The sequence below is a fragment of the Peromyscus maniculatus genome, chromosome 4, assembly GCF_049852395.1.
Source record: "Peromyscus maniculatus bairdii isolate BWxNUB_F1_BW_parent chromosome 4, HU_Pman_BW_mat_3.1, whole genome shotgun sequence".
NCBI lineage: Eukaryota > Metazoa > Chordata > Mammalia > Rodentia > Cricetidae > Peromyscus > Peromyscus maniculatus.
Genome location: NC_134855.1, coordinates 151,212,584 through 151,284,672, shown reverse-complemented (window position 1 = coordinate 151,284,672; position 72,089 = coordinate 151,212,584). Strand labels below are relative to the sequence as shown.

General features: G+C 40.4%; 1 long non-coding RNA gene across 2 annotated transcripts; it reads left to right on the top strand.

The window, feature by feature from the left end:
* Nucleotides 1–19,412: 19,412 nt before the first annotated feature.
* On the top strand, nucleotides 19,413–53,947 carry LOC121829174 (uncharacterized). Of its 2 annotated transcripts, XR_006071967.2 has the most exons (5): nucleotides 19,413–19,474; nucleotides 24,861–24,986; nucleotides 43,350–43,501; nucleotides 44,365–44,539; nucleotides 53,821–53,947. It is a non-coding gene; the product is annotated as an uncharacterized LOC121829174 (long non-coding RNA). The 2 variants fall into 2 exon arrangements; XR_006071968.2 differs by lacking the exon at nucleotides 24,861–24,986 and having other exon boundaries at nucleotides 19,441–19,474.
* The last annotated feature ends 18,142 nt before the right edge of the window (nucleotides 53,948–72,089 follow it).

Here is a 72,089-nt window from a genome sequence, read left to right as displayed (position 1 = left end):
CACAGAGAACTCAAAGAACAGGAAACAACATATGTTGTAATTTGTGTTGATACATGGGTGGCACATACACTTTAAGAACAACATCTAAAATGTAAGTGATTTGAAATTGTAAAATCTAAACAACTAGTCTCTCTATGAGCCAAACACTGAGTATATGGTCACTGATGTCTGTCATAGAGTGACGTTTCCCTGAGCAGCATGAAATCATCAACAACAACAAACAAACAAAAACTCATCATCCCTTTTCTTGGCTTTCACTAAACTTGGTAGTTACCGGCAACTGATTGGGATGTATAGCTTGTATTTGTTTGCTTCTCTGTTGCTGTGATAAAATATTGAACAAAAACATCTTAGGAGAAGAAAGGCTTATTTTTTTATTACAGCTTACAGTCGATCATGAAGGGAAGCTAGGGCAGGAACTCAAGGTAGGAACCTGGAGGCAGGAACTGAAGCAGAGGCCGTGGAGGATGCTGTTTACTGACTTGTTCCTCATGGCTTGATCAGTCTGCTTTCTTATAGAACCCAGGTCCACCTGCCCAAGAGTAGTTACACCTGCAGTCAGCTGGGCCCTCCCACAGCAATCATCAACCAAATAAATACCTCATAGGCTTTCCTACAGGCCAGTCTGATGGCAGCATCTTCTTACCAACAAAGCTTTGGGTGAAGCTGTCAGATAGACTCCTAATTTGTCACCCCATCTAGATCCTGTTTTTCTGTTGGATTCTGACCCATGACTCTCAGGCAGACTGGCTGACTTTGGCTTCTTATAGCAGGATATCTGATGGATATTTCCAAGGGCAATTACTTTAGGAATAAATATTGGATCTTAGGGAAATACACATCCCTCACCAATATCATGCTTGTTTCTTTAGTTCCAACGTGAACTGGAGACCAGTAGCAGTAGTTTTCCAGGAATCTTCACAGTCTTTAGTATCAGATTAGGCCCTTTGAAAAACCCAGCTGTAGGAACTGGGTTGCTACCAGATTCTCAGCCTCTCTAGAGTACACACAGCCATTGTTGGGCTACCCAATCCCTATGACAGTAAGCCATTCTTTAAGTGCCCTTTCATTTTATATATATATTCAGCACAACCACATGAAAAGGGGGGGCACAGGAGCAGAGTACCCTCTGTCTAATTTATTCCTGTACCTGTTAATTCACAGAAGCCCACACAGAGGAGAATGCACTGGCCACAGAGGTCCAAGAAATCATCACAGGTGACTCTAAAGGTGCATTAAAATTGCACAACAATTCTGGGTATTTAAGGAGCAACATGCTTCTGTAAAATTTGTATGGATGACTAATCAGAAAATGGATTTTGAAAATGGCTGCATTACAAACTATTCATCTGTAATGCCCTTGGTGCCCTTTCAATTGTGTGTCCTGGCATCAGTGTCTCATCTACCTCCCTTGTTGTACCTACCTTCTGTGTACTATCCAAGCCTCCGAATTTCCTTCCATTCCAGAGGGTCTCCAGCAGCAACTGAAAAATTTAATGTATTGTACCTTGTTCTGACCTAAAACACATCCTGTCTGAACTATGTTCCCATATCTGGTATTCCATCTATGAATATTGAAATCTGAGTCCAGGGCTAAAGTCACCTTTATTGTCAGTAAATCAGGCTAAATTTTCAAAGGGCATATCAAAGCATATGATTGGATAGATATAAAATTCAAACAATTAAATTCAATTAAAGTGGCATTTATAGAATGTCACTTATGCATAGGACATGGAATGATGTATTTGAGGGAGAAAAGGAGCATGCAAGGTTATATTGGTTCATAACACGCATTGCCATGGGCCCATTCAACACATTTAGTGTAGTGAGGGAAATGCCTAGTAAAAACACTGTATTTTTATAGTCAGTTACTCTGTGACTTTCTTCAAGCCTGGTACCTGTGTGAAAATCTATTTACTTAAAAGATCATACACAACTTGCTTGAATTAAAAATAAAGCTAAGCAAAACAAAAAAGAGTTATACAGTAAATATTTGTGGATCACCCAATACTTTCTTTCTCAGAGTATTCTTCAATGTTTGAAGCAATGCAGATGAAGACCATGCAGCTACCATTCAAATGAAGGGTGCTGGTAAAGCTCAATAAGATACACACAGGAGCTGAGCAGTGCTTTGCTAAGAGAGGAGCTGGGTACCAATTCACTATCTAGGTTGGTGTCTCATCCAGACCTGTGTGAGGTGTCAAGAGAAGCTTCCCAGAAGCTGTTTAGAAAGATCTGGAACAGCAGGGGGAACCACTGGCATCATTGGGGTGCCTATTGTTCAAGTCTGGTTCTGTAGAGGGAGAGGTTCTGTGTGAAAAACTCCAATAAAGTGATCACATGTATCCTCTCTATTATCAAGAGCATTGAGTCCAGAACGTGGAGATAAATCAGACAGAGTTATAAACTACACCCCAGTTGTGACACATTGTGCTTTGTCGATGGACTCCACCCTGATGAATCAAGAGAGCACTGGAGAACTGTTGGGCAAGGCAGAGGGGATACTGAGGAGATCTTAGACCTGCTTCTTACAAAAATTACTGTCTCCGCCTTTATTGGTGGCTAAGTTTTCTGAGACCAAAGTGAAAGCAAAGATTGCTAGCTGCTGTCAGTCTCCTCACAGGACTGTGAGGTCTGTGACTAGAAGGTGGGGGTGAGATCGAATGCATAATACACCTCCATCAGGATCAGAGGACAAAACCGATGTTCTAAGTAAAGGTCACATTTGACTTCAGGGTGACGATAAGAGTGGGTTGGAAGGAGGGCAGGATGATTGTTGTACAAGCCTGAAGACTTGAGTTTGATCCCTGGAACCTACTGACTTCTGGAACTTGTCCTCTAACCACCATGTGTATGTCATGATATATACACATGTATAACACACACACACACACACACACACACACACACACTGGCAAAAACATACAGAATTTTTTAAAAAAAGATTTCTGGTGCAAATGGCATTCACATTCGCTGACTGACTTTTTGAATGAGAATCTTCCCTATAGGCTCTAGCATTTGAATACTAGCACTATTTGGGAGGCTTGGGAGGTGTGGCTTTGTAGGAGGAAATATGTCACCGGAAGTAGGCTTTGTGAGCCTAAAGACTAGCACCATCCCCAGTTTCCTGCTGGCAGTTCAAGGTGTCAGTTCTCAGCTGCCAATGACTTCCACCTGTTGCCTCTGCTCCACCATGGACTATTAGTCTTACATAACAGTAAGCCCAAATAAATCCTGCCTTCTGTAAGCTGCCTTGGTTATGGTGTTTTAGCCCATCAATAAAATAGTACCCAAGACATTGACATAATGGGCAGAAAATATGAATGATGAGTTTCATTCAGAACACATTGGTTTTTAGGTATTTAAGAAAGTGAGAATTGACATGTGGATCCATACATTCATGAGCAGTTGATACATAAGAGTTTAGAAATGTAAGTGAGTTAGGAGCTAGCAGCATAGAGATGACACTTAGACAAAAGGAAGGGATTTATCAAGGATGTTATAGTAATGTTCAGAAATGCTAAAGGAAATCCAAGAACATGAGGTATCCCCACAGCTAAACAGAGATGGTGTTACCAACAAGAAAGTGGTGCCTGGACTGTGAGCAGTTAACTCACCAAGAACAGATTCTTTAACTGTGCACATTCAAAGATGGACTGATCTTGATAAATCACATAGTTCATGTCAATGGTGTGCTGTATGAGGAATGTCTAATCTATGTGTCAGAGCCTTTGGACCATCCTTTTTTTTGCCAGTTTGACTTATGTTGGAGGTGGGGAGTGACTGGAGGCTATATTTGTACAGCCAGTCCCTTGGGTACTCCATGCCTTAATGTCTGACCCTCAAAAAATAAAACAAAACATGGTTACCCCAAAACTCTCTGGCTGGCAACACCCCATAAATACTATCATACATCATTATAAAGCACACTAAGGGCTAGTGTGTGCTTCCCCTGGGAGATTAAAGTCTGGAAGTTTCCATTTTCTCCTTGACATGAGCCAACATACCATTTTCCTTTGAAGATTTTAATCTATATCTTTTGCAATAACCAAACATACCCACAAGGATGACAGCATTTCTGGGTTGTCCAATGCCTTTTAGCAAATTACCGAACTTGACAATGTTTTTGGGGGAACTATCGCATCAATATATGACTAAAGATATCACAGAAAAAGAAATCTACAGATTAATAACAGTTAAAGATACAGATGCAAAAATATTCAACAAAATACCAGGAAACTGAATTCAGTAAGAGATCAAAATAGATTACATACAGTGAGTAGGATTTTTATCTAGAATGCAAGGTAGGTTTAACAGCTGAATACTAATTCTTATAATACATGATATCTTTAAAAGAATGAATGTTACATGAATCTTTCCTTGAATGCCAAAAAGCATCTGGTAAAATCCAACACCTTGCATTTTAAGTGTTCATCATGCAATAAACAAAACCCACTCTGTTAAAACAGAGAGGCTCAAAGTTGAGGAAGTGAATAGAAGAGTTATAGATGTTTCTTTGAGTGTGTTACAGGTTTATGTTAGAAAGAAGAGGAGAGTTGGTCTAAGGGAAGGTAGGGAGGAAGTGGTTTGGAATCGTCCCTCTTTCATTTTCTCATTTTAAATTGTATTTTATTTATTTGTTTGCCTGTGTGTGTGTGTGTGTGTGTGTGTGTGTGTGTGTGTGTGTGTGTGTGTGTGTGTGTGCAGGCCACAGCTTGTGTGTGAAAGTCAGAGACCAATTCATGGGACTTGGTTCTCTCTTTCAGCCATGTAGACCAAGGGTCAAACCCGGGTCTTCAGCCTTGATGGCAGGCACTTTTATATTCTGAGCCATCTCGACAGCCCCAATTCTTCCCGATTTCTTTTATGAGAGACTTGACTGTGTTTTTAAACCAAAGGCAAAGAACCAATGAAAACTGAGAAGACCTGGTGTACTGCCAAGTGAAGATGGTAATACAGAAGGAAATTGTTTTTCACTTCTGAGCATAAGGCAAAGAAATTATTGGACTTCACCTCTGTAATCGCAGCAAGGCTAGGAGAGAAATACATCTCATATGGTTTCCCATTACATCTGATTTTTGTCTACATCACTTTTACTTCACCCAAATTGTTTTCCTTTCTTTATCTTTTCTTTGTTTCATATAATTAATGGGTCATATCTGACTTTTGTGAATTCTCACCTCCAGTGGAGACCTCTGGATTGACCGCTTTGCCCTCACTCTTAAGAACTATCTAGGCTACCATTCTTGCTGTTGGCATTTTAGAATGGTACCACATTTAAGGATTTGTATTAGTCTGTTTTGTAGAAAACAATCTCTGTTTAGTGAGCTATGGAGCCCTCAGTGCTGATGCTGTAGGCTGGGTATATTGAGGCTGTATTCAACTCTTCCCTCCATCTAAAAGCTCCTGGCTTCTAAAGGAAACTACAAGGTTATTCTCTCTTTTCCCGAATCTCTGGGCTAATTTAACAGTGCCTATCCCTCATGTCAGAATACTCCTTGCTCATTCCAAGTAGCCTCATCATTTTAACTGTGCTCACTGTTTTAGGTCAATTACATTAGTAAGGTTAATACATTCTCAGCAGGAAGTTCCATGTGGCCAATCTATGTTAACCATAACTCAAGAACACCGAAGCTCAGGAAAGAGGACACACTGCACATCAGCTCTCCTCCGTGCTGAGGGTCCCAGTGCAATGATTACAATTATGATGATGGCGGTACGAATCCCATAGATGGATGTTGTTCTTGGTAAATTTTCAAATGCATCCTCATTCATACCATGCTATCACTACCCCACAGTGGTGCCTCATTTTAGGAGAAGTAGAGTCACCAGACTGAACAAACCTATAATCTCTATCCCCAGGGACTGCTTCATTTCTAAAACCACCTTGGGTAGAGGATAGATTTTAGTCTATAGGAAAAAGATCAATTACCTATGACAAAGCAAACACTTAACAAGCCTTTTCACTGCACATGTGGCTTCCTAACACATGATGCTAACCAGGGTAGATGGTTACCCATCCAATGTTAACTGCTTGTTTTAACATTTGGATAATTCTATACTTGTTTGTGCTATGCACATTTCTTGTTCTTCCAAATACTAAGTGCCACACTCTAGCAGACGGTCAGATTTTAAATGACACTCTTTCTTTCAGTTCCAGGATTGAATCTGGGACCTTGACCATGCTAGATAAATCCTCTGTCACTGAGTGGCATCCTCAGTCCTTTGTTTCCCCCCTTTAATTTTTGAGCAAGATCTCATTAAGTTGCCCAGGTTGGCCATGAATTTAGAATCCTCTTGCCTCAGTTTCTCTCAAGCAGCAAGGATTACAGACCTCATGAGGAGGCAAGGGATGACAGCCAGGAACTTGATTTACAGCAGGATGGAATGATTCTGATTCAAATTCACCTGGCCCAGGCAGCCTCAGTCTTTTCCACCACCACCACCACCACCACCACCACCACCACCACCACCACCACCACCACCACCACCACCACCATCACCACCACCACCACCATCACTACCACCATCACCACCACCACCTCTCTCTGTCTGTCTCTGTCTCTGTCTCTGTCTCTGTCTCTGTCTCTGTCTCTCTCTCTCTCTCTCTCTCTCTCTCTCTCTCTCTCTCACACACACACACACACACACACACACACACACACACACATACACGGATAGGAAGAAGGAGAAAGATTTTCTACTTTACATCACCTTCTCTAATTGGTTTTTCCTGCTGTCTCCAGGAGTGCAGATATCCTTTTAGTTTATACCTTTCCTCCCTAGCAGCCATAGTTCTGGTCTGACTCTATCTCTGAGGGAAACAAGGTTAAGAGCTAGACAGTAGACCCCTTAGCTGCCGAGGTTACAGTGTCTCTTTAGGGAAGACTCAGCTCTTCCTGTAGCTTGTCAGCAGCCACTGAGAACCCTGTACCAGTGTGTGCCCATGTTTCAGCCAAACGTTATCCATCAAAAAATATAAACTGCATATAGTTTTCATCCATCAAAAAATTGTCCTTGTTTTTCCACAGCCCCATATGTTTGAAGTGTTCCCAGCTCTTCAAAAGTCAGAAGCAGGGGAACTTGATTTGTGGGCTGTATTTTTCCAGTCTCTCTTGGCACTACACAGCTAACTTGATTTTTTTTTTAACCTGCAAAAAAGCCAGTGAAATAGAAAACATACAGGGATTGGGATTTAAACTCAAAACTCCAGACATCTGCTGATATGACTTTTTCAGATAAAAGCTACAGTTGTATGATGATCATTCAATGGGATTTTTTTCTATTCACTTGGTGCTTTCAATAAGCAAACAATGACCACTCAGATTAATTGTCTTCCCTTATAATGCTGTAAAATATAAAGAAGAGAGGCTGGGTAGATGGCTCAGTGGGTAAAGTGTTTGCCATGTAAGCACGATGACACCCCCGGGGCCCATAATGAAAGGTGTAGCATGGAGCTGTACACCTATAACAGAGATAGGAGGATTCCTAGGGCTCGCTGGCGCAGCAGTCCCATTGAACTGCAGTTTCAGTGAGAGATATATCTCAAAAGAATAAGATGGATTAAGAAGACACTTGAGGCTGACCTCCAGCCTGTACATGAGCATACACATACACGCATGGACATGAACACATGAACTCATGCATACATACAAAAAAAAAAGAGATAGGAAATTTTCACTGCACCTCACGATCCCATGAAAAACTAAAGAGAATGTCTTACAATTTATCACAGTACAAATTAGTACATATAGTAGTCTTGTATCCTGGAAATAAGCTGGCAATTTTGGATTTTACCTACATATGATAAAACAATGAAGTAAATCAAGGTTAGCTATCTGAGAAAAAAAAACTGTATAGAACATCAGTGAGTGATAATTAATTCCACTGGTTGTGACTGAGCAGAGGGCTTAAAATAAACCCTCATCACCATCTCAGCTGAGATGATTGTACCTACCTAGAAATACATTCCTAATTACAGAAGGAGCCTCAGAAGGTAACACACAGTGTCTCCTCCACATGGAAGGGAATTGAAATTGCTCCAGATAATTGGCAAGGTTGTCTGTCTTCATTTGCAATCTGGTTTACCATAATGAGTTAATTTAGGAGACTCTGAAGCTCATAATTAGTATTTTTCATTATCATCAGAACAACCCTTACAGCATAATTGAATCTCACTGATCACTTGTACAGCTACTAACTAGCCTTCACTATACTGATAGAGGTTACCATACTGAGCTAAGTGGGGCCCATATACTATGGAACTGCTTAGGTCAGCTGGTTAGAACACATAGTCTATGTTTAGTTTCATTCTTCTTCTGTTTTGTTTATCAGGACATAGATGATTTGAAGGGGACCCATGGATGGATGCAGAGTTCTCAGATATGCCTTTGTAACTTTCTTTCCAAGTGGTGTGTGTGTGTGTGTGTGTGTGTGTGTGTGTGTGTGTGTGTGTGTGTGTGTGTGCCTGCGCATGCATGCATGTGAGCGCATGCATTTTCTTGCTCCAGGACCCCCATTGGACAGCAAATGAAGTAAGGTGGATTGCTCACATTGCTTGAGGGATCTGGTATAGATCATCAGTCCCCTTGAAGTTTCTTTTTAAATTCTACTTCTTTTTTACTTTGTTTTCTGTTGCTATAAAACACTGCCCAGAAACAATTTAAGGGAAGGAAGTGTTTGTTTTATTTTATACTCTCTAATAACAGTTCATCAGTCGCTGAGGGAAGTCCAGGCAGGAACTCAGAGACAGGAACTCAGAAACAGAAACTGAGACAGAGACCACAGAGGAATGTCACCTATTGGCTTGCACTCTATGGCTTACTCATCTATATTTCTTATACAGCCCAGGACCATATACCCATGGTGAAAAATGCCCATAGTGGGGTGGACTTGGCCCTTCTACATTAGTCATTAATCAAGAACATGCTCCTGCAGGTGACCCACAGGCCAATGCAATGGAGGCAAATCCCCAGATGAAGTTTTCTCTTCCCAGGTGACTTGGTTTGTGTCAAGTTGATAAAAAGTCACCAACGGATCTTATTTCACACACTCCTCCTCACTCATGCTCACCAGTCACTTTTTGTGTCTGATGTCTTTCTCAATCTTTAGTTGTGTGCACTTTTGCCAAGTGATGGTTATCAAGTAAAAATGTTTCTGCTTTTTATCAAGAGACGTTGAAGCAATTTATTTATTTAATATTTTTTCATTTATTTTACGTACTGACTAGTTTCTCCTCCCTCCTTTCCCCTTGCCCCGTCAGCCTCCCATCTACCCCCATCTCTATCTCCATTAAGAAAGGGGCAGGTCTCCCATGGGATCGAACAAAGCATGGCACATGTAGTTGAGGCAGGGCTGAGCTCCTCCCCTTATATCAAGGCTGGACTAGGTAATCCATCTTGGAGAACAGGTTCCTAAAAACCAGCTAAGCACCAGGGACAGGTCCTGATCTCACTGCTAGGTATCTTACAAACAGACCAAGGTACACAACTGTCACACACATGTAGAGGGCCCAGGTCAGTCCCATGCAGGCTCTCTAACTGTTGGTCCAGAGTCCATGAGCTCCCATAAGCTCAGGTCAGCTGTCTCTGTGGGTTCCCCCATTGTGGCATTGACCCCCCTGGCTTGTACAATCCCTCCTCTCTTTCTTCAGCAGGACTCCTGGATCTCAGCCCAGTACTTGGCTGTGGATCTCTGCATCTGGAAAGAATATTTAAAACTAGAGAACACAGGTTTTTTTTTTGTTTGTTTGTTTTTTGTTTTTTTGTTTTTTTGTTTTTTTGAGACAGGATTTCTCTGTGTAGCTTTGTGCCTTTCCTGGAACTCACTTGGTAGCCCAGGCTGGCCTCGAACTCACAGAGATCTGCCTGGCTCTGCCTCCCGAGTGCTGGGATTAAAGGCATGCACCCACCACCGCCCGGCTGAGAACACAGTTTAATGTGTTCCCATAAGCACAGTACTAGCCAGCAGCCATGATCAAACTAGGAGAATTCGGGTATTCTCACTTCCACTGAACTCCTCCCACCCCTGTCTATTTTGAAAGCAAATTCTAAACATCACATAGTATTACCCATAAGTACTTCAACATGTATCTCTGCAAGAGAAGGAGCCTTGTCCATAATGCCCAAAGACTAATATTAGTTGATTGATCTCCTAAAATGCCCACTTAGTACTTACTGTCAGTCAGAACATCAGCAGATATCTGATAAAATCTCCACCTTCAGTGTTTTGCTGTTTGTTTTTCTATTTTGTCTTTGAGTATCTCTTTCCATTCAAAGATATTGTCTGTAGAAGAAATTTAAATTTTTGTGCATGACATTGTGTATCGCTATCAGAAGGCTCTTAATAGTGAGATCTTTCTCATGTGTATTTTTGATCACTGGTAACCATTACCTATATGTGCTTTCTTCTGGATCTTTAACATACTGTCATACTTCCACAGCTTATTCTCCTAGTCTTAGCTGGATGTAATTTCAGGGAGAAATTTTCATTTTATTAGTAGCTTCTTCTGATGCTCCATAAATAGGAAAGGGAAGTTTTAAATGCTTGGTAGTTTCCACTCTATCTACTTTGTAATAATCAATTGACATCCTAAGACTCTCTCTAAAGCGAAACAATGGGAGTCTAAATTATTATGATAGATTTATAGATTTAACATATTTAATTTTATTCATTGGCAATATTGACACTCATTATCCCTCTAAATATATCAACTAATTAGTTTTTTCTTTACTTTCATGTAGTTTTTGATTCTTTTAAATTTTGTCAAAGCAGCTTTAATGGAATCTAACTTATGTACCCAGCACTTTACTCATGCATGTGAAGAATGTAATTCAATTGGCTCTATTCTTTCAATAGAATTTTGTGTCTTATAGACTAGAGAGATGTCTTAGTGGTCAAGAACTGGTTGCTCTTCCAGAGGACCCAGGTTCAATTCCCAGCACCCATGTGGTGATTCATGACTGTCTGTAACTGCAGCTCCAAGAGTTCTGACACCTTCACACAGACACACATGCAGGCAAAACACCAATTAATATAAATAAATAATAAATAAATAAATAAATAAATAAATAAATAAATAAATAAATACATACATACATACATACATACATACATACATACATACATACACACATACAAAGAATTTTGTATTACCATCACCATCTACCTTCACAAGTATGGCTGCTACCTCCCAAAGGGACTCTGAGAGTTATCAGTCCCTCTCTACTATGTCTCCTCTCATCACCTCAGTCAACTATTAACCTACTTTCTGACTATAAGAGATTGTTTAGTCTAGAAATCCCATATAAAGTGCATATTTATTCAATCTATAACCCTTTGCAACTGGGTTCATTCACTTAGCATAATGTTTTCAAAGTCCATCTGTGGTTGGTTATTATTAGCATTTCATGGCTTGCTACAGTCAAAAGATACTCCATTATACAGACATAACATGTTTTAAAGATCTGATCATCAACTAATGAGGACTTTTGTATAATTCACCATTTTCTGATGTGCATAATTTTATTATTGACATTTAGGAACATGCTTTATTTCTGTTGAATATAAACCTAGGAATGGAATAACTACACACAGCTAGAACTGTTATCAAGGTTAGTGTATCACTTTATATTCCTTCTAGCTATGGATGAGGCTTCCAATTTCTCAGCATCCTCAGCAAACACCTGTTACTGTTTTCTTGTCTATTGTCTGTCCCAGTCATTTTGAACTATAAACTTGACACAGCCTAGAGTCCTGTGAGGAGGGACTCTCCTTTGAAGAATTGCCTCCATCAGATTGGCCTGTGGGTATGTCTGTTAGGATTGTCTTTTTATTGTGACCGATGTAGAAGGGCCCAGCTCACTGAGGGCAGTGTCATCCTGGCCAGGTGCCCTGTGCTCTATAAGAAAGCTAGCTGAGCACAAGCCTGTAAAATACAGGTAATAGCATTCCCCTGTAGTTTCTGCTTCCTGCTCTAACTACCCTTATGATGGACTGTGACTTATACATTGAAATAAACCCTGTCAGCCTCTAAGTTGCTTTTGGTTAGAGTGTTTTATCACAGCAACAGCAATGAGACTGGAACATGGCCATTCTATAGAGCATGCAGTGGTATGTTTTCATGGTTTTGCAGACTGGCCACGACTTCTTTGTTGTAATATCTTGGCTAATGGTATTTACTAATAAGCCTTCAGATACCTAATCCTGCCCTAAGGTCTCATATTCTTTGTAAGCTAGAATTATACCTTGTCAACCTTTTATTTGTAGTGAAGGAGACCTAGAATTATCCATAGTTTAACCTCAGTTTTTATTACTTTGCAATCTTGGAAATTTTTCAGAGATGTGTCTGTATGAGTGTGTGTGTGTGTGTGTGTGTGTGTGTGTGTGTGTGTGTGTGTGTGTGGTTATTTAACAAGGCACTAACTTAAGAAATTCTTGTAATTTAAAAGACACTTATATCAGGTAGTAAAGACACAGCATTAAAAAGTTCAATTAGGTCTGAGGTTTTATAGACCATGAATTAATGGCATCAGGGGCCCCACAAAGCTAATTAATTTGCTTAAGATAGTTAAACAAGAATATGGCCAAGTCAGGATTACCTTTTAAATGATTAAAGATGTCTATATCACAAGGAAGTATCACTACATACCCGAAGTGACCAGAATGCAATTGTGTGATGCGATCACGCCAGCTGGAGTGGTTTAATCCATGACTGAGCTTGCAGCATGGCTTGTTCACACCTTGTTGGGTGAGGAAGAAAGTGAGAATGAGGCCAGATTCAGGACTGGGGTGTAGAACAGAAGTAACACTGGGTTACAGAACTCCAAGCCCTGCTTTTACTTCCCTAGTCAAGCCCCACACCGCTCCCCAACAGCACTATCATCTGGGATATAGTACTCAAACACAAGCGCCCGAATAGGGAAGGTTATTTCAGTTCAAGCCATAACTGCATCCTTCCCTCAGCATGGACCAATATTAATAACTCGTCCATATCCAAAACCACACCTCATATCCCCACCTTCCACAAAGCACAGGTTTATGGGACGCCTTGTTATGTTGTGAGGGCCACATGTTCACATACTAGGGGTAATGCCAAATGACTAGAGCCTCCTTGCAATTTGTCTTTTCAATCTTGTTCTGATTTAGAGGTTTAATTCCCAACCCTGTCATCATCTACTTTATAAAGCTTCATGCTTAAACTGGCATGAAGTCAAGAAATGCTTCTAAAAAATGAATAGGTACCACAGATAATAAAGTTAGACATCAGTGCATTAAACCTTTTTCTCCCCATGGCCAGCCATCACAGAATGACATAACATCTGTCATAATAAAGGGCAATGCCTTATAGATGAGCTGATGAGGCATAAAAGGATGAAGGTGATTCACAGCTGACATCCAATGAGATAGGCAAGTTCTTTTTTTAAGGATGCTCAAATGATGTTTATGGAAAGTATCAGGTGCCATGTGGAAGAAAAAAACAAACAAAAGAACAGTAACTATATAAAGTTTCTCCAGTTGTCCTGTGACTTGGAAAGCATCCATGCTTTATCTGTTGGGCCTTAATAACCACCAGTTTATATGTTTGTTAAAAATCTATAAGCTTAAGAAGTTCCTCAAAAATCAAAATATTAAGCACATTCACGGACTTGGAGAAGAGTATGGCAGGTATTACACAAACATGTGGACCTGCATTCAAGATCTTCAGAACCCATGTGAATAAAAAGCTGGGTACAGTCATATATACTGATAATCTCAGCACTGGAGAGGTAGAGGCAGATGGATCCCCAGTGCTCACCAGCCAACCAATGTGGATGAATTAATGAGTTCTAGGCCAATGAGAGAACATATCTCAAACAAGGTATAATGTGTGTGAGTGAGTGTGTGTGTGTGTGTGTGTGTGTGTGTGTGTGTGTTTGTATATGTGTGTGTGTTTCAAACAATGGTAGACAGAACCCAAGAAATGGCAATCAAGGTTGATTTCTAGCCTCCTGCCCCTGACTCTCTCTCTCTCTCTCTCTCTCTCTCTCTCTCTCTCTCTCTCTCTCTCTCTCTCTCTCTCTTCTCTCTCTCTCTCTCTCTCTCTCTCTCTCTCTCTCTCTCTCTCTCTCACACACACACACACACACACACACACACACTATCAAATACTTCAAACTCTATTTTCTGTCTTTCAGTGTTTAGGAATATATGACAGCTTGGTTATAGTGCTAATACCAATTATACCCAGGCTGAGAGTGGATATTGTAACTATTTATTGTGTAGTCCCCACATAATAGTAGGCTTATGAAAGACCTTCATATCTTTGGCAGAAATTACTCTGATCACTAGACATTTTAACCTTGAATTATCCATCTCAACCACATCTAGGCAAAGTCATATGATCATCATGACCTCTGAGTTGGGTATGAGTCACATTCAGATTAGTAATGTAACTATGAGACTCTACTATTGTCTGTTCCAGTAAGAGCAGGTGCCTTCCTGCTCTCAGCCTGGTCCCATGAGTTACTCTGTGGAGATGAAGCCCTGTGAAATAGACTGAGCATTCTGCATAGCAACCAAGTCCTTGCCATCTGCAGTTACCAGGGTTAGGAAACGAAGTTAGTAAGCAGTCATAATACAGATTGTCTTGTTTTGTGCAATAATACCATATAATAGATTTTTTTTTCAAGCTGTCTTAAGAAAACACTGAAATCCTTTCCTTTCCCAGAAGGGGGAACGGGGAACAACTAGTCAATTATCAAGCCTGAAATAGCTACGAAGTCTAGCTGCCCAGTACTAATAACTAATCTGAAACAAGGAAAACAAAGTGTCCAGTGAGGACCTGGGTTAGAATGAAGTCACTTGGGACTTCACAGTCTCCAGCTCGGATGTAAAAGTGATCATGTCTGCCTAGCCAGGTTCACTGTGGTGTTACAGGAATCCATCTGTGTTAAATGCTTGAAATTGCATTTGCCAAAGAGAGATCACCCATTGCTGATCCTTCTAAGTGTGACTATCATCAAAGAACTAGAAAGAAACCTATAAAAAGCCATCATGCACACTGGACCTCAAGCTTCTCTACAGGTATAAATCAAGCAACTGATGCCCAGAAGTTTGCTAATGTGTACAGGGTTAAAGACAATGACCCAGTCCTCCTTTCTTCACAGCACAGTGCGTTTTCCACTCCAACTCTGGCTATAATGAGGTCAACACAGGGGAAGAAGTCCAGGATAAAAACATTTTCACTCTTAATATGATCTGCATATTCTTGACTTTGTTCTTCTTCCAAAACCCATGGCGAGTGCTTTGCTCAACAATTAAATAATGTGGTTTCTATGAAATATAGCAGGTGAGTGGAAAGCCACATTCAGTGAAATAAAATATTCATGATTCTGTTGGCTTGGTGACAATGACATCCTTTATCTTCAAGGTGGTATTTCATACACTATGGTAGTTACATTGATTTTTATTAAGATGGTGATATGATGATGATTACTCGGAGTTATAAATAATGTGATTTGAGAGAGCAAGAGCCTCTGGTGGTGCATAGGTTTGGAGACTTTGGCCCCAGCTGAAGGTGCTATTGTGGAAAGGCTGTGGAACTAGGAGGTGGAGCCCTATGTAAAAAAAAGTGGATCACTAGGGCCAGACTTGAGGTTTGAGATAGCCTGGCCCTATGTCCTGCTCCCTGGCCAGTTCCTGTTGCCATGACCCCTCCAGCAGGATGTGCATAGCCTTAAACTGAAAACCCTAATAAACCACTACCCCCTTCACTATGTGCTGTTAGCAGTGGCAAAGTTAACACACTGAGTAAACAGTTGGCACTCTAAAGCAAAGAAAGAGAAGGAAAGAGTGAAAGAAAGAGGGAAAGAGGAAGTGAGAACCTAAAGAAAGAGTCTAAGGAGGCTACAGGCAGCAGAGGACAGGTGGAGAGTCTGTGGAGGGTCAGAGACTCTGGTCACAGAGGTCAAGGTCACAGAGCTATTGGCACATGATTTCACTATCACATTTTAGTATGGAACAGCCAGAGACCATTAGCAAGGCTTACTGACACTGGCTGCTACACATTCATGTGAGGCCATGCACTTAGGTTTGGAATTTGGGAGAACATATCAGAGATGTTGCAAATAAAATCAATTACATTTCCCTTTGAAAAATCTTACTTGTAATAAAAGAGAATGTATTAACATCATAACTCATAGGTTATTTTGCTCATTTCTTAAACCACCCTGTGATTATAATATATATATATATATATGCATATATAAACGTGTGTTTATATTTATATTGATATATGCATATATGAATATACATATAAGCATATATGTATGTGAATTTATATAAATATATATTAATTTATGTATGTGGAAACTGAATGCAGGTTTACTAACTGCTTCTGCAAGTGTTCTTGGTTGCAAACTATAGGATTTGCTCATGGCAGTTATCGGGGCCAAACATAATGCACAGTATTAGGTAACTTTACAGAATTGTTAAAAATGACTATGAAAAATAGGTTCAAATGTAAGAAAATCTTTTAACATCGCACAGCATAGCACACCACTGTGACTAGAAAGCTGTCTTTCTTACACCCAGCCCAGACCCCCATTGCCTCCACAGTCCTGCAGGGATACCAAGAGGACAGCTGTGTGCCCTGGCTCTTTCCTCACAGAATTAATGTTCCAAAATTGTTTCCTTAGGGTTGAATCTGCCTGTCAGAGCCTAAGTCACCTTAGCAACTGGCAAGTGTCTATTTCACATTGGAATGGCAAGGATCGCACAATGAGGGAGTCTTAACATGTAAAAGGTTTGAAAATAATGGGAAAACCGTAAGTGACAGATGCCACAATTCTAACTTACCTGCCATCGTAATGACCAGACCCAGGATTCTGGTCAAACGGAGGATGAGCTGAGCTCTCAAGGGTCTGATGCTGCTGGTTCTTGCAGGAGGCTATCAACTGGTCTTGCCCTGAATTGAGATGTTGGCTTCCCATGCTACATTGTTTCTTTCCCTCTTAATTTTTGTAATGCTAGGTGTACAACACCAGCTCCTCTCTCAGTCACCCTGGAAGCTTATGTTAAATTGTATGCATACTTTTATCACCTCTCTCCTGAAGTATGATCATCCTTTAAACTCATGTCCTCATGTAAAAGCTGTGTTTCTTTCTTTGTTTCTAAAATACTATCGTTTATTTGTCTCATCTCCTTTCTGGGTTATTTTCTGTTCTCACTCTTGCTCTCTTTCTGTAATGTAGACTGTGATGTTCAAGGACATGAGTATTTAAAATGATAATTCCCCAAAACAAACACAGTGTTTGGTGCACAATCTCCAATAAATAGTATTTAAGGATCTATGTAGGACTTCAATATTGCATCTAAATATGATTTCAAAATATCATGTGGTTCAATGTACTCATTCTGCGGATAAATAAAGTGGTGACAGAGGAGGCGCTTACCCAGGTCACACAAAGTCTAGAGATGAAACCGCAGAGGTCAGGAGGAAAGTCCACAGGGCCTACAGAGCTTGGAGCCCTTTGTTATTTCTCTGTATTTTACTGTGTTGTGGGGGGCTATTTTCAAGCAAGTATTATGGATGTGCTTTGAAGTCTGTGCCCCCACTGCTGCCCTCCTCTGTCTTCACCCTCCTCCCCTGTCTTGACTCCACCCCCCTTAGTCCCTACTGCTGTCACAGCCTCATTTCTGAATTCATCTCGTCTGTACACCAAGAGTGTATACATCTGTATGAAGTCTAAGAACCAGAAATGACTTAATTTGTTTAATGTGACAATCCCCAGTTACATTCATTTCCCTTCAAATAACAAAACTTTATTGTTGCACAAAACGTAAATGGTCTTTTAATAAAAACCTGGAGCCAGATATTGGAGTAAACGCTGAAGGGTCAGAGGAAACAAGCCACAGACACTTCTCACCTTGCCAGCTCCTCAGCTGAAAGGGGAAGGTCCTGTCTCTATGAATCCTCAGACTTTGGAGACCTCAGCCAAAAGGGCCTAATTTCTGTCTCCTCCCACCTTATATTCCTTTTTCTGGCTGGCCATATCACTTCTTGTCTCAACCTTCCTAGTGCTGGGATTAAAGGTGTGTGACTCCCAAGTACTGAGATTAAAGGTGTGTGATCCCAAGTGCTGAGATTAAAGGTGTGTGCCACCACTGACTGGTTGTTTCTCTTTTAATCTGGTTTAATCACATGTAGTCCAGGGTGGCTTTGAACTCACAGAGATTCAGACGGATCTCTGCCTCCCAAGTGTTAGGGTTAAAGGTGTGTGCCACCACTGCCTAACCTCTGTGACTAACTCTGTGACTGGCTCTGTCCTCTGATCTTCAGGCAAGTTTTATTAGAGTACAACAAAATGTCACCACACTTTATTCTTCTTTATGGCTGAAAAACCGCCACTATAGTATAAACCACATTTTGTTCACCTATTCCTCTGTTGGTGGATATAGAGTCAGGTTCTGAGGTTTAGCTATTGTGAAACATGTTGCAGAAAACACCGGTGTGCAAGAATTGCCCTGGTATGTCACTGTGAGTCTTCTGGGTAGATAGTTGGTGTATGTACTGACTCTGGTAGTGGCTAGACTAGCGTACATTCCCATCTCCTTGACAAAGATAGGATACTAAATGACACCTGTACAGGTATATGGACTCCAGCCCATGATAATTGCAAAGTAATATAGAAAAAATGATGGTGCCTTCCATTGCTCAGGGCTGAATTAGCTGTTCCAAAGAGGTAAGAAGGAGGCAAGCAAGTACTGTTATGTCCATGATGTTATTACTGATAGTAAACTTCTAGAAAATCTTCACTGCATTGGCTATATTCTGGAAATAAATTCCTCAAATACACACAACTGTACCAGGACATGGAGCTTAATATCATCACATATATTAACAATTAAAATTAATTTTAATGTAAGCCTATGAAGATATGTATTGGGACCGGGGAAATGGCTCACTGGATAAAGGCACTTGTTGAGTAATCATGAAGACCTTAGTTCATATCTAAGCACATCCCCCAAAAGAACCAGCTAGTCATGGGTACACATGGGCCTGTACCCCAATTGCAGTGGACATTAGAGACAAGAGGGTCTGGGATTTGCTGGCTACTAACCTAGCTAGATTCAGTGAGAGACCCTGTTTCAAGGGAATAAGAAAAAAGATGGTTGGGACTCCATGTACATACAGATATCCATATTGCCCACAGAGACAGTTACTGAAGTTTTTTCTCATGAACACTTAGAACAGAAAAACTAGTTGGTTGATTTGGTTTTTGGAAGGTTGGTTCATCATTCAGTGATTTGCTGTGGGATGGTATGTATGTCAAATCTGTTGCTCTGATTGGTCAATAAATAAAACACTGGTTGGCCAGTGGCTAGGCAGGAGGAAGTATAGGCGGGACAAGGAGGAGAAGAATACTGGGAAGTGGAAGGCTGAGTCAGAGAAACTGCCAGCTGCCACCATGACAAGACGCATGTGAAGACACCGGTAAGCCACAAGCCACGTGGCAAGGTATAGATTTATAGAAATGGGTTAATTTAAGCTATAAGAACAGTTAGCAAGAAGCCTGCCACAGCCATACAGTTTGTAAGTAATATAAGGCTCTGTGTTTACTTGGTTGGGTCTGAGCGGCTGTGGGACTGGCGGGTGACAAAGATTTGTCCTGACCGTGGGCAAGGCAGGAAAACTCTAGCTACAGTGATTCCAAAGCATCTCTTCTGGGTTACACTGTCATTACTATGACTGAGGTCAACCTATATTTCTTCTCTGTGTTGCTGTGTGTTTCAAGGGTGATGAGTATTAGAGGTTTGGCCTGGGTTTGTTGGCTCATCTGGGAGTTAAAAAACAGCTAATTTATATCCTGGTCAAGACCTTTAATAATAGTGAGGGGTAAGTATCTGAAAAAAGTAAAGAAAAATTATGCAAAGTATGAGTCCCAAATAAGGAGGATGGTCAATAAACCTTTTGTGTGGTCTGAATGTGTATCTCCCCCAACCCTGCATGTTGAAACCCAGTAATTGCCAATGCAGTAATTGACATTAGGTGATGAAACCTTGTCTGTTATTCTCTGAGAAGCCTCTACCCATGCTCTTGGATGTAACTTTATTATCTTCCTGAACACTGGTATCTCTTTTAATCCTCACTCTGAACATCTGTACTAAAATATCTCTGAATAATCTCCCTGGGAATGAATAGAGCCTTTGGGGTTTAGGTAAGTCATGGAGACTACATCCTCATGATGTATAGGATTGATACCCTAACAAAGGGTTTTGAAGGGTGTTTTTTTCTTCCTTTTACCATGTAAGGATGCAGTGAGAAGGTGACATCTTTGAAGAAGAAAGCATGCCCCTAGCAAACACTAAATCTATGTCTCAGTCTTAGATTCCCAATGTGATTACTGACTTCTGTTGTTTATAAGTTACCCATTTGCTGTCGGATGTCTTTCTGTATGCTGGGGGCTGAATGAGTGAGCCTTGAGGTGATGTCTCTCCTTGGCCTTTGGGGCACCTTTTCTGGTGCCCAATAGAATAGGAATGAGCTACACTCGAACAAGTTACAGAATCTCCATCAATAGGATGCCATTGCTTTAGTACATAGAAGGCTGAGGTATTGTTACTGGCTCATGGACTCTAGATGGCTATCAGGGGTGTTCTGTAACCTATGAAAACATGGACAGTATGAGCAGCGGAGAAACTGGAAATGCTAGGAACAAATCATTGGTAGACACTAGGCAATTCCCCAGTGAGCTTCCTGTGAGGGCTTAGGAGAAGGTGGAACATTAAAATGACAAAATGAAGAGAATGTTATTGGGAACTAGAGAAAAGGGGACCCTTGTTAGCAGTGTCTGAGGCTCAGCTCATCCATTTGTTAAAGGGGGACAGCAATGATACCCATCATTGATAAACTCATTTTGACAATATGAAGAGGCACTTAAAATATGTCTAAATAATTTGAGCCCTATCCTAATAAGAAAATGTTGTAACCAGTGTATCAGTATTCACAGGAAATCAATGGCTTGTGAGTTCTAAAGAACTGTGGAGTTTAATGACAGAACTATTGAGAAAATGAAATCACCCAATGTGTATAAACAGGCAGAGCATAATGCCTGATGCATAGTCAAGTTTTCATTAATGTTAATTACTGACATCACTGTGTTTTGTATGTGGCAAATACTGATATTTGCTCACCTGTCTCATCTATCTTCATTGTTTTCCCATTTCATAATAACAGAACCCCAATATTTGTATGTGCAGACAATGTGCCAGATAAAAAGAGCATTTGGCAGTCATACTTACTCTGTATGGCAATGATAGTCAATTCTCCCCAGTGCACACAACTCTGAGGATTTTGGGGAAAGTAAGATAATCTCCTATTTTGATTAAGAGGGCAATATATCCAGGCTACACAGCATGTCATCAGTCTCACTTGTAGCTGAGGGTAGGCAGGAAATACAGTTCTGCCAATTAGAACAAAACTTTTTTCTCCTGGGTATTTAAGAAAAAATTGGCTTCCCTGCTCTGGCACCCTTCTTCCTCATAATATTTAATTCAATTCTATTCACAATGTGTCAGAGTCTGGCTTAGTCTAACAGTGGGTGCTGGGGACGAAAACTGGCATGCAGTGAGATCATTTTGTGATCTCGTGTCAGCAAAGCTTACAGACTCAAGAGAAGGGAGCTAGACTGAAGGCTGAAGAAAGAGAAGTTGTTGAGCAACAACAGCAGAACTAGTAAAAGCTGCATGGAGGGCCACAGATAGCGTGGCCCTCCGCATGGCTGCACGTGGCATGGTCCTCAAATTGTCCATGTTTCATAAACATCAGCCAGTTATGGGGTGATGATCACTTCAGGAAACAGGTGTGACTTGGAGGTAAGGCCCTTCCTATGTCTTGTAGCCCTCCATTCCTAAAAGGAGAGGTAAGTTGACACTCACGACATCCGCAACAATTGAAATAGGAGACTGAGGACACAGTAGCCATCTTGAATGATGAGGCAAACAGAAAAGGGCAAAACTATTATTTTAAGTTGTGTGAGCAAATGAAAAAGACAAAAGGTACAAATGCTACCAAATCCTTTCACCAAACCAGGAATGTTTTTCTTGGTTTATTATTATGTCATACTCAGAGCTTACAATCTGATTTAACCACTGTGTATATAAAGCTGGCACTATCATGTTACTGGTATTTGCCAAGAAGATATGTGTGGTATCCATGTAAAATTATTAATCTATTTATAATCAATATAACTTAATATCTAAGATTAATCCTATGTCTTTTTGATTGAAGGCAACAATTGTTGGGTACATTGACGGTGTTTGTGATTGCTCAGTTCTACTCATGGAATACCGCATTTACCTCAAAGACAGTGTGCATTGCCCTCCGTACATATCTTCAGGCCTAGGTCTCCTGTTCCTTGATTGCTTCATGTGAACCAACAGACCTTTCTCTAGTCCTCCCATCAAATCATTTGAGAATAATTTGTAGAACACAGGTTACATTCATAGACCCCTCGTGTATACAGAGCAGTGTGAGGTATATGAATAGTGATTGATCAATACCTGTAGAAATGAATTAGAGCCCTGAAAATGATTTTAAATATATAGTAGGCCTCCAATAATATTATACACTAATATCTGATATTCTGTCACTAATAAAAACAGAATAAAGGGACATAAAATAAGATTGCTTCATCCCTTGCAGGGCAGCTTCATTTAATAAGGACAAGATGTCTTTGAGTACACCGTTCTCCCCTTTTGTGGTGCACAGCATTCAGCCTGAATATTGTTCTTGGTTTAATGCCCTTAGAGATCAAATAGGAATCAAAAGCAATGACCTGACGTGCTCTGTAAATGATAAACACAGTATTTGCCTTGGTATTGAATAATGAACAGCAACAAGGCGTGGTAGGAGAGCTCTCACCTCCTGCATATGTATGGAGGGCAGCTGCCCTGTGAGGGCCCAAGGACAAAGTGCCACAAAGACCTTCAGACAGTGTGAGGCCTAACTCTCTCACCTGATACTTTCAAAGAACATCTTAGAACTCACCAGATGATTCCAGGCACCAAAGTAAAGTAATGCTGGTAAGCATGGCACACCATGAGGGGAAAGGCACACGCCCCAGCACAGGAGGGACAGCCTGAGGCTGAGGAGCAGCTAACTTGAGATTATGGTAGTGTCTGCTGCTGCTGCTGCCACCGCACACTGCCGCCATACACTGCTGCTCTTCACCCAAGCTCAGCTGCCCATCTCACTTGCCAATTATTTTAGTCTGGCAACAGTCAAAATGCAGGACAAAGCAACACTAGGAGTTTGGTTTTATTCTTAAGAAAATGCAATCCATGAAAGAAGAAGAACAGGATAATAGCGAAAATGGAAAGTCAAATTGGCAAGTATGTTCTTTTTAAATTTTTTTATGACTTTTATTTTATGCATATGTATGTGTGTGCATAGATTATGGGTATGGTGGTCCATGGAGGCCAGAAGAAGACATTTATCCCTGAAACTACATGTGGTAGTGAGCCACTGCCAGTCAGTAGGTTCTGGAACCTCAACTCTAGTCCTCTTAAGCTGAGTCATCTCTCCAGCCTCAGGAGTGTTAGGAGTAAAAGATGTCCAATGTAGAAATGAAGCTGAATGGGTCAGATGCGGAAGTGAAGGTACACTGTAGATTGATTTTAGAATGTCTTCCCTTGGTTTTAAATCCTTTAGAGTCATAACTAGAATATTTAGTAAGTTGCTTAGGAAATATCTCTAAGGAATTTAAGTCCTGGAACCAAAGGAGCTAGTCAAGGATCCTGAAGAAAAGCAACAGTTCAGGAAGGTGTTGGTCTCCTGGGTTTGAACTCAGATAGTAGATTAAAAGAAAAGATCACACAAGCATCAGTAGCTAGTCAAAGCATTGTATAAAGACACCAGACTTGAGGAGGAATGCTGGATTGCTTCTGTCGATATAACCATAGTCAAAAGCATAACCCTAATTCACTTATTGACTCCAAAGTGATTAAGAACAACAGCTACCAGCTTAGGCCATCACAATAAAATATCCCTTCTGAATGCATGAATACATTCTTTGACCTCTACACAGTATGCATTTACTAATTCAAGCTAGCCCTCTTCAGAGAACTGAGAGAAAAGACCAAGAAAAATGAGTATAAAATCCTACTCACAAACAAGAAAATGATATAATTAGAAAATGGACATTAGATTGGAGCAGAGACAGATGACAAAACCAGTCAAGGCCAAGGCAGTACACAACGATGGTTCTCTGCAGCGCTACCTACTGAGCAGACAGAAACTCACAAGAGGATAGAGACTTCCTGGCACCCAGGAACACAGCTAATACTACAAAACGATAATACAACAGAGTCATAGTGTGGATATGCAAATTTTAAATTATTTCAGACTCGGTGTCTCCTTCCCTTTGCATTTTCTCATTTTAGATATTCTGTTTAAAAAAATGACAAGAACTTGGCAGATAGCATAATAGAGGTTATTACAGAAACCTACAACTGGTCAGATGCCCAGAATAACTGACCTTGACTTGAACAATCCCAACTGATATATCTATAAGGCTGCCTTCATTTTCACAGGACATCCTCCCCAGGTCTTCTCGAATCTTCTCTTTCTGTCCAAATATCCCTGTTTATAAAGAGTCTTAGTCTTTTGACTAAGGTTCATTCTGGTAACCTCCTGCAAAGTTTGTTACAACCCCCCCCCAACCCCACCCCTGCCCCGTCCCAATATCACATCCTCAAGTTCTTTGAAAGTTCAGACTTCAGTGTATCCGTTTGGAAGGATATCATTCATCCAACAACAAATGGAGAAAACCTGTGGACTAAGTTAGAATAGGTAGCCATTTTCTCTTTCTTTTCTCCAGAATGTCACACAGAGAAGCTATCACACTTGGTGACATTTTGTGTGGAGATGCAAACAAACATTACTCCCCTGACTCAAAGTGCCAGAATAGAGTAAGGACGCCACCCAAGTCCAAAGTGGTAAACCTGTGAGTATATTAGGGCTTCTTACAGGAGCATGGGTGACTCAAAGTGAGCTGTGACACCAAAACGCTCACCCCACGTTGGGTGACAGCTCAGAAAAGCTGCATCTCTTGAGTTTCCTGCGTGAATTGCAGGCTGCTCAGGTGGTGGGGTCCCTTCTCCCAGCCCCAGTCACTCCCTGTTGAATTGTGGGGAATGGCCTTGTAAAGCCTGTGCTTCTGCTGCCTGAGGCTTGTCTGCTTGGTTTACTCCCTGGGTCTTATGATCCTTTCTCTTCCTTCCAGGAGAGATGTCTCAATTCAGAGGAAATCACTACACATAAATGCTTACTGGGGAGTAAAGCAAGGGAGGAGGAGACTGCTTCCTCTACTCTTCTGGACACCTCTGGCTTTCCCTTTGGCCATGAACATGAACATGTTTTTTATAATGATTAAAAACATGAACATTTTCTGGTTGGTGTTTCTGTAGTAAAGACCTCAGTTTTGTACTAGAAAAACCACTTCTTTGATTATGAATCTGCTTTGACCATGAAGAATCTTCTTTATTAATGCAATAACTCATCTCAGCATTAATTTTAAATTTGATTTTGCACTTGGCTTGACATTAGCCTCATGTCTTTCAACAGTTACCCAAAAAGTATTCAGGACAATATTAATAGAATTTTTATTTCAACTAAGGAGCAGACCATTAACTTTTTAATAAAATTTCCCCTTGTTTTCAACTAAGTATGTGGTGGCAAAAGGTAATGTGACTTTTGGCAATGTAAACATAAGGCAAATTTACTTGTCTTGGATCCTGGCAAAGCTTTGGTTAGGATCAGTAGTGTGAGGGCACCTTACCCCCTGACTAATTTGGGCAATTTCCAGACTCCAATCAGGCAGGTCTGAAACCTGAGCTCGGGATCATCATCACACAGGAAGCACTGCAGGCCTCCAGAACAATTGATAACTAATGTCCATAATTAACTTTTCACAGGGAACTCCCTGCTCACAGCATAGTCACCCTGAGATTTACAAGACTCAGGGGTGAAAGGCTCTTTCAACAGAGGTTTCTTTCCCACTCTATAAACCGCAGTCAGAGACTCCCTTAGTCAACACAAATAAATAAGAGAAACTTGAGATAAATTCAGAACTGCAAATGAGCATCCTCAGACAATTGTGTCCTCAATTTCCCTGACTCTAGGAAATTTTGATCCTTGTTCTGTATAATGGATAGATTCAGCAGGAAGGGTTTAAATATACTTTCTTTTGGACAGTGTGCACAAAACCACAAACTAAGTCAGAAATGTTTGGTAGGAAATACACTTTACATAACAATATATACTAATGAGAAATTTTCCTCATGATAAACTCCAGGAGTAACTATTTTCACTCCTTGAATTTATGAAAGGGCTTCTATTGTTTGGGTGCTATATAATCAACATTATAGTTAGAACTTTTTCAAAGGGTCCAAACTGCAATGTAGGCCTCTCCTTCTCCACGGGTCTAAACAGAAAAGCAGATGTATTTTTGTACATGCCACATATGTAAATCAATACAACTTCTTGGAGAATAGAGTTGAAGATTCAATTTGAAATAGCACAAAGATATAAATTTTCTCTAGGAATAGCTGTAACCAGTAATTACCTGATTGCTCTGAAGAAATCATAAAACTTTACTGATGGACATAAAAGAAAACTTAAATAAATGAAGAAATATATCATCGCCCTGGATATGTTAGGGAAAATGAATATTCTTTCTAAATCAGTGTATGGTCTTATGTGATACAGTTAAAATGTAGTAAAATATTCTTATACCTTAGCAAAGTAATTTATGAATTTATCAGCACAAATGTGCTAGAGTAGTCAAGGAAAATTATACCGATATTGATACTACCATCAGAGAATTCTTTCATAATGACAAAACAAGAAAGGAGTAAGGTCAATAGTCTGGTGGAAGAAGCCATGGGCAGACAATTGAGCTGAAGCTGGAGTGGACACAGCATCTAAGAAATAACAAGTGTGGTATCGTTGATATAATAATAATAACAATAATAATAATAATAATAAATGCTTATTTCAGGCATTTCAAATAAGTTAAATTCATTTTGTAAGAAAGGTTCAAATAAGACTGGAGAAATGGTTCAGTAGTTAAGGGCTTGCTGCTCTTGCAGAGGACCTGAGTTCAGTTTCTGGCACCCACATCCACCATCTATGCCAGGGAGCTTACAACTGCCTGTAACGCCATTTAGAGGGCATCCAACATCCTCTCCGGCCTTCTCAGGCACTGTACTCATATGCTCAAGCACCTTCTCTCTATCTCTCTCTCTGTCTCTCTGTCTTTCCCTCTTTCCCTCCTTCCCTCCCTCCCTCTCCCCCTCTCTTTCACACACATATTCATCATTAAAAATAAAGTCTAAAAAAAAGAAAAGAGGTTCAAACAGTTTCATGCTAATTTCTATCCAAAAATGATAAAATAGATATGATTTAAATGGATACTGTAAACACCAAAATAAATGTAGCCAATATTTTAGAAGAAATAAAGATGCAATATTATGATTTTCATAAATGCAAAAATAATCCACTAGAGAAAGTCTATACAATTTCTTACATCCCAAATCTAATATTTTCTAATAAAAAAAAACACCATGTAAAATCTGGAGGCCACATGCAACGTTCTGGCTTCCGATGGTTGCTACCGTATGTCATCACTATTCCTCGAAATTCCTCCTTTGAAGACTTTAGAAGCCCAAGAAAACAGAATGCCCTAACCTGAGACTGACAGTGAATACATTACCAGAATTGTGAAGGGCTTTCTGCTGGTTTATTTAACTTACACAGCCACATGGGTGGCAGCTGACCACCCGAAACAAGCTTGTTCTTCACAAAAGAACAGACTTGGTAGCCTAAATGGAGGCAGGCTTCCGCTTGGCATCCATGTGTACCTGTCAACTACTCAGAAACCTTCAACTGACAACAAGCAGGACCCCAGGACCCCAGGCATCACTCTGCACTGGCTCTATCTGCCGTCACTGTCTCCTGTCTCTCAGAGAACTATGGGAGATTCAAGCTCCAGAGCAAAGCCGAGTGGGTGCTATTGTTTAATTGTAAGGAGGTCTCCACTAACCTATGGTAGTGACCATCACAAAGAAGCATCTTTTAAAATGTCTCTATATATCACAGAAACTGAACATTCATGATGTGCTACAGTAAACCAACTTGACAAAGGATTTTATCTTATGAGGTATGACAAAAATGTCCACAAATAATTATAATAGAAAAGTAGCATAGTGCAGTCTAGCATTTAATTTTGAGATAAAATTATGTACTGATTTTAGTTTTCATGTTATCCCTGGCATTTACAGCAAGAACTTCTCATGGGATCATCTTAAAATTGAATTTTAATATTTGAGGTAATTATCAATGTGCATGCACTGGGTGATACTGTAGACATTGTTTCAAGCCCTGACTCTGCTTTTGTTAAGAAATACATTGAAAGAGAGAGTTTGAACTAGGACACTTGCTAGATAAAAATCTGTTGATCTATTTAGACACCTTTGATCTGACTTGAATTCCTCTTAGCTAATTATGGGGCTCATTCTGTGAATCCTCACAAAAGGATAAGAGTTCAGCACCATGATGAAGACAGGCCATTCCCTTGACAGTGAGAAGTTTCGTGTTAAGCTCACACACACACACACACACACACACACACACACACACACACACACACACACACACACCTGCACCCCTCCTCACACTCAATTGCTGTGGCCTTGGCAGCCACTAATATCTTCTATTTCTGATTTTTCCTTTGTTTTTATTTTTGTGAGGATGTTAAGAAATGGGTTTTAATGTGATATTTCCATATATATGTATGTACATATATATAATTGTATGTCCGTGTTGCTCACTCCTTCACTGGCCTTCCCCAAATGCCCTCGCCTCCTTTTTCTGGTCCCCTTCCCCCCCACAAAGAGTTCCTGCATTTGCCTTCCTGACACACTGTTCCACCCCTCTCTCTCGTGTCCCTCCTCTTTCTTCAGAACACTTCCTTCCCCCTCATTGTCCCCTTTTTACTTACCCATCCATTACATAAATAAGTGTAAGCTCTGCACAGGAAAGCATGCCTTTTGCCTTTCTCTGCTTGCTTTATTTCATTTAACACCATGATTCATTGTCCTGCAAATGTTTCATTAGCATTCACAGCTGAATAAAATTCCATTGTGCATGTACTCACTCCATTTTCTTTATATTTTCATCTGTTGACAGACAGTTATCTGGTTCCATGTCTTGGTTAATGGAGATAGGGCAGTAGTAATTACAGATGTGCAGGTTTCTCTGTGGCGTGTTGACTCAAAGTCCTTAGGATGTATACCCAGGGGTATCACAAGGTGCGAGATCTAGTTCTTTGCTTGTTTGTTTGCTTATTGTTTTCATTTTTGTTTTTGAGGAACCTCCACACTAATGTCCATTGTGGCTTCACCAAATTACATTCCCACCAGCAGCATATAAGGGTTCCTCCTTCTACATCCCTACCAGAACTGGTGGTATTTGTGGTCTTCATGAAAGTCATTCTGACTATAGGGAGATAGGATCTCAAAGCCATTCATTAGCTTACTGATCAACTGGATGACATGAGGGTAGGGAGTTTAAGTTTTTAAATTCTTCACAGCGAGACTCTATTTTTTTTATCATTTCAAATAAGCAGAATCACACAGTTATGCAAAATAATTTCAAATAAGCAGAACTACAGTTATGCATGCGACTCACTTCTTTTACCACAGTCTTATTCTATGACACGGATTCCCTGTTCCCTGAAGAACTCTTGGGCTGGTTCTAGGTGCAGATGAACATGTTATCCCACTTTTCACACTGCATTTGGAGATAAATTTCTGTGGTGCAATTGATTCATATGGTGGCAGCATACCTGTTCCATGGGAAACTTTCGACAGATTGATAGCTGAGTTTTCCTGAATCGCCCTCTCCACCCTTCCATTTACGAATGCTTACATTTGCCTTTCTGTCATGCTAGTTAAAAGATGTGGTTTCCCTTTTTACGTCTACAGATCTAATGGATTGCAATTTCCCACAGTGCTCTCATTTTGTGTTTTTACTAATCCTTTGAAGATTTTCCCCTGATTTTTATTAATTTCAGGGGTGCTGCATGTAATTTTTCAAGTTAACTTTCCATACAGTTGGATAGAATACATAGACTCCATTTGGTGATTTTCCACAAAACAAGGAAGAGACAATAACAGACAACATGAGCCAACAGAGCAGAAGAATGGGGACACGGGACTGGTGTGCAGGAGAACAGGTCTGCCTTTTAAGAGTTAGACAATGAGCACATGCTGAATTTAATTACCAAACAAGCACATTGCATGTGCTATGCATGTGTGCTCAGGGCTTTTATAAAAATGATATATTCTATGTCTATTCTCCAGAATATTGTTAGTGTAAGCATCAATAGGCTCCATTTCTGGTCACCTTCCACTGTTAATTTCTCTGCCCATCTGTCATCTCCCCCTATATCAAGCTATCAGCTGCAAAAGATGCACACACACACACACACACACACACACACACACACACACACACACACACTATGTTTATCATCCTGGAGTCTATATTCACAGTTGTTGTATTCCTACTCACAAGACTGTTGTGTTTTAGTTTGAGGTTGTAAATAAAGTCATTGAGTTTGAGTTTGAGTTTGAGTTTTTTTTTTTCTTTTTTCAGTCCTTTGAGAAGAACTTTCTTTGTGTTCCAAGAATGCTTTAAGAATTCAATTAATTCTAAAACACAGTTTGGGGAGTATGGCTGGGTAATTAATAACAACATGTACACAGGCAAGCACTGGACTCTAATTGATTTATTCTGCAATGTGATTTGCAAATGTTAGCTGATCTTAATCCCATTAGGTGCACTTGGTGGTGAACTTCTTGTATTCACAACTTTAACCAGAAGACTTAGTCAGAAGGTGTTAAATGTCAATTAGTTCTAAAGTGAGAGCTTCTACCTGTCTCCCTACAAGCTGAACAAGTTGCTAAAACAAAAAGCCTGTTAACACATATTTTAAAAATCTAAAACAAAGAATTTGAGGTGAGCTGAAATGAGGACTTTTCAGGCTTGCCAATCCAGTGCCATATTAAAGCAAAGCCAAGGAGAGCCCCATGTCCTCAGATTCTGTGAACTAAAGTGACATATATTTTGCTATAGAAAGTACAAAATTTGTGCTTATTTTGTAAGCTTCTGTTGTTATTAACATTTTTGGGGAGGATGAGCTATCCTACATGTTTTATGATCAACATTCCTCCCCTGTTTCTAAATATTACATGACAGTGATATCTTTCCTTTATGTCAATCAAATTTTCATGGGTTGGCAGCTGTCCCAAGTAGGGTAAAGTCACCCCAGCTGAGGACCAGTGTGTGAGCTCTTCAATCTTCTTAAGAACTTATCATCTCATTTGTATCCCGCACTGTGCTGGGCACTGGGGATAGAATGGATGGCCATTTAAATACCAAGGAACTTGGCTTCTGTGGACATGGTCAGATAATCAAAGTCGGAGTGTGTGTAAGTGCACATGGTGTCTATCTCAGCTATGAGACGTGGTTTTCTAGGGAAAAATGCAAATGTTTGATGAGCACTGAAGCAGGAATAATAGTTAGCTGGTTAGGGACCTTTCGAGGTCATGTCAAGGACTATAACTGCCTGGTTTAATGAGAAAAGACTTCTAGTAATAAGAGAAAGGAGAACTGCTTGTGAAAACACAGCACGTCTGAAGTTGAGGCTAGGTGGTTCCGTTCATCTGGGCATGACACTGAAATCCATAGCAAATGAATAACAGAGTAAATGATGGAAGAAAAGCATCAAGCAACATTTAGCAGAAAGAACAACACCTTCCTGAAGTTTGAATCTCGTGATATGTCAGACTCATTACTATTTTAAGGAAATGCATGTGGCAAGCTGTGTTTACAAAGAAAAGATGTTTATGGGCTAGAGAGACGGCTCAGTGGTTAGGAACACTGGATGCTCATTCACATGGGTTCAATTCCTAGCAACCACATGGAAGCTAACAACCATCTGAAACTCAGATCTGGGGAGAGAATGCCCTCTTCTGGACTCTGTGGGCACCATACATGTACTTGGTTTACAAACATACATACAGGTAAAATACCCATGTACCTAAAATCAAAATAAGTAAATCTATATTTAAAAAAAAAGAAGAAGAGGAGGAGGAGGAGAGAAGTTTGCCTAACTTATGGCTCTGAAGGTTCACAGGCTGAGACTGGATAGATCACCCTCATTTGACCTCTGATAGATGCTCAATCGTGGGCTGAATGGGATCAAATCTTCCAGTAGGAGATGAGGAAGCAATGCGGCGCCTAGTCAGGTTCTAACGGTGACCGTTCTTTTAGGAACTCGGAGGATCTTTAATAACTGACTTCAATCACCCTAGAATTCTTCATCAACCATGAACTTTTCCTAAACCCATGCATGGAGACATCAGAGAAACGTCATGGAACTTACCCCATTGCTCAGGCTCTGAAATACCTATGCCTTGGGGTTTCTATTGCTGTGAGGAGACACCACAACCATGGCAATTCTTATAAAGGAAGACATTTAACTGGGGCTAGCTTACAGATTCAGAGGTTTAGTCCATTATTTTCATGGCAGATGGAATGGCAGCATGCAGTCAGACCTGGTGCTGGAGAAGAAGCTGAGAGTTCTACATCTTGATCTGCAGGAAGCAGAAGCAACTGTGTGCCACACTGAGTGTAGCTGGAGAATAGAAGACCTTAAAGCCCAACTCTACAGTGACACACTTTCTTCAAGGCTGCACGTACTCCAATAAAGCTACACCACCTATTAGTGCCACTCCTTTTTTTTTGGGGGGGGACTTTCTTTCAAACCTACCTCCATAAATACTGGATTCCTCCAGTATCCTTTAAGAACTGGAGAGTTGCTATGTGTGGACTATGTTTGTTTACTTGGTTTTGGCACTCCCGGGGGTGTTTAAAGTGAGGTAGGCACACAGGGCACCTCAGATTTTGCTCTCACATGTGGCTAAAGTCAGAGTTGTGTGAAGAGCTGTGAAGACCATCTTTTCCTAGCACCCCATCACCCGTAGGAATGAGACCACAGCTCCTTGGTCCCTCTAGATCCCATGTCACCACAACTGCATTGACTCCATGGTGCAGAAGGCTGGACATGCCTGGGCTGGGAACTCAGCCAGCTCCTGGCTGGCCTGGGTGTAAGAACCAAACTCCCTAGGTTTTTGGTTAGTGCACCTCTGAGATCAGCTGTGATTTTTCTGGGATTTACCAATTCTTGGCTTTGTCCTCTTCCATTTCCCTATTTAAACATGAAAAGGAAACGTCAACCTGGTCTATTCTAGAAAAGGATTTAGTCCCAGACAACAGCTGTTTGGTTCATTGTAGAGTTTGTCTGCTTTTTACAATTCAGGATGATTTCTTATATGATCATTAATAAATATTTACCCTTGTGTCAAAGCTTGTAAGTGTGTGCATTTTAATGTTTTGTGCATTTGTTTGTATGTTTTACACTGGGGATGGAACTCAAGGACTAGTTTGTTAAAAACAAAAACCAAAAAACTCTGCCTCTGAGCTTATAGTCCTCTGTTTTCTTTCTAAGTTTCCCAGGAAAACCTTGAACTTCAATCCCCCTGCATCAGCCTCCGCAGTCTCCCAGCAACTGGGATCACATGCCTGCAGCACCATTCCCAGCATGCACTTTTTTTCTTAGTTTTATTTTGCTGTTTGGGGTTTTCATTGTTGCTGCTGCAACAATGAAAAAAATCTCTATATTTTTGAGAGGATGTCCTTCTAAGTACACCAGACAGGTCTGGAGCTTGTAGCAATCCTCCTGCCTCTACTTTCTGAATTCTGGAATTACAGGCTGTGGACCTTGCTCGGTATAGGGTCTTTTTCACAAAGAGGTGCTAAAATTGTTTTAGAGTCAGGTGTTGTAGGCCAGGTCCTGTTTGTCAGGGCACGGATTTTGGATTAGGGTTTCCCCTATCCATGGCAGATGACCAGGTACCCGAATGGTGTCAGAGAAAGTCAGAAACATCAGTAGAGTTTGCTATGGACCCACAACTTTTCCTTGGCAACCATCAGGAAAATGCTCCTTGAAGGTATTCACCCAATTTTACTGAGTGCAACTGCTTAACATACTTTTTAAGACACTAAGTTATCTCAATGATTGTCTGGTCAATAATTAAACCAACCATGTTAGAGACAAAACCAAAGAATCATTGAGCTATGGAGTCGGATTCAGAAGTCAACAGTATTAACAGTGGGCAGACATTAGGGGAGAAGTAAGGGATTGGGTTCTCAATGGAAAGGTTCACACAATGTACCCTGACAGGTTTCCCAACATCCTTTCTTTTCAGTGACTTGACATGAATAATTCCCATGATGAGTATTTCCTCTTTTATCTATGATTCATAGAATTTTACCTGGATTACATGACATAGGAAGGATAGTTTTTAAATTTAACATAAAACTATGTGGCCCTGGGGGACAGTTGAAATGTGAGCATTTTAAAATCTTTCATTAAATATTTATATGATTTTCTATTATTTGAATCATTTTAATAATCTTGCATTGATATTTTTACCTTTCTCTACATAGTAATTTGAAGGTAGTCATAATTTAGTATGTACTGGATCATTGGATCACCTATTTAAAGACTATTTTGTAAAAAAAAAAAAAAAAAAAGGCATGCTGGCACGTATGTTTCATTACAGAACTTGGAAAGCAGAGTTGGAAATCAGGGATTCAAGGTTCCAAACAGAGACATAGTCAGACTGAAGCCACATTAGGTGACATTCTAAAATTCTGTCTCAGATAAAAATTTTTAAAAAATTGTATTACCCAACTTAGCATGCTCACTCATTTTTTGCATTTCATCACACATGAGCATCTTGTCATTTCTACCCCATCACTGTTTTTTAAACTTTAAATTATGCATTAAAGTTAAGATTTTAACTTTAAATGTGCTTTTTATGGTATCTTTATTATTTGCTTGTTCTTGTTTATTAATTGTTTCTTGGGAAGTGATGTAACTATTTAAGGCCTCATGCCTACAGTGTTAACTATATTTAGTATTTTAATACATATGATTCTCATTTCACAGTTGTTTATCATTATATTACTAATTTAGTCTTGAATCCAAAGATTTTTTTTTTGAGAATTGCTTTATGGTTAGATTTTTATTTTATTTGAGAACAGGATCTCATGTAGCTCAGGCTAGCCTAGAACTTGTTGTGTAGTCTAGGGTGGCCTCGAACTTCTGCCTCCATCTCCCAAATGCTGCAAACACAGGCTTATTCTAGAATACCCAGTTTATATGGTGCTGGGGTTCAGACTCAGGACCACATACACAATGGGCAGGCACTCTATCATCTGAGCTATATGCCACCCCAATGGTGGGATGTTTTATTCATGTATTTATTCTTGACTTGAGCTATACTTTGTGTGACTTGTCATCTATAAAATACTTAAGTTTGTGGATTTATTAAAGTTTCTTCTGAGTTTAAAATATTAAAGTTTAAAATACTCCCTGGTTCTTGCAAAGGATAAGGAAAGAAAATCTGTATTATTTTCATATAGCATTACATAGTAATATATATTTTCATATATATTACATCTTGCCAAATTACTTATGGATTCACATATTAGTTCATCTTCCAGAGCTTTTGAAGACTCCTTCTCCCTCCTTCTTATTCAATGATATTTCTCCATTGACGTCCACCTTTTACGACAAATTTCTGAGTACTTTGTAACTCTTGAATTCATCCTCATATATCTCATTTTCCTCTCATTTTGCTTCAGCTTCTGTCTTTTAGCTTCTTAAGTTTATATTCTTGTGTTCCCTCTATTCTACCGATGTCAAGATTTTTAACAATTAACCAGAATTTCATGTTCATTTCCATTTTAAGAATCTTGATTTTCATCTCATGTAATATATATGTATCCTTGATAGACATTAAAATATACATCAGAATTTCTGTATAATTTTCCCCTGTGGTGGTTTGAATGGGATGCTCCCATAGGCTCATGTATTTGCATGCTCATTCCCCAGTTGACAAACTGTTTGGAAGGATTAGGAGGTGTTTTAGAGGAGGTGTGTAACTGAGGGTGGCCTTTGAGGTTTCAAAAGCCTACTCCAAGCCCAGACTCTCCCCAGCCCTCTCTTTCTCTCTTTCTTTTGTTCTCTTCCTGCTGCCCTCAGATCAGGATGTAAGACTCTCAGCTACTGCTCCAGCACCATGCCTGTGTGCTTCCCACCATGATGATAACAGACTAACCATCTGAAACTGTAAGAAAGACCCTAATTAAATGTTGGGGGCTTTTATAAGAGTTGCCTTCATCGTAATTTCTCTTCACAGCAACAGAACAGTAACTAACCACATCTCAGCAGCTAGATCTCAAGCTGTCTTTCCTTCCTTCCTTCCTTCCTTCCTTCCTTCCTTTCTTTCTTTCTTTCTTTCTTTCTTTCTTTCTTTCTTTCTTTCTTTCTCTCTTCCTTCCTTCCTTCTTTTCTTTCTTTCCTTCCTTCTTTCCTTCCTTCCTTGCTTTCTAAAAGAGGGGATGAAAACTCAAACAGTTGGATCAAAAAATTATAGAAAAAAGTGATTAGGATAAAATAAATACTTGGAAAGGTATTTATAAAGAATTTTGCCATTTTACAGACCTACCCTTAAACCAGAGTTATTAAAAATGGGTGGCTCATGAGTCAACTCATAGAACGATGGTATAGTAGAAAACAAAGACATACACTACTGGTAGGAATGTAAATTAGTCCAGCCACCATAGAAATCAGTATAAAGTCTCCTAAGAAGGAAAGAAAGAAAGAAGGAAAGAAAGAAAGAAAGAAAGAAAGAAAGAAAGAAAGAAAGAAAGAAAGAAAGAAAGAAAGAAAGGAAACCCGAAAATTAGAGCTACACCCTGATCCTGCTGTACTGACAGGAAGACACACCCAAAGAATTCTGGGTCAGTATGCCCAAGAGATACTTGCACACCCATGATTCTTGCTGTGCCACCTGCAGCTGCTAAGTTCCAGCAACAGCCTAGTTGTCCATCTAAGCGACGGTTGGATAAGGAACACAATGGAGTTTAATCAGCTGATAGGAAAAATGAAGTGGGCTGTTTGCTAGGAAATAGATACAGCCAGAGGTTAGCATATTAAGATAAATAACACACACCACACAAAAAGGAGGCAAATGTCATGTTTCTCTCTAATTTGTGGATTGTAAATTATATATATATTACCCTGTGTGTGTATGTGTGTGTGTGTGTGTGTGTGTGTGTGTGTGTGTGTGTGTGTGTGTGAATGCATGATAAAAGTACAGAAAAAAATTGGTGGGAAGGGGTGAAAGTATGGTGTCAAAATGGAGAATATGGGGAATGAATAATGTATTAAATGCTTCACAGAAATCGTATTTATGGAGCCCTGCAGTATACACAATGAATATACAGCAATTTAAAATATGTGACAAGGCTGCACCAGGAAGAAGCCTCAGATACAGCAATGTGGGGTTACTTAGAAGGCAGCTGTCTCATCCTTACAGGATGAGTGAGGCAGGTCTGAGGACTAATGATCCTGAGGAGCCAGCCATACAAAAACCCCTTCGTTTCCATCAGTTTCCTCTAGGAGTCATGAACTGAATGCGTGCAGATCACACAAATACCTCTCATGCTTCAGGCAGACGGATGGACAAAAAAATTAAAAAGAAAGGAGGGATTTTAAAACACGAAAAAAAAAATCTATGGAAATCAGCCCTGCATATGACATTGATTTTGGAATTTCATTAATATGAAATGCAAAATATTTATGATAAAGAATGTTAAGAATCCTGACAGAAAAGTAGGCAACGTGCAGGAAGATACAGCAATACAAGCGGAGATGTGGGACCCCTGATGTGAAGCGAAAAGGAAGCTTTGGGAGTCAGAGAAGTGAGTCATGGTGTTGACAAGTTCATTACTGGGCTCCGTGTTAGGAACTTCCTCAGTGGCAAAACACAGGTGACACGAAAACTAAACAAACAAGCAAATGGTGGCTGCAGCCACATGGCCACAATCTGGGCAAACAAATTCCAAAGTAATGAGACATAAGAATGTTGGCGATACCAGGAAGGGCAAAAAGACATAAAATGAGTATTTGAAGCAGTAATGATAAAGCTTTGTTCTCGCGTTAACTCCAGACACTGGACCACATTCCTTTGAGCTCCCAGATAACTGCACCAAGGCTTAATTCAGCCAAACTTCAGAAATATAAAGAGAATTCTAAAACAGAAGTCAGAGGGGAAAAATCATCTTTCTGTGAAAAGAACAAGAACACAGACCCATAGGGCTTCTGATAGTACCTGTACCAAAAAAAGAAGAGGATAACATAAAATATTCAAAGATTTGAGTGAGGTGTGGAGACAGGGTCTAGTTTAGAATGCTGGGTCTGGGAGAATTGCTCCTAAATCCTGAAATACTCTCTCAACACAAAAGCATTGTGGTAATTTTTAGTCAGCAGATCTGCCTTGCCAGGAGTGTTAAAGGAGTTTCTTCAGGGAAAAGGAAAAGTATGTAGGTCAAAAGCCTAGATCTGCAAAAGGAATAAGTAAAGGCAAAAATAAAATAACTTTTCTTATAACTGATAGAATTTTTTATTGAAATTAATGATAATAATTAATCAGGTGCTAATAACTATGGACAGATTAAGTAAATAGCAAATGTCTCAAACTATAGGATAGACACTCAGAATCTTCTCTTAAGAGGTAGCAACACTGTTTCTGAAAGAGAGAAGACTTAAGTCAAATGTAAATATATGTTCTGAGCTATAAGGAAACCACTAACTTTTTAAAAAAGCATAATTGGTTTACTCACAAAAAATGAAAAGGAATTCATATAAAATATTCAATCAGAGAAAGCAGCATAGAAAAAGATAATTAAAAACAATGAATGGTGGCCGGGCGGTGGTGGTTCATGCCTTTAATCCCAGCACTTAGGAGATAGAGCCAGACGGATCTCTGTGAGTTCGAGGCCAGCCTGGTCTACAGAGTAAGATCCAGGACACACACCAAAACTACACAGAGAAACCTTGTGTCGGAAATCAAAAAAACAAAACAACAACAACAAAAAAATGAATGGAGCAGGGTGATGATGAAGCATATCTTTAATCCCAGCACTCAGGAGGCAGAGGCAGGTGGATCTCTGAATTCGAGGCCAGCCTGGTCTACAAAGTGAGTTCCAGGACAATAAAGGACACTCAGAGAAACCCTGTCTTGAAAAAAATACAAAAGGAAAAAGAAAAAAAAAAGGAAGGGAGTAACTCACTGAAAAAGTTTGTAAACATGGCAGATACCAATCTAATGTCGCTCCCCTGTGACATTTGCTATTTATTTCATTTATCTATAAGCTGTAATTGCGCAATTAATTGCTATTATCTCTTGGAATAATGAACCATCTATTTGCCTATAAATAAACACTTTCAATATGAACACCCTAACTATTCCTATTAAAGACTTTAAGAGTGAATGGATAAATAAGACCCCACAATAATCGGTCTATTAAAAATCCACTTTAAGAACAAAGATTAAATATAGATTAAAAGTAAATAGCTGAAGAAAGGAAAAGATATACAGGCATGAACCAAAAGGAACCTTCAGTTGCTATATTGATTTTGGACAATAAAGGGTTCAGAGCATGAGAAATCATAAGGGATAAAAGGGAATTACATAGCAATAAAAGGAATCAATTATTCAAGACATAATAGCCTTTAATGTTTATGAACTTAAGAAATATTGTGATATCTAAGGAATGGAGTAGTGAGCTGCAAGAACCAATAGATGAACCCACTATTGGTGCTGGAGATGGCAATAATGCCCACTTTACCCCATCAGCAATACAATGGGCCGCCAGAGCAGCAGCAGAGGCAAGTTGAATGGATCAGTCATTCATGGTCTATAGAATACTGCAGCCAACATTACTGTGCTAAAGCAATTCAGAACTTACCCCAAAATGTACCATACCCAGGACCAAAAAACTCACACACTCCCCTCAAATTTAAAAGAATAAAAATCATATTAAATATGACTTAGACTCTATTGTGTAAGACCTCTAAATTAGTATGGAAATCATAAAGCACTGGGGAAATTTAACCAAAGCATGCATGGTTCAAAGAGGAGGACTCTTGGAGGAATTTTGTTTTGAAAAACTAGAACAAATAAAAAATGTAATGTGCCAAAATGTGTATCTTGCAACAAAAGCAGCATTTCGAGGGAAATGCACAGCATGAAAGGCATGCATGAGAAGACAGAATATGTCAACCTCTGACTTTCCATCCTGGATGGTAAAGAAAGAGCAGGGCTAGAAACCTGAAGCAAGTAGGAGAAAGGTCAGTCAGAAATCCATGCAAGAGAAAACCAAGGAAGCCACAAATTAGTTCTTTGGAAAGATAAGTAAAATTGATAGATCTAATTATGCTAGCACAGGAAGAGGTAGAAATGACACAGTTTAATAATCTTAGAAAAGAAATAAGGGTGCCTTGTAGAGATGTTTCAGCAGGAAAGAGCACCTGTTGCTCTTTCAGAGAAGTGGAGTTTGGTTCTCAGCACCCATGTTGGGAAGTTCACAAGGGCCTATAACTCCAGCTCCAGGGGATCAAATGTCCCTTTTGGCAACTACAAGTATCTGAACTTATATAGACACACATAAATAAAAATAAAATAAATACCCTTAAAATTAAGATAAAGAATTTCCCCATTGACCCTATGATAATTTTATGTTGTAAATATGATAATCTGTGTGAAATAAGCTGTTTTATAAAGGACACAGAAATATAGATAATCTTAACTGGCCTGGGATCTCTTAAAAATTCAAGCCAACACTGACTAACTTTACAAAAGAGAAAGTGCCAGGCTCAAAAACTCATTGGTGAACTTTATCAAAAAAGAAATAACACCATCCTTCTAGAAGCACTTCCCTGTTACTGTATGTTTAAAGCCACACTAAGCTTTTAAAACTAAAGGAAAAGAGAAAGAGATCCAGGCAAGGAGAGAGAGACAGAGACAGAGACAAAGACAGATAGAGAGACAGAGAGAGCAGAGAGGCAGACAGGCAGATGTTTCACATTCAGCCTGCTTTGATGTACTGACATCTCCCATTCTTTCACATTGTCTGCAAAACTTGACAGGGTTTTGAGCATATTTATTCATCTAAGGTAAGGGACACAGGCTGACTGAATAAGTTCACAGAAGGAAGGTTCTGGGGTTTCTGCAATTGCATCCTTCAGGCAAAGCAACCTCTTGAGAGAGTTGAAACAGTCTTGATTGCCACAGAATTACCTATGGATTTTTTAATGTATATGTGTAGCAGGAATCTTAAAAGTTCTTATTAATAAAATCAAACCCGAGGCCAGTTATTGGGGTCAATGCTGGTAGATCAGAGAGACAGAACAAGCCACAACTATCTCACCTCACCGGATCCTCATCTGGTCCTGTTTCCTCAGACTGGAAGCTTCTGTGTCCTCATCCAGAATGAATCTCAGCTGAACTGTGCTGCTCGAAAGCCTGAAGCTTAACCAGCCACATGCTTAACCAGCCAAATGCTTCTAGTTTCTGGTCCTCATGCCTTATATATCTTTTTGCTTTCTACCACCACTCCCTGGGATTAAAGGCTGGCTTTCTGGGATTAAAGGCGTGTGTCACCATGCTTGGCTATTTCCAGTGTGGCCTTGAACTCACAGAGATCCAGAAGGATTTCTATCTCTGGAATGCTAGGATTAAAGGTGTGAGTGCCACCATTTTCTAGCCTTTGTATCTAGTGGCTGTCTGTTCTCTGACCCCAGATAAATTTATTAGAGTACACAACATTTTGGGGAACACAATACTACCACATATATGTGCATGGTACTCATGAGTGATCACATGCATGTTCATATCTACATGGACCCGTGTGCGTACAGGTGTGCATGCCCTGGTGTGTGTGTGTGTGTGTGTGTGTGTGTGTGTGTGTGTAGGCCTGAAGTTGATATCTCATGTCTTCCTAGATTGCCTTCCACGTTATATACTGAGACAGGGTCTCTCACTGAACCTGGAGCCTTGAACTGTCCAGCTTGACTCAGGGTTCCCCTGTCTTTCCCCTCTGCATGCATAGAATACCCATGACCACAAAGCCTCCCCAGTTCTGGGTATCTGAACTCTGGTCCTCATGTTCTGCACCATTTTAATCCACCAAGCCATCTCCCCAGTACCTGCTGCTATATAGCAGACACCACTCAGTATCTGCTAGCCTCATAAGTCCTTTTCCGCTTCCTACTGCAGCTGGTCTTACCAAAGAAAACACACTAACAGACCTATTACATAATTAATTATTAATAATGTATTAAGCTCATATATTACACGTGCAGTATGTAACATGCTATATGTCCTGTTCATGAAAACATATGCATGCATGTATGTAAACATATATGTAACATGTACCTGTTTTCTAATATAGAACGCAGAGAGGAAATCTACTAGTGTTTCAAACTACATAAGTAAATTCTCTAAAACATCTGAAATTCCAGGATCATTCTCAGTTCAGAATCAGGGCCTCACCTGACTTCCTAAGCAGGCTTGGATTATTGATCCATTTGTGACTGGTTAGTAACTCAGGGGCTGCCTAACAGATTCTTGAACAAAACCTCCTTTGATGAGGCTCTGTTGTCATTGAATGAGTATTCCTGGAGCTCAGTCCTTTTATCACTAACAACCCATGGTCCTTTGCACATCCATTATGGACTCATTACTTTCTCAGGATTCTTTTTGGGCTTTGTCTTGTGAAGTAACTCTAAGGCACATCATTTCCCAGAGTCCCTTTCTTTTCCTTGTAGATCGTGGGTTCTCTGATGTTTCTTCCTAAGACCCATCTCCTAATATCCTTCCTGGTATCTTGTGATGTTGGCTTTTTTCCTCCAACACCTGGATTTGAAGTATAAGTAGTGAGACTGTATAATATACTCTTAAACCCTGGAGGAAATGACCATGCATGCTGAATTTTACAAGGATTTGCAAACAGAGTAATAGTCACCTAAAATGGCCAATCTTTTTACTCATTCAGAAGATTCTGTCACTATGGGCAGGGCAGGAGTGCAAGCAGTGTGCTCAGACTTCCTAATGGCACCTCAAGCAGCTCTCTGAACTTCTTTAAGACTCAGTTTCCCCATTAGTAACGTAGAACCGATAACAGAATCAATCACAGAAGACTGTAAGCAAGAAGTGTCCAAAAATATACTCGAGGCCAGGGAGCCAGTGTAAAGAATAAGTAAGTAAATATATGGTCACCATACTGTTATACATTACCACTGTTACTGTTGGTCTTTTGGCAGATCCCTCTATGAGTAAAGATTTCTGGATTCAGAAAGAATGTGTGAAGCGTCTTCGATTCAAATGTCCATCACGTCTTTACATACAAATGGTTGAGCAGATCCCTTCTTCCTGGTGTCCTGCTTCATTCTAAAGACAGCATGATTGGCTAATGGTGAGTCCAGTGCAACAGTGGTTATCTATTGTGCTCCGGCCACCCTGCTGTAAATGCATATAGAAGAAGTCAAATCATAAATGGGCATGTGTTCAGCCCTGTCCTGCCCTAAAGCTTGGTATGGAAAAGGATTCAGTGGTGACAGTCACTCTTGTGCTGGACGCTGACCCATTATGCCTACTATAAACACCAGAGGAAAAATTTCTCAGAATTTTCAGAAAGATTTATTAATTCTTTTTTACTTGTATGTTTGCCAACAATGTGTGTGTATGTGGTGCTCATGAATGCCAGAAGGGGGCATCAGATTCCCTTGAACTAAACTTACAGATGGTTGTGAGCCACTATGTAAGTGTTGGGGACTGAACCCAGGTCCTCTGCAAGAGCAGCCTATGCTCTTAACCACTGAGCTATCTCTCTAGTCCTGAGTTCTAAGATTTTTAAAAGTCTGTTTGCCATGCATTTCCTGACTGACCACATACATGGTTTCAAAGAATAAAGAAAGTGAAGAATAATTGTGTAATTTCCTATTAGTGCTTCACATAACTTGTCATCCCATGAAGTTTAAAGAAAACAGAATGAGTAGCCCGAACCCCAGATGTTGACATTTCCCCCTGCATCTTGGCGCCCCATTATCTCAGCTGGTCTAGACACATCTCAGCAATTAGCATAGTTGTGCAGGCAGCTCTCAAGCCACTTAAACTGACACTTTGAAATATTAGCATGGAATTACTGCAGGTGCAGTCATCTGGCAGAGGCCCAGCAGCAAGTTTGCATGAGCCCAGAATTTTAAAAAGTTTTCTGCACTAGCCCTTATGTTATTAAGCTGTTACAATTAGAGGTAAAAATCCTGTTTTCTTTGGCAGCGTCCTCCTTCATCTATAAAGCACCATCAGTTTCCTTTGGAAAACGAAGCATCATTTGGTAGGATTCTGCAGTGGATGCCATCATTGCAAATTGGGTGCAAGCCCAGCAAGAGCTGCATGACAGGTTGACACAGGAGACGACAACGCTTCTGTGCCCACCAGACAGCCTGCCCAGGTATCTCACAGCTCTGAACACTTCAGATGCCTCTGGTCTCTACCACACAGCCTCGTATCCAACTCCCAATTACTACATTTTTTTTTCTCTAGAACTTTTGCTCACATTAGTCTTATTTTCCTTATTAGATTCTGTTCACCCCATATAAAATGGAGCACTATGTAAAGCTATTACTGAAGAAGAAATGAAAGCTGTGGATACCCACAATCATAAAACCCTCTTAATGCAATTGATGTAAAGAGTTTATCATAAACATTCTTAGATGTAATGGGGGATTATGGTAACAAGGCCAAAAGGTACCCTTTATCAATGCTAAAATGCAGATATTAAGAATAGTGGTTTGAAATAATATTTTATTTCTTCTTTGAAAACTTCATGTGTACAATGTATTTCAATCATATCTACCCGACTTTCTGTCTTAAACTTGCCACTGCCTTAAATTTGCCAAAGACTCCCCCACAACACCTCTCTCCCAAATTCATGTCTCCACATTTTATTTATTTATTTATTTATTTATTTATTTATTTATTTATTTATTTATTTATTTTATATCCCAGCTGCAGTTTCCCTTCCCTCCCCTCCTCTCAGTCCCTCTCCTCACCCCCCATTCCTCTGTTCCCACCTCTCAATCCACACCTCCTCTGTTTCTGTTCAGGAAAGGGCAGGTCTCCCATGAATGTCAAGAAAACATGGCATATCAAGTTGCAGTAAGACTAAGCACCTCCCATATGTATTAATTAATTGTCTCATATTGGGCAAGGCAACCCAGTATGAGGAGTAGGGTCCCAAAAGTCAGTAAAAGAGTCGGAGACAGCCCTGTCCCCACTGTTAGGAGTCCCACAAGAAGATCAAGCCACACAACTATAACCTATTTACAGAGTGCCAAGGTCAACCCATGCAGACTCCCTGGTTGTTGGTTCAGTCTCTGTGAGCCCCTGTGAGCCCTGGTTAGTTGATTTGTGGGTTTTCTTGCAGGGTCCTTGATCCCTCTGGCTCCTACAATCCTTCCTCCCCCTCTTCTGCAGGATTTCCCAAGCTCCAGGCTTTGCCTAATGTTTTCTATAATCCACTCAGTCTAACTGGTGTTTACCTCATGTGCTTGAGTGTGGGATCATCCATCAGAACATGAACAACCTACCGGTGGCCACACCCCCAAGAAGAAGGATTCTTTTTCAGGCATCCATTAGCTGCTCTTAGATCCTCAGCTAGGGGTGGGGCCTTGGGATACCCTCTTACATCCATGTTGGGATTTTCTCTAGCTTGATCTTGCATAGCTACCCATTAGTGTGAGTTCATGCATGCAGTATCCATACCAAGCCCAGGAGACAGCAGTTCACAGCACTCTTCCCTATCCTCTGGTGTTTACATTTTTTCTGCTTCTTGTTCAGGGTGTTCTTTGAGCCTTGCGGGACTTGGTATAGATGCCACATTTAGGGCCGAACACTCAATCACTAAAATTATAAAATATAATTTTCACTCTCTTAAAGGAGCTTAAGTAGAGGTACCTTCCAGGGGTGGGGCAATGATACCCCAGAGACATAACTAATATTAAACACACTACTGATTTTTATGTGTTAATTTTGTATCCTGCCACTTTGCTGGAAGTGTTTATTACCTTTAAGAGTTTTATAATTCAGAGTTATTATTAAAAATGTGCATTAATTCCTGTCATTTTACTGAATTTTATAGTCTTTCTAACCATGGAAAATTCAATTACAATAAATAGTTTGGGGTTGGCAGTTGTGGTACTTCTGAACATGAAATATATCTTTCCAGGCTTTTCAGTTTGTAAAGCTTTCTGTTGTAATTAGCTATTACTCTGATGGTCCTGCCTTTACAAGTGACTCCACCTCCTCTCTTAGAGCTTTCTATACCCTTTCTTTATATACTCTTGCCTTTAGTGTTTTAACAAAAATATGTCATGTGAAGTGTCTTTTCTGCTCTGGGCTATTTAATATTCTCTACTGCTATTACATGTGGCCCACCATCTCTTTCTCTAGGTTTGGGAAATTTCCTTTTATGGTTATATCGAAAGTATTTCCTATGCTTTTAGTTTGGTATTCTTCTATGCCCATAATTCAAGGATTTGGTTTTTTCATTGTGTACAAAGCTCTCCTATGTTCTGTTTGCATATATTTTAAATTTATCATTGACCTTTACTGAATGATCCTATTCTTTACCATGTCTTCCAGCTTTGGTTCTGTTTCCTGTATGATCCATTCTTTTGGCAAAGTTTTCTACTGAGCTTTTTATTTGACTAATTGAGTTAACACCATCCTTTCAAGTTGGCTTTCCTTCAGCAATTATATTTCTTTGTTGAATTCTACTTTCATATGTTAGGTTGATTTCCTTACTTCATTCAGCTCTGTTCTTGTTCTCTCGGCATCCATTCCTGTCATCTTTGAGTTATTTGAACATAGTTATAATTACAGAGTTATAATTACTCTTTTGAATTTTTTATCCAAGAGCTCTAGTGACATATTTGGTTAGTGTAGACTTATATAAATTTCTTGTCTGGGAGTTCTTCCAAATCCTTCTCATGGAGGTTACTTACTACAACATTAGTAATTTTTGAAGCAGGCATGTTGTCTTTTTGTGTGTGTGTTTTGTTTATTCCTATGCTGGTTTTTGTGCATTTGGAGTTGGTTGGTGGTTGATTCTTAAAAAAAAAAAAAAAAAAAAAAAAACACCTCATGTCACCTTTCTTTTCTCAGTGGCAGCATGTGCCATGTTCAGGGGTGGACTATGTTTGAAGTGTCATCTTCTGCTGTCAGACTGGTATTCAGTGCTGTGGGCTCCTCTGAGAGTTTGCTAATATCTTCAGTAACAGTAAATATCCAAAGGTAACTATCAACACATCCCTGGAAGATCCCTAAGCACACCACTATCTAGGGCAGTCCTGACTTTGGTTAGCTCTGACCTGACTTCTGATTCAATATCCATCCATTCATGTTGTGGGATGCCACACACCTTAGCATCTTACCCTGGGTCTGCTCTGATTCTCTTCCTGAGTCCATAGCTTCCACCAAGTGTATTAGACCTGTGTACCTGTGTATACCTTACCCTGGGTCAGTTATGGGTTCCTCTAATATTATTTTATGGTCCATTAAAGATAGTATGTATATATACTCAAATATGCATATATAACACAATCATTTTTCAGCATTTCTCTAATGTTTGAAGGAAACAAGAACAGCAACCAGCCTATGCAGCTTGAATGTTCTCACAATTCACAGAGATGAATCTGGTAGAGTGGTTGCTTATAATGGGTTCCTGTCTGGTATAGAGTTTATTCCAGTTTGGCTTGCTGTTAAATCTATCTTGGGTTAATTTGTGTTAATAGATTTTCTACCTATTTGCACAGATCAAACACAACCATTTTGTTGAATGCTCAGAGCCTAGAATATAGTAGTTCAGCATGTGTCTTAAATTTGAATCTATATGTATCTGTTTTGCAATACTTACATATACCCTATCACACTTCTTTCCTCCAGAGAACAACATCTCTGTCATTCTCATACTCTTGGGCCATATACCTACTTTATTATTATTAGATTTCATAATGTCCTTTTTGTATTTTGCCTTGATTATTGATTCCTTTGTGGGGCTCAGAATGGAACCAAAGGTCTTACATGTAAATAAGTGTTCAATCACTGAGTACAAACTCCCTTTTAAGTTAAAATTCAAGATGAAAATAAGATGCCATGTATACAGTGTGAACCATTTTGACTTAGTCCACATGTAGAATGAAATATTTGAGTCTCCTATTTACTGCAGATCCACTGAGCTGGATTGGTACAGCTTATTTAAAACTTGATGGACCAACCTTCAATCTATGAGAACACGATAGCTTTTGAAACGAATGTAAACAATCACTGCAAAACCTATACAAAGAGGTGTACTTTAAAAAAAGAGACAAATAAAAATGGAAAACTAAAACATGCTCAAGTAAGATCCAAAGAAAATAAAATTGAAGAATAAGGAAGAACAAACTCAATGCAAATAATCATATGGCAGACATAGACCCTAAAATATAATTCTTTAAAAAATAAATAGTTGAGTATACCAATTATAAGACAAAGGTTTGTCAGACTGAATTTAAAAACAGTTTCAAAACAAGAACATGACCCAAGTATTTCTTTCTACAAAGATAACTCAAATATCATGATATAATTAGGTAGTAGATATTCTTAGAAGAGACTAAAAGTCATCAGAAAGAAGGAATGAACTGGGACTGGACAGATGGTCCAAGGCTAGGACCACATACTCCTCCTGCAGAGGACAGGAGTTCAGTTCAAAGCCCTGTGTCAGATAGATCACAACATCCAGTAATTGTAGCTCCAGAGGATCTGCTGCCCTCTGCTGTCCTCTGGGGCCCTCCTTGTGTATTGCATTCTTAGGCCTGCACACACACACACACACACACACACACACACACACACACACACACACGCATGCACACGCACAAGCGTGCACAAATCAATCAATTAATAAATAAACAAATAAATAAAATATAAGAAAATGCAGAAGGAATGAGCTACTTATCCATGAAGGCTTGATGGACTTTGATAGCAAGGCATCTACAATTCAGACCGAGGAGTCCATGCTCTATGATGACAGGAGTACCGTCAAAATGACAAGACAGGAGAGGAATGGTTGCTAATGGACAAAGCTGTAGAGAGTAAATGGAATGTTGATGTGAATAAAGAAGGAACAAGAGGGAGCTCTTCGGCCATGGATGATCTAGTTCTGTATAATGATTATGGTGGTGATTGTATGGATCTACACACAGGACAAGAAGTTCTAGAAATATCATGCAATCTCAAAAAAAAAGATGTAAAACCTAAAGAGGTTTTGTTTTGTTTTGTTTTTTGTCTAGTTTACAATAATCCACAAATACCAGTTTCCTGGTTTTAACACTATTCTGCAGTTATGTAAGACACTACATTTGGGGTGACTAAGTAAAGGGTGCCTGAGTTATTGTATTGTTTTTTGCAACTCCTTGAGTTGATACTTCGTGTGAAAACCTGTCTGAAAAAAAAATCTGTTGACAGTTCTCCCAACAGAGTGTGTGTGTACACGTATCTGTCCTGACCTTTGACCCTGTGAGTCTTCCTGACTATTGTGATGAATAGGAAGTGGCAAGGTGAGGCTGCCTTATCTCTGAGATTTAGAAATAGCTTCAGAATAGATTCAGAAATAGCTTCTGCTGACTGCTTTCAAGAACTTGACTGGAGAGCCCTCAGCAGCCATGTCAGGAGCAGCTGCCAGCCTCAGAGCTCAGCCTGGAAGGCCCTGTAGAGAAGATGGTACCCAATTGTCCCATGGGTTCTGCCCAGATTTTGTGTTCTTCCCTACCCTGAGAGCCCTGGTACCAAGCATCTGAGTGTAAAACTCTTGAGGTGACCCGAGTCTCAGCCAGTGTCTGGGAGGAGCTACGTGAGATAGCTTCAGCTCAGCCAATCCTCAAATTCAGTTAGTGAATAAACCGTCTGTGTTGAGCCACTGTTTGGTGGTGGGTTGTCTGCTGTGGATATTGCTCTATCTAAATAAAACACTGATGGTCAGTGACCAGGCAGGAAGTAGGTGGGACAAGGAGAGAGGAGAATTCTGGGAAGCGGAAGGCTGAGGGGGAGAGACACTGCAGCCACCGCCAGGAGAAGCAGCATGTAAAGACTCTGGTAAGCCACCAGCCACATGGCAAGGTATAGATTTATAAAAATGGGTTAATTTAAGATAAAAGAACAGTTAGCAAGAAGCCTGCCATTGCCATACAGTTTATAAGTGATATAAGTGTCTGAGTGATTATTTTATATGTGGATTGTGGGACTGTGGGGCTTGGGGAACCTGGAGAGAAGCCCTCCAGCAACAGTTGTCTTCTCAGCTGATTTCTCGATTGACTCTCTTGATTGGTGAACTCTTCCTTTATGGGAGCCTGTTTATGAGTTTCATTAAATCTAGCACTCTCCCCTAACAGCTGCTCAACTATATTAGCTTTAAGTCAGTTCCAAGAACTACATGTCATTGGCCTGGCTGGAGTCACTTGAACATGCTGAATCTTGTTATTAATTTGTAAACCCTGACTCTTGCTCTAACACTGAACCTAAGATGTGTCAGGGTCCCAGCATCTTCTGAGTGATGTTGTCTGAACCCTAAGTGCTGAGAACAGAGAGCCATTTCCTTCTCAAAGTTAACACACACTGTTACAGTATCAGAGAGAGGGTAGGTCAGATCTATGTCATTAAGACTTCGGGGCTTCCCAACAGCCACCTCACTTCCTGGATGCCCATTTCTCTAACAGTAAAAGAAGGAGAACAAACCATTCAATCACTAATGGTCTGTCTATTGATGGAGCCTAAACCTGTCACTGACATCATGAAAACTGTTAACTTTGTGTACCACTGCATATTGTCAAAGGCAGGGAGGGAGGACTCTTGAGTCTGCCAAATAAAGGCGAGAAAAGAAAATCTCTAAGCTCTTCACCCGCCTCCCCTTCCCTGCACTCCAACAACAAGCACAGACAAAACAAGCCACTTCCAGGGTGTAAATCATGCAGACTGCCTGAGAATAGGTGGTGGCTCCAGCCCTGGATTGCTGAGGAGGAGGAGGGCCTAGAAAGGAGGCTTCTGTTTGCAGTGTTTGTTAATGAAGCCCCTTTTGATGGACAGCCCCAAGCGTTTAGTGTTGCAGTGAATAGATGCAATTCAAAGCATCGTGGCAGGCTGGTGTATTGATGCACTGTGTTGGAAATGATTATCACATGTGATTACGAGTGCTGCCCACCACCAGGACCCTTTGGGGTTCACAGGAAGCAGCTTGGTGCTATAAATGTGGATAAGCAGAGAGAAGGTGGCCGGATGGTGCTGACTCCTAGGGAAAGGCAATTAGCCTGGCCTTGCTCCCGCTGCCATGAATTAATAGGGAATTAGTGGGTCTCTTGTTTCATTCACACCTGTGCTCACCCCTGGGCACTTCACCTCACCCTGGAGTGAGTTCACACTGGTGCTTTCCAGGTGCTGAGCAAACCATTCGCACTTGTCAGGAACATGTTCCCTCTGAGTTGCTGAAGCCCGGAAAGCAATGCTTCCTCTCACGTTTCGTGATTGACATGCCTGCAACTTCTCACGCCTCTGACATTGGAGTCTCCTTGCACTTCTCTCCTCTGTACACCTGGATTGTGAAGATCTTCTAGAAGTACAGCCATCCAGCCAAGTGCTGTTGAAACTCCCATGCCATTTCCTGGCATTGCTTGCCCTTCGACTCTTTGGCACTTGATGACTTGGCTAGGCACAAGAACAGTGTCAGAATCTGTTCTGAGTGCTCACTGCATGCTGGACCCAGCCTTTCCTGCCTGGGCCTACTTAATCTCTCAACAGCTACTTCCTCCATATTACAGAGAAGGAAATCAAGAGTGAGATGGTTTAGTAATCAAGCTCCAAGGGCTAAAGAGGGACTGTGTGTAAAACACTCACCATGCAAGAGTGAGGACCTGAATTCTAGCCCACATCAGCCCCCCCCCCCAAAAAAAAGGGCAAAGTGTCACATGCTTGTAATCCCAGGATTGCAGAGGCAGAGACAGGGGCTCCAGGGCCACCTTGCCTAACTGAATTGATAAGCTCCAGGCAAGTGAGATAGCTTGTCTCAAAAATCAAGGTGGATGGCACACTGAGGAACAGAACCCAGGGTTGACATCTGGCCATCATATGCACGTTCACACATGCGTACCTCTATATACAATGATCCCAAATACAATCAAACCCCAGATCACACAAAGGGCTTAGATAATGTATGTCCCCAACTATTCTGCTCAGCACTATTTTTTTTTTTTTTTAATTTTCCTGTCTTGGTGCAGTAGAAAGGAGAGAAACATTCTGGCTCCAGTGACAAACCGAAGACAACAGACATTGCTCTGTGGCTCCAATCTCAGCATCCTAAGTGCTGAATTTTTAACCCTGTCACTTAGAGCTCTGTAACAATGTCCACTTCCTGACACCTTCAACCCATGGTGATCACCAGGTAGAATGTGTGAGAAGTTTCATGTCTGCCTGTGGCATATTTGAAAGGAATTATAGTGATAGAATTCTTTGGCTTGCCAATATTTATGTTGTAGTCTGCCTCTCCCACTAGGAGCATCAGGCATCAAACAGTAGAGAGAGATTCTGGACCAGCATGTGGAATCCATTCCTGTGAGGCTGCAGGTGGCCCACAGGCTGCAGGATTTTCTTACATGCCACTGTGGTGGTCATTAGCTATAGTGTGTTTCAAGGGTCTCAAGTCTACTGACACCAGCAGACTCCCGGGTCATTGCAACTCTCAGGATCAATACGATTTTGGTGAACACTGCTTTCCCAAATTACTGAATGTTGCTGGACCTCTCACGTAAGGCTATGTTCTGCAGTCAGTCCATCACTGGCAGACATTATACTAGACAATTGCCATTCTATCCCATCACACTTAGTCTACAGTCTTCAGTCACTCCCAAGTTCAACAGATGCCATGCAGTGCACCTGCTCAGCCTGTCTCAGGTCCCAGTCTCCCCATCACTTATGTTGTTGTGGGATCATGTGGCTGCCTACTCCCCACCCTCATCTGCACACCCCAGCCCTGTCACATCTGAGTCCTCAAGTTCATTCATTAAATTTGTGAAGCTGACCAATGCAAAACTTCAGAGTGTTTCTTCAGAGCCCTCAAGCTGAAATGCATACAGGCTCTGAGCAGGTAAGGTTGATTCCACAAACAATGTGGCTATCTAGGCTAATTCTGAGAAACAGGAAGTTGTTTCCAGGTCAAAGGTGAAACAAAGGTGGCCATTTTGTTTTTTTAGTTTCTTTCCAGAAATTCATATTGTATATATGAGGTATGAGTTTTCCCCCATTAAAAATGGTACCCCTTAACTGTCATTAAAAAAATATTGTGTAGACCATTAACTGTCTATGAAACAATGTGGTCTTAAGAGCTGCCAGCTTATAGCAATCTACTGAAGTATAGGTTTGGGGGTTAAAAAAATCAATTAGCATTTTTTTTTAGTTCTTCAGTTATCTAAGAACAATACTCACTGTCTTGGCACACTTGGGTGAAGGATTTATTGATTGGTTTTTCTGCTTAAAATGTTCACTCATAGAACCAAATTGATTAAGATCTAAACTTAAATATGATTTGTCCCCTACCCTTGGCGTATACACAATCAGATGGATAGATATGTTGATACAGGAAACACTAAGCAAACAGCACTGATAATTAGTGTGATGGATTTGGTGGCTTCTCTGTTTTCATGTTCCTAGGAGAAACACTGATTCTTACTGAGTGAACACCTCCTAACTAAATGAGAAAAGCAGTCTGAAGACCTGTGGTGACAATGGTCGATTGGAAGAGCAACAAGTATGACAGTCGTACAACAATGGGAAGGGCCGAGGAGATATATGTTTAATGATATAGTAAGTGGGACATATAGATTTAAAAACCACTTTCCAAACTCTTGTGTTTTTCAGGTAATATGTCACTACTGTCAGGTGTCCATGTGGCAATACTGAGCACATAGTATGCCAAGAAATATTTAAACAATCCATTGCTTATCCCTAGAACCCCATTAGCAAACACGTTCTTTTCTATTATATGTATTTAGACCCAGGGGGATTTATGATTCCTGGTTATTATTATATATCCTGTGATAAGCCATGCAGCTATACCATGAAAATCTTCACTCAGGAAGCATTTCTCTCAGGTAGCAAAGCAACAGGAAAGAGGACATTTATCTTCACCTCTACAGCAGGGCAATGGCGTCCTGTTGGGGAAAACTAACACCACCAACAACTGAAATGGAAGTTTAAAACAGCTGAGTGTAGAGAATCCTGTGTTTTAATGGCAAGAGCTGTCAGAGATATGCCTCACGGAAATCCTTCACAGCTTTTGTCCACGCAGCAAGATCTTTTGCTTTGCTGTCTCACTGTCCCATCTGTGAGTGAGTCTTCATTTCTCTCTTGTTGAAGCCACAGCCAGATGGTGGGGGCAGCTTGCCACACCTCTGTGACCTCCCCGCACAGTAGATGCCTCCAAGTGTGTCCTCTCCTCCTTGGAGTCGCATGCTGAGCCTCTTGACGCTGCCTTCATTGTCATAAGATTTCAGGCAAGGCATGCTTCATTTAATGAAGGCCTCCAGGGTGAGCGAGTGACCTCCAAACTTAGGGACCAGATGGATTCTGTGCTGCAAAGGAATCAGAAACCATAAAAGATGACATATTCAGAATGTTTTCCAAAGCTGGTGAGCAAAGGATTCATATATCACTTATGCAAAGATGTTGGTGTCATTGGCAAATTCAGTTTTATTGGCTAACCTTGGTGGCTCCCTCCCTGCCTTACATAAGGAAACTTTGAAGGATGTATCTATAGACTTGGTTACATCTGTGGACATATGGCCCCTCATTTAGACCTCTCTTCATTTCTCCTAAAATGTAACAGGAGCCACGCTAAAACATTGTTCTTAAAATTTTGAGCTTTTTTTTTTTTTCATTTTCCATTCATGATCTTCTTGTGTTCCTAGCTACGAGCAAGAAGTCTAGGAAAATAGTTCTTCTTCAATTCACCTCCTCCCCAATCCAATCAAAACGGAGGTTTCACTATCACGTACATTTCTGTCTACTCCAAACTTGGTGTTAACTATGTTTGTTTGTTTGTTTCTAAATTCATCCTCTACTCATCAGAATGATTTGATTCTAAACAAATCTGACCTTCACCCTCCAGCTAAAATCACCTCAATGATTTCTGATTGCCCATGGGACAAGAGTCTACATTCATTATAACACAGTTCACAAGATTCTCATGGAAGGGATTTTTGTCTAACCTTCTCTTGATCCATCATTGTTTCTTTAAATTCCATGTTCTAACATAAGTAGATTAATTATTATTAACTCTAGAAAAACATATATTATTATAATAGACATTTTTTTTAAACCTGATTCTCAAAACTCCTACTCTATCATACTTCATGTACTTGCCCCCGACAAGGATCTCAGATTGACTTTTTGTTTCTTCTATGGTGTGTGCATGAATGCATGCATGTTCTTATGTGTAGTAGGTGCCTGTGTGCATGGATTCTAAAGGGTGGCTCCTCATGTCTTCCCCCATCAGTCTCCACCTTATTTATCCAGTCAGGGTTCTTTCATTTGACTTCAGTGCTCATCAGTTTGGCTACTATTACTAGCTCACTTGTTCCTTGAACCTTATCTCTGCCTCCTGCCTCCTGGCCTCCATACCCACCAGGCTTTTATATGGGCACTGGAGTTCTCAACTCCGGTCCTCATACTTGCCCAGCATGTACTTTTGACCACTGATCTACCTCTTCAACATAGAACTGAGTCCTAATACATCTTATAACACATTATCAATTATTAGAGCTAAAGTTAAGACTAGAACTACACATTATTTATGGTTCAAACGTGGGCCTTTAAAAATGTAATTTGAAGACCACTGTCCAGTCAAGAGACTTCTCACCCAGTTTATTTCTGTTATTCAAAAATAATTTGTTTTATCTGTGTCTTTTGCCTTGAGTAGTTTGATGTGTTTGGGAAGCAACCCTAAGATTCCAACATATGACTGACAAATTTCTTTCCCTTAAAAGTGAATTGGGCATTATGCCCTGAATCCCCAATGAGTGTGTCTCATTCACAAGGTACCCTAGTTACTATTCCTCTCTGTTAGCAACTGCACTTACATTTGTAATACCTCTTAATAGATAAAGCCCTCACGTGCTACCTGGTAGATTCAGTAACGGCTCATACTATTAATGATCCTTCAATAATTCCCAGTTACCAAAATCACCTGGCATAAATGGCCTCCAGCTGATGATTTTAAGAAAGCCATGAAGAGTCATTAAGAGACCATGCCTAACCTTGGGACAAGGTCATCTGCATTGGAGGCTTAATCTACAAATGATGAATAAAATGCTTAGATGGCGTCATCATTAATATAATAAGTATAATTGTGGGAGCAGCAGAACACATGAGTGGGATACTAGGATTAATTTCAAAATGTAAGTTAAACAAAGAGTTTGAATACATGTATCCTGTGATTCCAGAAGACTCGGGTAATTAAAGGAACATTAGTGTCTTTCATGGATAACTACATATGAGTTTTGGTTGGTCAGACCCCCAAGATCTCTAAAAATTCACAGGCTATTGCTATTAATAGTAGTTACCCATGATGACTGTATGGTAAGACCTGTTAAAGATCCCTCATGATAAAATATGGACCCGCTTGATAGTTTCTATATAGACACTATCTTCTACTTCTAACTTATTGGACGTACTTTCTGAAAATAGAAATTTATCATTGCATAAACATCCTTAAATCTGGCACAACAATGCAAACAATTGCATACACAAATCTGACTTGTCATTGATTGGAATCCATTGATTAGAAACTGGCTGGAGATGAGACTGGCTGGAGGTGAGGACAGCCTCAGATTCAGCAGCCATGGCATGTTGAATCACATTGGTCATTCATTTATTCACCAGATACTTTATTTAACAAATTTACTTAGCTTTCTATTCTCTGCTGTGCTCTGTTTCTGTTGATGACAATGATACATGAAAATGAGAAATGCCTTTTTGCCCTCGTGAAGCACATGAGCTTGTCCCTGGAGAATCAAAACTAAACACTGTAGGCAGAAATGAGTAAACACTTCAATAGATCAATCTGGATCTGGATAATTGCTGTGATAAAAATAAATCAAAATAAATATTGACGGCAAACTATGTTGGTGGGTTACTGTTCAGGCACTGGTCAGGGAAGGGCCTCTGCTGAGGCAGCAATCAAGCAGAGATCTAAGTGAAGCGCCAAGCGGTGCAAAGCATGGGGATGTGGCAGACCGAGAAACCCCAGCATGGTTTGACATGTCTGATAAACAACAGAGAGTAATACAGCTGGGCAGAGTGACCTTCTTGCCCTGCCTGGTTATGTGTGAATAGTGGCATAATTTGGTCAAAAAATCTGATGTCTAACATTCAAAAATAGTTACAATTTAGTTAAACTACAGAGGCCAGGCTTCTCCTTTGGCAACATTTGCAAAGGAGATGTGAGTTCTCTCCACTAAGTGGTTAAGCGTTTACTACTCTGGGTCAAGGGGAAAAGAGCTGTGCTCATGCTTCCAAAGCTAACCCTCCCTCCTGCACTGCATTCATGTCTTTCTGTTTTGTCTTGTCACCCACTGATTTTAAAGAGCAGCAACAGTTTGAGGATGGACTTAGAACTATGAGGTGCATAGGTGTTGGGAAAGATGTGTGGGCTGGGAGGCAGAGAAGAGTGAGAGAGCGAAAGGAAACAGAATGCACTGTGCACATGTATGAAATCATCAAAGAACAAGTGTAGTCAATAAAAAGACGAAGAAACAAAAAGCTTAACTTAGGCATGGCAGTACACCCCTGCATTCCCAACACTGCAAGGATCAGTCCAAGGCCAGTCCTAGCTAATCAGTGAGTGTGAAGTCAGCCTGGGCTCCATGCGATGCTGTCTCAGAAGCATAAACAAAGGCTCACTCTGTGTTAGTTTCTTTGACAAGATTCCAGTGAATCATTAGACATAGACTATGAACCAGAGACTATAAAAGAAAGAATCGATAAGTGGATAATCTGTCTGTAAAACCTTCATGAGACTATATAGATTAGATAATTATGATATATATATATATATATATATGAGATACATAGATATGTAGATACCTATGTGATATATAGATACAGAGAATAGGTGTGTATATTTGTATATGATTATATATACACCAATATATGCACTCACATGTATATGTGGATCTATATTGCATTATTATATTCAGTAGGATATATTAAACTATATTATGTTTATATTATTATATATTTATATTATTATATTATTACTAGTCATATAAGAAATTAACTGAAAACCAGTTCTGAGTTTTCACTCAGACTCCAGAAGAAAAAGTATTTCTACCAATGTGTAGTCTCTACTCTCTCCCTCAACACAGACTAAACAGACCAAAGCCAAGCAGGATGAGCTCCCATAGACAGGCAGATAGACACCAGAAGAGGAGCATGGCAGAAACATATGAGCATCCTTACAGATCCATAGAAACACCAACAGCATTGTCTGGAAAGACCCAGGAATTCGTATTAGGCAAGTGGGACAGATAGCATAACACATCCAGAAGGGAGACCCCATCTGGCCAGCCCAATGACTGACTTATCAGTCACATGATCACAGGTATGCACCCCAAATTCAGGTCACTTTAAGGATAACCCTAAATTGTCCAGAGGCCATCAGAGCTGTAGGAGCAATTTAACACCTTCTCTCTGGGTTGTTTAATATAACTTAATTAACACTTTCACTATGTGTTCATTTTAAAAGTGATTTTAGAAGTATTTTTAATATTAAAACAAACCAAGGTGCAAAGTAAGTTTTTATGCATAAAAAAACCCCACTAAACTAGTATAGGCTCCAAGAACCCTTTGGTGTTCAAATCCTCAGGTAATCTCTGCCATTTACAGAATACTTCTTTTATTTATAAACACATCTTTTGGGTCAAATAATGTTCACATTCTTGTCAGAACATACCAGGTATGCTAGCGAAGCTACCTTCAACCTGGAGGTCTCATTGAGGCAAAAGCTGCTGACCCCACCCACACTCAGAGTTTCTAGTTTAGAATTGGCATGCACTTTTCCAGCCGGTGCCACAGCCGGTCCAGGGAACACACTTTGAAAACCAGTCCTAGAGTGAAAATTGTAACAAGAATTAGAATTCCAAGTAACTCCTGGTTCCATCACAGCATAGAAGAGCAAGCTAACCCACGGGAAGACAAAGGATTCCCCCCAGGCATACTTCATGAATGGCTTTTATTTGGTCCTATACACCTTGCCTTGCTTTAAGTTTTTCAGGAAACAAAATCAGCCCAGACTTTTTGGATAGTAACAGAGTTATGAACTGGTTTTCTTCTCTGTTGTGGGAACACAGCACCTGCTGAACTCTCCCCCTTCCACGAGACTTTAAAAGCAACTCGTGGTTCAATAGAAGCAACTCGTGGATGTTCCATGGAAGGAAAGGCATTTCCCAGATGCTGGTTTCAGACCTCAGTCTAATACCTGATGGGGTCAGAAGCAGAAACCAAAGTGTTTCTGTGTGTCAGGGTGATGCAAATGAAGAATGAAAGTGGGACCATTGAGAGATCAACGTCAAATGTCAGAGAAGCTATTGCCTGGAACAAGAGCAGAGTGTGAGGCTGAGTTCAGGAAGGCACAGGGATTTCACAAGCCCACGGCAGCCTCCAGTCCTGTCAGTTCTGATCACCACAACTCATCCCAACAACACATCACAGTGGCCCGTGGCCTGCACATAACTAGCACCACAGTAAGACCCGTTTAAAAGGCAGGCAGTTGACACACAGTGAAAGCAGCTGTCCTGGTTTCTTTACTTGTGCTGTGACAAGATGCTGTGACCTGGCCCCTGCCTCCAGACATGCCCTCCCCCCCACACACACACATACAGCCAAAATCAAGGGTTTATTTTAGCTTACAACTCCAAGTTACAGTATATTATTGCAGAATTCAAGGCAACAGGAACTGGAAGCAGCCAGTTTCAGCACATCCACAGGCAGCAGAGAGAAATGAATGCTGGCAGACTTGCTCACTTCCATGTCTCATCTCTTACACCGTTCACAGTCCAAACCCAGGGAACAGTACTACCCACTCCTAGGTTGGATCTTTCCACATAAATTCAAGCCAGACAAGACAGTTCCCCGAGATATGCACATAGGCCAACCTCATCTAGACAGATGCCAGAGAAGGAGGAGGACCTCAGGGGCTAGCCACCCAGCTACACAACCAGCAATGGAGTAAGAAAGAAAGGTATACAGAAATAGAGAATGGAAAAAGCCCAGAGGCAAATAATAGATGGGATAATTTTAAGTTAAGGAAAGCTGGTGAGAAACAAGCCAAGCTAAGGCCAGGCATTCATAATTAAGAATAAGCCTCCATGTATGATTTATTTGTGAGCTGGGTGGTGGGTGCCCCAAAGAAGAAGAAAAAACAAATAATGTGATGATATATTGTGTACCCTTAGTAAACATACCTGAGGATCAGAGGACAGAGCCAGGCACTAGATTAGACATAGAGGTCAAGCAATGGTGGCACACACCCTTAATCCTATCACTCAGGAGGCAGAGACCTGCCTGGATCTCTGTGAGTTCAAGGCCACACTGGAAACAGAGCCAGGGCATGGGGGCACACACCTTTAAACCCAGTACTAGGAAGCACACATGCCTTTAATACCAGGAAGTGATGTATGGGCAGAGAAAGGTATATAAGGCCTGAGGAAACAGGAACTCATTCTCTTTAGACTGAGGATTTCCTAGAGGTAAGAACTAGTGGCTGGCTGCTCTGTTTCTCTGATCCTCAGGCAACTTTATTAGGATATACAATATATCACTGTTGGTTTTAAATGCGGCACTTTTACTCTGTGAGGAAAGGTCATGAGGCATGACAAAACCCAGTATCAGAGAGCTTTATGGGGGGGGGGAGGAGACAGAACAGAGTGACCAGGCCTATGAAAGACACCTGCAGGGAGGGGGGAGGAGGAAAGACCAGAAGAGAGGGGAGGAGTCTGTGACCGTCTTTTTAAGGATTCTCCCCTGCACATGCACATGTGGGCTTACAGAGCTATGCCATGCATGTTCAGATTGCATGACCACGCTTTGCACATTGATTGATAGAGTGATCATGCAGCACACAGATGACATAACAGGTAAGATCCCTTGCTTGACTACTGAACTGCACATGTGTGGTCATGCAGCTGGAGGAGCAGCAGAAACCTAACAATCACCACAAAACAACAACATCCGTGCTCCCTCAGTTTGTCTGCAGAATTCAGTGCCTCTGTACTGGAGAACCTGCATTACAGCTGATGTTGACCAGGGACCTCTTTGCCCAGTCCTCATCCCCCATCATTTTCCTTCTCAAAAATCACAATGTCTGCATGTCTAATGATCTGAATATCTCTTACTTCCTCTACTTCTATAAATCATGGATGACAGCACTCAGCCTATCTTAAACTCAGTTGATTGCTTAGTTGCATTGGTAAAATTTTTTTCTTTTTTTATTAATTTTTTTCATTTATTTTACAGTTTCTTCTCCCTCCTCTCCCCTTGTTCCCTCCCGACAAGCCTCCCAGGTTTCTCCCTCCCCATCCACTTCTCCTCCTTCTCCTTTCAGAAAAGGGCAGGCCTCCCATGGGTGTCAACAAAGCATGGCATATCCAGTTGAGGCAGAACCCAGCTCCTCCCCTGCATCAATGGCCTAATCACAAAGAATAACAGCAAAGAGAAAAGGCCGCTGAGACCATTGAGAATCTGACAACCATGGTAGGTGACACCCACAAGAGCAAGGGTGAGTAGGCTGAAGCTATCGTTTGGTGGTGCCATACATCTGGATCCAGTATCCAGCTGCTGAGCAATAAACAAAAGATGAGTGCAAGGGTGGGCAGAGAGACATTCACACCTGAATATCTTGATGGCATGGATTGCTGTAACAAAGAAAAGCTTAACAAAGATTTAAAAAGAACAACCAGTCATTTGGACACCACTGATGGGTTAATTCATACCTAAAAAGACATAATCTACAAGAAACCTTCGGGCAATAGCCCAATATAACCCAACAAAGCTATTTATGTGACTGAATGAAGGTGTCCCTGGTGTTTACTAGAAGTCAGTCACAGACATATCCCCATCATAGCCACGTGAATGGAGTATTAGGGTAAACCAGATGAGTTGGCTACGTGAACAGGAAGCTTGTCACAAGCATGATTACCTTCAGTCTGTATTGACTGAGGAAATCCAATTAGACAAAGGCCAGCAGCTCAGCCTTGGCTGCAAGCCCTGAGGTTCCTGTCATCTGACACAGAACTCTTTAATCTGAAAGTAATTATTGAATTTCAAACACTGTTCTAGGCACCAGAAACATGACCAGGAACAAGCCACACAAGGCTCTTCCTTTTATAAAGATCAGAGCCTACAGTGTCATGAGGACAATAAATAAACAAATGTTTGCACCAAGTGATGGCTGACTCTGGTAAGGGACATGAGGAAGCTACAGGGTGCAATTGGCCCTGGAAGAGCAAGCATGGCCAGTGGAAGGTGTCTGAGTTGAGAAGTGCACATTGAAAAGGTTCTACTGGGAGGATCAGAGAAAAGAATGTTCAAGGCAGAAACCATTTCCAGAGAAACAACATCAATCTAGTGAGAAAGATCTCCACTCTTACCTATGGAAAGATCACAAAGAAGGTTGGTAGCCAATGGGGCTACTGCCAGAGTTAACAGACACCACACAGAGCCTCACAGAACATGGTAAGAAGTTTGGGTTTATGTCAGTACACTGGGAAGTCACTAGGAAGCTCAAGCCCCCGGGGTGCAAAAATAAACTCACTTATATTTTTTAATTTGGGGGGTATGTGTTTGTATGAATTTTCATGTATATCCATGTAGTGTGTGTGTGTGTGTGTGTGTGTGTGTGTGTGTACATATATGTGTGCATGTGTGTATGTATTCTTATGGAGGTGTGGAGGCCACAGGACATCCTCAAATGTCATTCCTCAGATACCACTACCTTTGTGTTTTTCATGAGACAGGGTAGTTCGAGAAATCTAAGAATTACACCTTAAAGTGTATAGGAATTTATTAGGGAGAAAGACTCACTACAGCATGAGAGATTTATTGTAGGGTCCTGGAAGGCTGAGGTACAGTCCCATACTGTTCTTCTGCATGAGTCCATCCCAGCATCCGAGCCCATGAGGGAGAGCAGAGAGCAGCTTAAGTGGTCTCAGGTCTTAAGAGTAGCCTGAGCCATGCTCCAGGAGCAGGTACTTCAATGTCATAAGTAGTTAGGCCCTTTACTAGCTACATCTCTAGGGGTGGTGCTTCAAGGTCATAGAACAGATATCTACTATAACAGGGTCTTTCACTGGCCTGGAACACACTGAGCAGCCTGGGCTGGCTTGTGAGCAAGCCCCAGGCTTTCATTTACATCTGCCTCCCCAGTACTGGGCTTGCAAGACCATCCCTGGGCCTAGGGTTTTAAAACAGTCTCTAGAGACTGATTCAGTCTTCATGAGTGCAAGGCAAGCACTTTACTGACTGAATGATTGCCTCTTTCCTGATTTGTGCTTTGTAAGAGCTCGGGATGTTATAGGAATAGAGACAGCTATCCATGGGGAAGTTTTCTGTCATAATCTGGGGAAAAGATGACATTGGCTTGGACAAGAATAAATAAAATTCAGATGCATTTTGCAAATAGGTTGGAGAGACCAACTTACCACATTAAACGCAGAAATAAATTTCTGAACTGTGGTAATGTCAGTAAACCAGGCAGGTATTGTTAGGGACAAAACTTCTTTATCAATATACCTTCAACATGCCCATAGCCTTCTCTTTTTTAGGTGGAACTTTCTGGAGAAAAAGGAGCATGCCCAGAAGTATTACTGTCCACCATTTTAACCTCTCTTACATCAGCTCTATGACCTTGAGCTGAGAACTTCAAGTGTGCTCATTATCTTTCCCTCTTGAAGTATCATCTTTATCTAAGCAAGACTGGGGATATTCTCCTTAAATGAGAGCACTCAGAGTGAGTCTACCCTTAGAATATGTGTGTACATACATGCATATGTTGTGTATATTCTTATTGTATACAATCCTCAATCCTTAAATGACCCCCATGCTCTCCTTGCCTGTTGGATGCAGATCTCTCCCTATTCTTATTTCCACTCTTATCACCATGCTTGCTTGGGTTTTTAAGCCTACCAAGATATGATTTGTCCTCAGTTAGAACAAAGCTTCAACTATGCCCACTCCTTGTGTCCCACCTTTGCCTCTTGGTTCTTCTAAGACTGTTTTAATTTCTAAATAGGTAGAGCTAAAACACAAACACAAGATCCTACCATTTTCCTTTATCTATTCCTAAACATAATTTTATGGTAGGACCCAGGAAATGACTGTAATATCCATCTGAACAGCAAATGTATGAGCCATCCTACCCCATCACGCTCCATCCACCCCCTGCAGAAATGGCAGAAGGAAGACCCATGCACACAACTTGTATGCAAATATTCATGGCAGCAGTTGCCATATGACCCTACAACAGTAGAAACAACCATGATGTCCTGAAACTTGAAAGCAGTTAAATCACACACGCATAGAAACAAAAGGGGCCAGCTCGCTGACACCAGCTAGAAGAGACTTTACAAGCAAAATGAAGGCGGACTGTAACACAAACTGCTAAACAGTCTTATTAATTAAAAAAAAAAAAACAGAGCCAGATATTGGGGTGAAAGCTGAAAGTTCAGAGGAATAGAACAAGTCAGCCAGCCTCAAGTTCTTACTGCTAGGAAATCCTCAGCTCAAGAGAGTTATTTCTTGTATATTCATGCCTTATATAACTTTCTGTACCCTGCCACGTTACATCCTCTCTGCCCAGCTACATCACTTCCTCTTTCCACCCAGGCCTATCATTTCCTGTCTGTCTGTACAGACCTCCAGACTTCTATGGTTAATTACTGCTGGGATTAAAGGCGTGTACCATCACACCTGGCTCTGTTCCCAGTGTGGCCTTGAACTCACAGAGATCCTATGGACCTTTGCCTCCCGAATGCTAAGATTAAAGGCATGTGCTAACATTGCCTGACCTCCAGGTTTAATATAAATAATAGCTGGCTTTGTCCTCTGATCCCCAGGCAAGCCTTATTTGTTAGAGCACAAATAAAATATTACCACAGCAGACAAAGGAAACAAAATGCAAAGATCTACATGTTCCACCTAGAAACATATCATGTGTGCTCATGGATGATGAAGGCTTCAATTAGGGAAGTGATTAAAATAGGTGAAGGAGCCAGGAATAAAACTCTACCAAAGACCTATGGTGGCTTCCCCAGGCCGACAAAAAGAGAAATCAAATATAAGGATAAAATATGTCCAGGGGCTGTTTTTATACTCGATGGAAAGATTCTTCTAAATTCTAATATAGTAATGGTTACTACATATTATTGGGTTCTTAGCACTTTCCCTGTGCTAAGGGGGCTAATATCACAGCTTGAATCCATCTAAGGCCCAGGTTGTTTCCAACCATACATTAATAGTGTGTCTTCCTTTACTTAGTGCCACTGAGTATTGAGCACATTGCTAAGGCTAGGGGATATCATAGAAAACTAGGTATTCAACCCTCGTTTGAGAAGCACAGATATATACATATGTGGCAGAGATGTTAGTATCTCATTCATACAACTCTATACTGCCCTTTAACTCAGCAATGTGCTAATTCACAGATGGATTCCACAGCTTATTCAATAAGGTTTGTTGTAAATAATACAGTTTCAGCATTATCACAAATAGTGAAAGACAGTGGGCAAGCAGCTTTTATCAGTAAGTGACTATATTCTAAAAAGAGGAAAAACACTGTTTCTCCCTATTCCCATGATGTCTTCATTTATCGTAGTATCTCTTTCCTTGCTCTCCCACTCTGTCCCTGTTCCAGCTCAAACCTCCCATTTACCTGTGTTCTCATCCCTCATCCCTTGCCCTCCATTACCCGCCACATCACCCCCAGTTTGCTCATGTAGATCTCATCTATTTCTCCTTTGCTGGGTGATCCTTGCATCCCTCCTACGGTTCTCCTTGCTAGCTAGCCTCCCCACAGCTGTGAGTTGCAGTCTGGTTATCCTTTGCTTTACATCTAGTATCCAGTTATGAGTGAGTACATACCATGTTTGTCCTTCTGAGCCTGGGTTACCTCACTCAGGATGATATTTTCTAGTTCCATCCATTTGCCTGCAAATTTCTTTGATTTTACTGCTAAAAAGTACTCCATTGTATATATGTGCCACATTTTCTCTATCCATTCTTTGGTTGAGGGGCATCTAGGTTGTTTCCAGGTTCTGGATATTACAAATAGTGCTGCTCTGAACATAGTTGAGCATGTGTCCTTGTGGCATGATTGAGCATTCCTTGTGTATATACCTAAGACTGGTATAGCTGGGTCTTGAGGTAGATTGATTCCCAATTTTCTGAGAAACCACCATACTGATTTCCAAAGTGGCTGTACAAGTTTGCACTCACACCAACAGTGGAGAGTGCTAGGGAAGTTCCCAGGAATCCACAAGGATGAACCCACCTTAGACTACTGACAATAGTTGAGAAGGTGCCTGAACCGGCCTACTCTGGTGGTCAGATGGATGAATACCCTAATGTTATTATAGAGCCTTCATTCAGTGACTGATGGAAGTAGATGCAGAGATCCACAGCTGGGCACCAGGCCAAGCTCCAAGAATCCAATCAATGAGAGAGAAGAGGGATTCTATGAGCAAGGGACATCGAAATCATGGGGGAGAAATGTACAGAGATGGCCAGCCAAACTATTGGAAACTCATGAACTGTGGACCAATAGCTGTGGAGCCCCCATGGTAGACTAGGCCCTCTGGATAGGTGAGACAGTTGTTTAACTTGTTTAGGGGGCCCTGAGGCAGTGGGATCAGGATCCATCCCTGGTGCATGAGCCAGCTTTTTGGAGCCCAGTGCCTGTGGTGGGACACCTTGTGCAGCCTTGGTGCAGGGAGGAGGGGCTTTGGTCTGCCTCAACTGAATGTACCAGGCTCTGATGACTCCCCATGGAAGACTTTGCCTTGGAGGAAGTGGGAATGGGGAGTGAGTTGGTGGGGAAGGCTGGTGACGGTGGTTGGTATGTAAAAATGAATAGAAAATTTCTTAATAATACAAAAGGAGAAAAAAAGAGAGGAAAAACACAAAAAAAAAATGGAAAGAAGAAAATGAACACTTAATGCTCTTGCAGAGGACCTAGGTTCAGTTCCCAGGACCCATATGTTGTCTCACAACTGCCTATAACTCCAGTTCCATGTGATCTTATTCCCTCTTCTGGCCTCTGTAAGTACCTGCATACACATGGAGCATATAAATTCACACAGATGCACACACACAGAAATAATAAACAAACATACTATGATATAAGTAAATATCTATTTACAATAAAACAGAGTCATAGGATAAAGTAGCCAATAGTGTATGCTGTGACTTGTGTCCTCAGGGATAGCCTATCAGAGAAGGTGACATTTGAGTCAAAAGCTGAATGATGAGACAGACTAAGTCATTGAATTAGCTGAAGATGGGGTGATGGCATACACTTTCCAATCACACATCATTCCATGTCATCTATAAATTATTTTATTATAAATTACATCCTATTCTATTATATGGATGTCGTAATAATATTGTTAAACATTTATATTGCTTTATTTCTTTTAATTTATTAAGAATACTATGACATGCAACTACATAGGGCCTTATCTGCTCCCTAATTTGTCCCTCAAGCTTCCCCTAGATTCCCCCCAACATACCCCTTTCCAACTTCATGTCCTCTTCTTTTTTTTTAACAACTCATTAATCCAAATAGTGATGCCAATGTGTGCATGGGTGTGGAGCCAACTCCTCGAATGTGGGCAACCTACCAGTGTCCATACTCCCAGAGAAGAATGATTCTCCCTCTCCACATGGCTATCTACTGTCAACAGCTTCTCTGATAAGGGCAGGCAGGGCTCAAGAGCCCAACCTCCACCCATGTTAAAATTTTTAACAGCTTGATCTTGTTTAGATCTTGTGCAGGTAACCACAGATGTTGTGAACTCATGAGCACAGTGGCCATGCCATGCACAGAAGATGGCATTTCAAAGCACTCCTGTCCATCCTCTTGTAGCTCTTACATTATTTCCTCTTTCTCTGCTGCATGTTTCCTAAGCTTTTATATCATGCACAGATAAAGATTGATAATATTAAAAAAATATATTCATCCATGTATGATGGTACATGCCTATAAGCCCAGTATTTGGGATTGCTAATGACAGATGACCACAATTTCAATGTTATACATACATGCAGGCAAGCAAGTGCTTGCAAACACATGCAATAAAAATAAATAAATATTTTTAAAAATAAAAAAAAATCAATGGCTGGGGATATAGACCATCAGTAGAATGCCTTCATGGCAGGCTTGAAGCCCTGTGTCCAATCCTTCAAAGCACATACACACAAAAATTTAAACTGTTAGAAGCAAAAACAGGTGGGAAACTAAATTTGGTCCAGAGATCAGACTTTCCACCAGCTCACAGTGATCCACCTGCCTCAGCCTCCAAGATTATAGGTATGCATTACCTTGCCAGATGCTCCCAGCCCATACATAAACTTTATGTCTTTTCCGACCTTGGGTGACAGTGCCATGTCACTTCTGTGGCTGATCAGAAAATAAACTCTGATGTTCTGTTAGGGACGTGTCCACTGAATTTTCCACGGACATTAAACACAAATGTCCCTTTCAGTATCAAGCCACATTTCGATTTCATCTTGAAGAAATTGTTCTGGCAGGGAAGAGGGTCTCTGAAATTTCCAAGCACTACCTCAGGGGCAGCTCTTAAAGTAGCATTAACGTCAGTGGATGTTACTCCAAACAATCAGTAGCAGGCTTCCTGAAATGGCCCTGTGTGTACAGAGGAATGTCCACCAAATCTGAAGTGCACAGCACAAGGCGGTAACATGGAACTGCCTTACAGAGCCAGACTCCCGTGTGTCTGTCCATACCACCTCATAAGCAATGCCCAGACGCTGACATTTAACACATGCCTTATAAATATGTGTTACTCTGATTTCCAAGAAGGACAATGCACATTTAAATGCACAGGATGAAATAGGGCAGATAGATAGCCAGAGATTGGAGGTGGGGGAGGTATTTATGGCCAGTGAGGATAGTTGTAATTCAGGATATTTTAATTAAATTCTGAGGCTCCTAACATAGTTATTCATTTTTATGAAATGTTTTATATTCCGAGAACATTTTAAAATTCAGTACCAATTTATACCTAAATTCTTTTTTTTTTTTTCTGAAAGGACTTGGTCATTTCAAAGACGGAAATAGCTTGCCTTTCCCCTAGCCAGTAAAAATTCACAAGCATTTCTTCCTGTGCAAGAGCTATAGAGAATAATGAATTTCAATATTAAAGCACATTCTTGCTGAAGTGATTTGGTAGACAATATCAGTTGCTAGAATCACTAAAGACCACAGTATTTTTTCCTAATTATATTCAGTTCCCATTACATAGCAGGGGCTGTCATATTTTCTATTTTAATCATTCATAAACATCTAAAACACATATGCCTAAGGACTTGATGATTTTACTACGACACAAATTTCTTAGTGAAGATGATCCTGCTGGGAGGATTTTGTCCCTCAGAGACCCTCCCTGCAGGAACAATGGCATATTGGAGCTTTGTTATTCTTTTTGTTATTGTTGCATTGTATGTTCATATAGTCTTTGTAATCAATAATCATAATTTTAACTTTTTCTTTGGAGAAAAAGATGTTCAGGTGAAATATAAAATTGTAACAAACATTTAGAAAGTGATTTGCGAAATAAGGACATATAAATATAGATATATATATGTGTATAATAAACACCACAATGTTAAAGGATCATTGGATGAAATTCACTATAAACAGACTAAGAAAAAAAAGTATGTGATTATAGACATACAAAATAAGAATTTGACAAAATATAACACTGATTTATAACAAAAGCACTTAGGAAAATAGAAGAAACTGAAAATGTACACAGCCTGATAAGAGGCAGTTAAAACATCTGCAATGCTATACTTAATCAGAAAGCCTAGAACGTTGTCCCTGCCAACAGTAATGTGGCATGGATGTCTGCTCTCTCTACCCTCGCAATAGGGTTGGCTGTTCTAGCCCATTAGATCCAAGCCTCAATACAAATGGTACAGGTCAGAAACAAGGGACCAAGTTGGACTCTTGCAGACAGCGTGTCTCCTCACAAAACCCCAGCTATTCAGCTTTCGTTATCAGCGATGCCTTCCTCTGCAGAAGAGGAAACACGAAAAGCTTAAGAAAAAAATTATTCAATGAACTATAATTAAATTAACAATTAACAAAACCAACAGAAGTAACAAAACTTTGTTCTTAACTTACTGTGTTTTGTTTGTAATTATTTCTGTCTTCCTTCCAAACAACTGTATTTCATTAAAAAAAAATAAGTATATATCTAATATTCCTTTCAAAGATTTAAGGAGAAATAATGTATTTCTTTGAGGGAAACTTAATGTCTATTTCAACAGTATTATGTACCATGTTGAAAAACAGGAAACCATTAAAAACAATAAAGAATTAATTTTAAATTTTATGTATATAAGTGTGTGCATGCATGAATGTCTGCAGACCACATGAGTGCAGTGCCCACATACACCAGAGGAGGGCACTGGATTCCCTGGAACTGGAATGACAGATGGTTGTTAGCTATCATTTGAGTGCTGAGAACTGAATGAAACAACATCCCACTGAAGGGCAGCAAGTTCTATTAACTGATGAGCCATCTCTTCAGCTCCTACATAAAATAATTCAAATACAATGAATATATCAGTCATTAATCAACCAAACAAATACTATTCTTGACAAAAGAACTTGCCCAAAAATGTTAATAATAAGTAGAGTGTGCAGTATTATGCATAAAGAGCGTATTATAACTTAATCTCTATTATAATTTAGCATGAATACATAGTTATCAAAACATATATACATGGGGCTGCAGAGATGGTTCAATAGTTAAGAGCACTGGCTTCTCTTGCAGAAGAGCCAGGTTCTATTTCCAGCACCCACATGGAGGCTCACAACCACCTGCAACTCCAGTTCCAGGGGATCCATTGTCTTCTCCTCACTTCTGTGGGTACCTGAACACACTTGGCATGAACATATGTACACATAAATCAAAATCAAAATAATTGTTAGAAGGAAGCACATATACATGAAGAGAAGGCTAGGGGACTCTGTCTGTTTCACAGTATACAATAGTTGACTGAGGAAAACATTAGAAGTTCTTCAAGATATTTTCATCTTTCTGGTTCTTCAGTTAAAATCATGCATCATCATTAAACAGTGGCAACAAAAGCTGATTACAGTTTCAGTAAGGTGAAAAGTGCATAAAACTCACACAGCCCCAGCAGGAGTTCAGACTTTCTAGTAATTGATATTTTGTATTTCTAGCTCACTGATGTTTTATGAATTATAATTACATATTTTAGTATGTTTTAGTATATTTTAGGATAGGGAGAGGACTGAGGCAGAATTGATCTTGAACTTCACACAATGTGGTTGAACTAGACCTGAAAGAGTTTAAAATGACAGGTACTGAGGAGATGATGTAGCCGTAAGTTTCTCAGTCCCACCAGGCCCTGCAGTCTCATAGCCGCTTATAAAATAATCACTCAGAGGCTTATATTAATTACAAACTGTATGGCTTATTGCTTTAGCTTCTAGCTAGCTAGTGCTTTCATCTTAAATTAACCCATTTCTATTAATCTACATGTTGCCAGGTGACTGTGGTGTCACCAGCCTGCTGACATCTTGTTGCTCCTTTGGCAGCAGGCTCAAGTCTCTCCTGACTCCGCCCTTGTTTTCTCTGTATCTCTGCTTGGATTTCCCG